Here is a 72089-nt window from a genome sequence, read left to right on the forward strand (position 1 = left end):
TTGTTATAGGTGCTGCTATTATCCCATAATTCTTAACAAACTTACAATAATACTTTGTCAACCCACGAAATCCTCTCAGATGCTTTATGGATGTGGGGATTTTCCATTCCTTAATGGCTTTAATTTTTCTAGGGTCTACCTTAACACCTTCATGAGATACAATATGACCCAAATATTCCACCTCTTGTACTCCAAACAAACATTTGGAGGTTTTTGCATATAATTGTTTCTCCTCCAATAGTTTGAGCACTCTATCAACCTATTGAACATGATCCTTCCAAGACTTGTTGTAGATTAGTATATCATCAAAAAATACTAACACAAATTTTCTAAGGGTTTGAAAATGGAATTCATCAAGCCTTGAAATGTAGAAGGTGCATTGGTAAGGCCAAAAGGCATGACCAAAAATTCATAATGACCCTAATGAGTTCTAAATGTTGTTTTCAGAATGTCTTCAGTCTTCATTCTGATTTGATGATATCCTGAATGAAGATCCAACTTGGTGAAGTAAATTTCTCTATGCAATTCATCCAATAATTCATCAATGACAGGAATGGGAAATTTATCTTTAATAGTGAGTTTGTTGAGCTCCCTATAATCAAGACATATGCACCATGATCCATCCTTCTTGTGTGCCAATACTATTACAGTAGAGAAAGAACTTTGACTAGGTTGAATTATACTAGCCTCTAGCATTTCTGCAACCATATGTTCAATTTCACTCTTTTGGGCATAGGGATATCTGTAAGGCTTGATGTTTGGAGGAACACTTCCTGGAATCAAATGAATAACATGATCATGATCACGAATAGGTGGGAGGCCTTTGGGAGTCTCAAATACTTTGGAATAATTGTCCAAGACTTTTTGGAGATCTGGAGAAACAAATGATTTCGACGTGGGAACTTCTAGTGAACATAATTGTGCAATTACGCCACATTGTTCTTTCTTTAGAAGCTTTGGCATGCTGTTAGATTTGATTGTCTTTTCTGGTTTCCCTGTGATACCCCTTAATTCAACTTCCTTTCCTTCTAAAAAAATTTTCAAGAAAAGTTCTTGAAAATTAAAAGTTATCGTACCCAAAGATTGTAGCCATTGGAATCCTAGTAAAACATCAGCACCACCCATTGGAATGGAAAGAATTGGATTATTCAACACATAATCTCCCATGGATAGCTTGATATTATGGCATTTTCTAGAGCAATTTATGGTTATTCCATTTGCAACCATCACTTGACACTCTGTTTTTGGATATAGGAAGAAACTCATTTCCTTCGTTATCTTACAATGAATAAAATTATGGGTACTGCATGAATCAATCAATACTATTACCTTTTTCTTCTTGATATGTCCTTCTATATTGATAGTTTTAGGAGTGGTTATTCCGGCCAATGCATTACAACATATGGTCAGATTCATTTCTTCTTTCTCTAGGCTTTATTCATGGTGTGTATCCTCTTATTTTGATGTTCCTTGTTCATTTTCTTCTTCCTCTTCACAATCTATGTAAATTAATTTATTCTCAGCACACTTATGACCTTTAGTGTATTTTCTATCACAGCCGTAACAAAGCCCTTTGCTCTTTTTTCTTCCAATTTTTGTGGTTCCAACCGTGTACGTCGTGGAAGGCTAGGGGTAATAACACTTCCATGTTTATAGTTGTGATTGGTAGGCTTCCTTGTTTCCATAATTTTGCTTTCAATTTTTCTTGCCAACCTGAATGCCTTCTCCAATGAATCAGGTTCCCAAAGGTGAACCTCATGTTGGATGTTATCCTTTAATGTCCCTATGAACACATCAATCCTATGCTCCTTTGGAATATATTTTACCCTTATATTCAATTTTTGGAAGTCTTCAATGTGCTCCACCATTGAACCTTTTTCTTTGAGATTTATCAATTGGCTAAAAAAGGTGTTGCTTTTTGTATCGTCATAATGTGCTATCATTTATTCCGTAAAAATTTCCCAAGTGACAATTTGTTTACGAGATAAAATCCATCGATACCATACAAACTGATTGGGTTCCAAATATAAAGTCGCAATGCGTACCTTTTGTGTGTTTTTCACATTATGGAGATCAAAATATTGCTCCATCTGTAGTATCCATGTTACGGGATCCTTTTCATCAAACTTCCTCATATCGATCTTTGGAATATGGTGGGTCTTCAATCCAACGTTGGAGTCTATGAAATCATGACTAACATTTCTTTTGTTCTCATCATGAGTTTTCTCTACTACCTTTTCGCCATTAGGAAGTATTTCTTGTAGCAACTTTGCCAAAACTCCTTTCAAACCTTCCATGTATTTATTCAAATCTTCAATGCTTACTTCTAAACCATCCATCTTAGCTTCCACACCATGCATCTTAGCTTCCATGCCATTCATTAAACCATCCATCTCAGCTTCCACACCTTTATTTAAACCATCCATCTTAGCTTCTGTTACTTTTTGTGAGAGTGAAATTTGTTGCACTTGGTCTCGTAATTTTGATATATCATGTTGCATTTCTTCCTCTTCTTCATAGGTCATGCTAGAGATTCCAGGTTGCTTACTAGGTGTTTCCATTTTATTTCTTTTTGGAATCAATTAATGATAATTATGCTTCACTATTTCCTTTGAATTCATTCAAACTAATTTTTCAAAAAAAACTTATGCAAAATTTTAAAAAGGCTACACACCTTTTTTGGCTTTGTAGGAGCTCGATATTGAATTTGTTTTATCTCTGTAATTTCAGATCTCCAAATTTTTAAATTTCATCCTATGGTATTCCTCTGAGTCCTTGTTCCAACCCCACAAGTCTGATCAAGATTGGATTCTCCAAGAAAGAGTTATTCCAAATCTCCCATGATGACCTGATTATAGAATAGTTCAGTAGATAGAACTTGTGAGAAGTTCTACATGTCACTGTTTCTACCTTTGGACCTAAACCCGATACAAAAAAAACTACATTCTGCCCTCTTTCTGTACCTTTTTACGAAATTTCAATCTGATTCTCAGATAGAAAGTTATGGCGATTTTCCCCAGGTCACCTGTTTGCGATATAATTCGGGAGCCTACAAAAACCCTCACTTCCTTGGATCATATCTCTAAAACTATAGCGAGACAAGATCTAAAATTTGTACCCAAGTTTCATCAAGATTTCAGCTCAAGTGGGTTTTAATTTTAGCTTTTAAAACATCATAGAATAAACGTTATAGCGAAAATTCCACGATGACCTATTTGAAGCAGCGAAACCCTAGAATCCAAAGCCTCTTCGAGGGGGAACCTCATTTACATTACAAAAATGAACAATTCTTGGATGATACAAATGACAAGACCTCCTTTCTGTATATAGGAGTCTAAGGGGTCACAATATATTCAAAGTCAACATAACAATAATAATGTAAGGGCACAACAAGAACAATAGTGGGCTTCTATGGGGCACAATAATAACAATATGGGGACAACATGGAAACAATAATAAAAATAAAGGGGCTACAATGACATTAATAATAAGGGAATACACCAGTATTATAGGGACCTAACTATGAGATCGATGGAGTGTTTGACCTGACAGTGCAAAGGTACCCTCGTAGGTGAGCTTTAAATGTCCTTGTAGTCCTCCACAAACATATCCCTCTGTTGTTGTTGTGTGGAGGAGTCCTGTTTGGGATTTGTTGCCACAATATTATTCTTTCCTTGAGGTTGAATCATAAGTAAAACAAATTTCCAGGTCTGTGAAATGATCTTACTGCATTGCTTTACAGAGACCAAAGAGATGGCGGTAGGCGGGGCTACCTCCGGTACCCTGTACAACTTATTGCAAAAAGTAATAATCATAGAGTGAGGTCTAGACTCATGTACACCATGTCGCTTCCACAAGTATGGTTGTCCTAATAATACATCACAAAATTCAAGAGGAGCAACATCACACAGTACCTCATTCATGAAGGGCTTCATGTTGTAGGGAAGGTAGCACTGATGGCTAACACAGAGATCTCGTCCTTGGTGAAACCACCTGATGGTGTAAGGTTGTGGATGTGTTGTAGTCAGTAGACCTAGCTGCTTCATGACCTCTGCTGAAATGAGGTTCTTTTGAATCCCGCTGTCGATAATGAATTGCAACGAAGAATCCTTCACCCACATCTGTGAGTGGAAGAGGCATTCCCCCTCCTCTCAATATTCAAGCTCATTCTTCTAGATCTTGGTGGTGGCCATGGTGGCATTGGGCTCTGTGCTAATGATATGCTTCCCTTTTTCATTCCCCTTGTCAGCTTCTGAATCAGAGTCAGAACATGCGTTTGACTTAGAAGCCTTTAGCTCATCCACCAATGACTGCTTATCCTGACACTCACTTGTGTTGTGAGTGGAGCTCTTATGGAAGTCACACCATTTTCCCTTGTCCTTCTTTGTCTTCAGGGTGCTTTTCTTTGCTTGTGGCTTCGGCTGGTTGTCCTGGTTCGCCCCTCCTTGGCTTTGTTCTTTTCTCTGTAGTTTTGGGGCGTCATTCCCCTGCTTCAAATTCGCAGATCCAAAGTCTCGCTTCTTCTATTTAAACTTATGTTTAATCTTGACAATGTATCGGTACGTTGTACTGAGCAAGGAGATGTCCAGGAACTCCATCTAGTCCTAGATGTATTTGTGTAGACAACCACGAGTACCAAATGTCACTCTGAATCCTTGATACCTAACTTTGGGCGAAGGGTATGAAAAACATCGGTAAACTCTGCACGTCTTGGTCCCTTCCCTGCCGCAGCGTGGTCCACTTTATATCTTTATCATCATAGCTCCTGATAAGGTAGTACTGCTCCTTGATGGTGTCTTGAAATGAATTCCAAGTGGGTGCAGCTAAAAATAGTGAGGGTGTAGTTGTGTCCTTCTTCTCACAGTAGGTTTCCCATCAATCCTTGACGTGGGTGGCAGATTTGAGAAGTGCAAAAGTAATATTTTCCCAGCTAGAAAAATCATGAACAAAAAAATATCCTTCTAGCAGATTTAACCATTTATCTACGACATCCACATCTATTTGACCTTCAAATATGGGGATGTCAAAGTTAACTTGTACCTTAAAGGGTGTGGCGCTTCCAGAGTAGCTACTAGAAGAAGATGTGTCGCCTTTGGGTAGCCGTTGAAGGATCTAGGCAAAGTTATCCATCATCACGTTTCTCTGTTGCTTGAGAGCTTCTTCGAGCAAGATTTTGAAGGGGTCTTCTGCCCCCTCTTCTTTCTTCTCTTCCACCATGGGTCGTTGTCGAGATTTGTGAGGATAGTCTTGCAAAGGTTCAACTAGTTCGAGCCCTAACTTCTTATATCCCGACCTTGTTGGGGACATGCAAAGAAAAACAGAGAAAGAGCAAACAGCTCTGATACCATTAATATGAAATTAAACATGAACACAACAAATCATAGATATAACCATAAATACAGAGATATAATAGAAATAACACTTCATTTCATTAATAACAAATATTAAAATATGCTAACAAACATAATGGATATAAACTAGCTTGGGCGATGGTAGCTTATCTCTGAGAAAAGATGTGGCAGATACATGCCTCTAAATTGTGTTACAATGAGGCTCTAAGGCATATTTATTATTGAGAAACGATGGAAAAACCTAAACATCCAAAAACCTAACCCTAGGAGATGAAGCACCAAAACTATGGGTCGCGTTTGGGTAAATTGGTACATCAACTTCCCGATGTCGTAACTTTGGCATACAATCTTTGTTTGACACGCACAATACCTCATTAGAAATATGTATTCGACTAAATATATATGACTCATGCTTTCCCCGGTTTTCCCAAAAAGCATCGTTTAGGGCCTGAAAACGGCTTCGAAAGTTCAAGACCCACAAAATTGCCAAAAATAATACATTGTGCTACAATTAAGGAAATTGAAAAACTGAAAGAGACAGTGGTGGGGTTCCAAGTGGGATAGGTGGGTGGTCATCAACATCCACTTGGATCAACTGTGACCAAAAAGTGCGTTGAGACGTAGGAATGTGTCTAGTGCATATTCTAATGATATATAGGAATATCCGATGCAAAAAGAGTGCACTAGGACTTCCTCTAGTGATGTGAAAATGTGCGACACATACAAGAGTGAAAATGGTTAGAAGCGACACTTGCGATAGTAAGAAAACATGAAAAATACACTTGCGAAAGCTAAAGAAATTGAAAGTGACACATACCAGAGTAATGATAACATGAAAATGACACTTGCTAAAGTGAAAGCAAGCAAAAACAACAGTCGTGAAAGTAAAAGAAACACTTGTGAAATCAAAGGTGCACAAAAGCCACAATTGAGGAAACTAACTGAAATAAAAGTACAATTGCAACCAAAGTGAAAGGGATACTATCAATGGAGAATGCACACTGACTATCGACATAGGTTGTGCAATTTACTATCATTATGAACTGCGCAATTACTGTCAATAGTGACTACACAAGCACTATATATGAACATTGTGCAAGCTCTATTCCTAGGGAGTGCTTAAACCTTACTCTCAAGGATTGTGCAATGCGTGTCTAAGCTTGCAAAAGAAAGGTGTAGTTGTGAATTCATCAAGGAATGAGCATGTTTGAGCAAGTGAATTTGAAACTTAAAATCTAAGAAGAAGACTTAATCACTTTGCAAAACATTAACCGGCCACGAAGTGATCATGGGACGACATATCACAAGATCCTTAGTAGGCTCCAAAATTCAAGTGTAGGAAAAAATTTGGAGGGTGTTTGTCACAGCGACAACATTTGGTGACACGTTGGTAGAACTCCAGCCTCTCTATTTATTTTTACCTTTAAGCACAAATTCTTAGTCTTTCAAGAAGTATTGATTCATTGTGTGGATTACCTTGGCTTCCCCATTTCACACAGTTATAGATATATTCTCTTATATTCCTTTCCTCGGTTAAACACACTCAGAAAACTTTTTGTGTCACAATTTTTTTGATCTAGGAGAAGGGTAATATGTAGTTGCGAGTTTAAGATGATCATATTTGTAGTTTTCATCTTCGGTGTTTTTCTGTTGCTAGCGAGCTTGTTTAGTACCCCGATATAGTCACTACAAGAACCCAAGCATTTCTTCACTACTAGCGAGCCTATTCAGTACCCTGGTGAAGTTGCTAGCTTCATATCTCTACACAAGAAGCTTTTCTCTTCTTTGACCCTTTATTTTTTATTATTTAAATGTTCTTATTCATTTATTATATTATCGAGGTGGAAGAGGGATATCGACTTATTGAGAGAAAAAGAGGTTGCTCCTTTAGAGACATTTATATATACATATGAAATTGATTTGCTCGCTATCGATTTTCCTCTTTCCCTTCTCTACTCAATTGGATTGGCAAGAAAAAACCATTCAATTTCCATCTCGAGTTAAGGAATGGAGATCCTAGAATAGATATGGGCATCATGGTTCCACTCAGAGCTTTCCTTTCGAATGGATCATATTTTCTATTCAGACATCATTGAATTAAAATATATGCAAACCCAAATAGAAAAGAGGGCGAGAGATAAGCCAAGCATTGTTTATTGTCATAATTTACTTTCAAAGCTTTGCTACATTGTCTTTTGAGCCAAAGGAGCATCTTTCATGTAGGGTCTTATTAAGAAAAACATGGAAGAAAAGACAAGACAAAACAAAGAAACAAAACCAAAGAAAAAAGGAAATGGAGAACTGAATTAAAAGAAATATGCGAGAAAAAAGTAAGAGAACAAAGGAAAGACTAAAGGATAACAAGTGAAGGATGAGTGCAAAAGGGAAACTATAATGCAACTATATTTACTCCTAACCTAACCATCTAGAAGGTCATGGCTAAGTGTACTGAAATTTCCAATGTAGCCACCGTAGTTGTTCCCGACTTGCAATCACAAAGATACGCACAATTAAAATTGATATAAAAAATGTGCAAAAGAAAAGATAAGAACTTGAATAGATTGCACAAAGGATTGAAGGTCTTGTCTATAGGCAGAAATATGTTTCATAACAATTGACTTTAACCAACCTGCAACCTTACCCTTTCGATTAGAAGAACAATAAAAAAAACCTCAAAAACGTCATGTGAATGTACATGCATATGTGTTGTCCTCCTTAGCAAACATCAAGAAAGCTTGAAGCTTATTATTAACATTAGGGTTTTCTAAGAAAGATGTTTCCAGCCAATGATGGATTCGAACATGAAATGCAAAATAATCCTTTTGAAAACCCAGAGAATCTCGGGAGAATGAATTTTCAATTAGCATATTTGAATCGTGGGGAGAATCTCATAAGGAAAAGATAACCTGATCTCGTTCAGAAGATTTGTCAAAATAGTGAAGACCTGACATAAAAATCAATAAAGACTGAAGTGCCTCAACTGTTTGACAAGTATCTTAATAGTGAAATGATAACTTATAAAGAATAATGGATTCAACTCAACCAATCGATGTATAGCAACTACCATCATATATACTAGTGGGAAAATGATTGTTGAAATTATAGATGTTAGATCTAGTTCTATTATCATATTGGTGGATTAACATACAAGATTCTTGATTCTTGATCAATTCCCTTTGTGTCCAATTCCATACTAAACCAATAATATGAAAGCTTATGGAATCAAAAGAAATTGTTGGTCTTGTAATTCTAGGAAACCAATTAAAACAACATGCTGACAAAAGGTTAGAAGGATATGTCAAATCAAATGTAGTATCCATATCAGCATGACAGTTTTGATCCGCTAAATGATTCAAGAAATGAATGCTACTCAGAAGGATTGATTGAGATGGAAATTTTTTTATCAGCTTCATGACATTCACAATAAATATTACGAGATGATTTTCCATAAAAGTATTTAACAGATATGAATTTCCTAGCCAATGATGATCTTTAAAATGATCAGCTTCATAGCTCTGAGCATCCATTAAATATATGCAGTCCAAACCCAAGTTAGATACAAGAGGTCTACATGAATATGAATTAACTAAAGCATAATCATTTATCTTATCAGAAACCAGATCTTGAAAGTTACAAAAACTATATCCAAAATACCAAAAATCTTTCGAGAAGGAGTTTGCATTCAATGAAACCATGCAAAGAAAAGAGTTTTGCGAGAAAATCCAGATTTGACCCTGTTCAGGGATTTTATCAGTATTGTGAGAACCTAACATAACCATAAAAAAAATTTGAATGCCTCAACTTCCTGACAAGTCCCGAAACTTTTAAGAATTGTAGAATTGCATTTTGAAAATTGGATCAGATCGTGCATGGTGTGTGGACAACTACTAGTAGTAATTTCAATAAGATCACTATTATCTAGATGGTAGCCATCTACATCACTAGTTTTATTAGACAAACTACTCAAGCCATAAGATCCCCTTGATTGTAAATCTAGATATGTGTAAATTGGAGAAATCTCACGAGCAACTCGATTTGAAGGGTTATCGTCATGCAAAATAGGAGATGGTAAGGAATGAAATGAATGCTTGATGAGTTCATCTATTTATTCTTCATCATGGGTAACCTTACTACCTTGTGTCAATTCAGAATTCTACAAATCAGATTTTAGATTCAAAGAGCATGGAATATTTTCATTACAAGCAACATGGCACAAGGAACAATGAGCTGAAGAAGAAGTTTCCATGAGAAAAAATTCTTTGACCAAATCATATTCTAGATCTAAATATTTTAAATCAAAATATACCTGAGAAACTGAAAGATCATTTGGTGCACTTTGGAATTCATCATATACATTAATGGAGTCATCATTATCAGAGTGATGGATGCCCGAAACTTTAGATTCATTTAGAAAATGGATCTCATTTGATTGACTATTGAGATTACTAGATTCAAAATTAGCCAAAGATGGAGGGACAACATCTTGACATATCAAGGGATTAGACTTCACCTTAGGCTTCATGAACCATTCCATTCTTTCCTCCATCATATTGATATCAAAGAAAGTGGATGGAAGGCCCTGAGGAGACAGATCAACGATTTGATTTATGGATTTCCCATCTTCAACATCATCTCCAAGAGGCACCCAAATTGGGACTGAGAAAGGAGAAGGACTAGGGAAAAATGTAAAAGTAGGTTCCTCCTCTAAAATTAGAGGTGTCTCATGGTTTACAAAGGTTAGGAGAGAAAAAACATCAGAGTCTTCAAATTCACAATGTTTCAAAGAAATTTGAACCAAGTGTTGAAACTTTCCTTTGAAGAAATGCCAATCCATATCTTCTTTAGTAAACTCATAACATAGGTGAAGGAATCTATTAGAAAAATCCTCAATTGACACATCAAGATTCATTATTAGTTGATTAATCCTTTTAAGGACATCTTGATAATCACATCTTTCAAAGGATTCATGAAACTCCTTAACAAGTTGTTTGAATGAATAAATGGAAATGGTTGGCAATGTATGACATCGTTGTTTGATATGACCTTCAAGGGTTAGGATGAAAAACCTACTCTAAACATATTTACAGTGAATTCCATTAGAGATATAAAAACAAATGAATCAAAAGAAGTGTTCAAGGACAGTTAGTTCACTCTCGCCATCAGAATTAAATTGAGACAAGTTGTTAATTATTCTTGCGAGGATTTTACGGTCTAATCTTTTAGAAAATCACCCCTGGATTATGATTTGGGATTGAACCATTCAAGATAAGAGATTAAAAATAGACTCAACGGGGTCAAATTCTCATTTGGCCCTCCTTCTAGCACTAGAATGTTGACGGTGTTGGATATCGCCAACATACAAGGGGTCTCCCCGATGTGAATTCCAAATTAGACCTCACACCATTTGGACTGGGAGGCCAATTTGGAGTATTGTCCCGACCCCCATAACTCAAGGTTTTCCTTAGCTAGAATGAATAACATATGAGAGTATGCACATAACCTTTGCAATCAACAAGTAAGTTCACATCGTGAAACATCAATTGCAATGTGTAAAGGGAGGCTTTCACGAGAGGGAAGTAAAGAGTGAGTCTCTAGAAGGAAGGTAATTGTACTATCCTAAGATAAGCACATAAAAACAAGGAAATATTCGTTAGTTATATAGCGAAATAGTTCACATAGACACAATGATCATTAAAGAAAATAAAACACACATTCAATAAGATAAGCACCAAATCCAATGAAGTAGTTAAATTTCTTTAGTATATATTAACATGACATATACCAAAAACATCCAAACAACAGTCTTAAAATATTCACGATATATGCATTAAAATGTGTTGTCTCATCGAAATTTTGATTACTATATGAAAGATCCAAGTACATAGTTACAATAATGAGACGCTAGCTCCAGTAGTGGAACATTAAGTCAGTTATTGCTTCTCCAAAGAATGATCTTCTCTCCTATGCCAAGCTAGAGAAGCCAAGGCTAGCTCTCGAAAGTCTATGACTCCAAAATCCCCTTGCTTAAGTTATGAGGTTTATTTTATAGAAAGAGGGATGACCTTTCATATCCCCTATGACTCTTGGAATCCTATATGACTTTTGAACTTCCATAAGACTCTTTGGTCCACAAGGTGACCTTTGATATTCCACATGTGACTCTTGGATTTCCACACATTTACATTTTTTCATTTTTCTTTTGATGATACACAATTAATTCCATATCATGTGGAAAGACACATTGACACTTATGACATTATGATGACACATGTACAAGCCATAACTTGACAATGATGACATGGAATTTTATGATGATGTAGCAATGTCAATTTTCTCTCCTTGTTGCCGTGTATTTCATTCTTGATAGTAGATTTGGTTTGTACTTCATCTTCACCATCCAAAGGGCCTTGCATCAATGTTGGAACCTTCTGATTCATTATGAAATGTCATTGTTCTGTCATGGTCCAAGATCTCTTAGTGTCTTCATGATAGTTCTTCTTTGTGCTTCTTCTTTGCAAGTATCTCTTTGTTTCTTCTCCTTGACTTCTTCCATGAGCATCACCTTTCCTTGTTGGGGAGGTACACCTACCAATGAATTTCACTCATGAAAAAGAAATATCAACCTGAAAAACATATATCCTACCCTTACTTTTCTCATGGAAGAAGTTGATTGTAATGGGCCTATTCAAGCTCTAAGAGGGAGAGGCTTGTTCAGGTTTACATAGCTGAGCTCAAAAATGGCTAAGGGAATGCACCATTGTCAACTAGAGTTGTGCCATGTGTTATAAGGAGGGGATCTTCAGGGTCCAACGCAATGGGCAAGTGCAAGAGACAGTGTGATGAGCTTATTGAATGAAACTGCACAGTGCGTAGAGTGAAGGGAGAGGAGATAGTGATAGCGTAATTGAGCTTCACAATGGCTATGGGGAGGTTTCACTGTGGACTAGAACTACGAACTACATAGTGTAGGAGAGATAGGACATTTTTTTGCGTAATAGAGAAGTTTAGTGGATAGGGGTTAATGGTTTGTTGACTGATACTATGCAATTTTCTTTGAAGGAAGGGAAGACATAGTGTACTACGCAGTTCTCTTCAACAGTGATCCAAGAGAGGTTGCAATATCCACTAGAATTGTGACATGCACTAGGGAAGTAAGTAGAATAAGCCATGGTGCAGTGACGGGTTTCAATCAGTAGAGAAGGCAAGGTTAGGAACTGTAACTGTGACATGCATAGTGCTTGAGGGGCACAATCCTATGCTAGTACAGTTGAAGGCTACAGTGAGCTAGAGGTGGACTTAATGTCCACTAGAAATATGCCATGCATAGAAGAGGCTCAATATATGAGGAGATTGTGTAGTTGGCTGAGACAAGAAGTAGAAAGTTAAGTCTCCTAGACAGAAAGGTGTTCACTATTGTGTGAAGGATGGAGAGCCTTTTCATTGCAAATTTTATTTTAAAAATTGATGATTTAGGTCCTTGTTGTCATCTAGAAGTCCTCCGGGAATTTTGCAAGGCAGAAGCGATCAAAGATTAGTGCGTGAGTCAATACAAGCAACAAGGGTTGGGTGACCATGCTTTGAAGGTTCTCAATGTGCAACCATAGGAGATGATCTTAAGAAAGACTCAATGCACAAGTCTGGGAGGAATATACTTTATCAATGAGGCTCATGAATAAGTTGTGATCATCACCTTGTAAGAGGGTTATGCCTTCATAACTTGCATAGGGAAGGAGGACCAAGAAGAGCTCTAGAATGGTTGTGTTGGATTGGTAGAGTAAGAGAGGGAAAAGAATTAGAATGAAACTCAAACATAGATCACACACATGAATGCCATAAATAAAAGCTAGGGGAATGTACAATAAGCACGATCAATAATCACACCTTGAAATGACAACAAAGTGACACTTATTTCTAAGTGCCACAATTGAAATGTAGCATTGCAACACTCAGAACACAAGTGTCGACTATGACCAGAAAGTGCACTAAGCTATAGGAATGTGTCTAACACATATTCTAATGACATATAGGACCATATGATGCAAAAGAGTGCACTATAAATTCCTCTAGTGATGTTCAAAGGTGCGACACATACTAGAGTGAAATTAGAAGTGACACTTGCGATATTAAGAAAATGTGAAAACGACAATTGCAAAAGCTATAGAAATTGAAAGAGACACATTCCAGAGTGATAGTAACATGAAAATGACACTTTTTAAAATGAAAGAAAGAAAAATAAATAGTCACGAACGTGAAAGCAACACTTGTGAAAGCAAAGGTGTTCAAAATCAATAGTTGAGGAAACTCACTGAAATAGAAATACAATTGAAACCAAAGTGAGAGAGAGATTGTCAATGAAGAGTAAGAACTAACTATCGAAATAGGTTGTACAATTTATTGTCCTTATGGACTGAACATTTACTATCTATAGTGACTACGCAAGCACTATAACTGAACATTGCAAAAGCTCTATTCCTAGAGACTACGAAAGCATTACTCTCAAGACTACGTGATACCTATCTAAGATTGCAAGAGAAAGGTTTGCTTGTGAATTCCTCAATGATTGAGCATATGTGAGTAAGTAACTCTAACACTTAAAATCCAAGAAGAAGACTTAAACATTTCACAAAACATTAACAGACCATGAAGTGACCATGGGACGACAGATCACAAGATCCTTAGTATGCTCCAAAATTCAAGTCTAGGCAAAATTTTGGAGGGTGTTTGTCGCAGTGACAACAAATGTAAAGTATTTCCAAATATATATTCTTGTAAATCACTCATTTTTTCCACCTTAACTATAACATCTGTTGATTTATTTCATATTTGATGTATGTATGCATTTAATAGTGTACAATCACTAAAAAAGAGGGTTCAGTTGGTTGTTAAAGTTGGAGTGGCGATATTTTCTCATTAATTTTAAACTACCCCTCCATTAGATGACATGTTCACCTCTGATGGCTTGATGCACCCATGCTAGTGTATCATTTATTTTTATTGGGTGTAGGTGCATGCAATGTTGTATGAATTTGAAGTATGCTTAGTATGAATTATCATTGGTTCATTTCATAGACGATGTATGTATATATTTAATAGTGTACAATCACTAAAAATGAAGGCTCCTTTGGTTGTTAAAGTGGGAGTGGTGATATTTTCTCATCAGGTTTAAAATCATTGTCCACTATATGACATGTTCACCTCTCATGGCTTGATGCACCCATGTGAGTGTCTCATTTATTTTGATTGGGTGTAGGCGCATTCAATTTTGTATGAATTTGAAGTATGCTTAGAATGAATTATCATTGATTTATTTTATATATGATGTATGCATGTATTTAATAGTGCACGTTCAATAAAAATGAGGGCTTGATTGGTTGTTAAAGTGGGAGTGGTGATAGTTTCTCATCAAATTTAAACTCCCCCTCCACTAGATGACATGTTCACCTCTCATGGCTTGATGCACCCATGTGAGTGTATCATTTATTGTGATTGGTCATAGGTGCATTCAATGGTGTATGAATTTGAAGTATTATTAGTATGAATTATCATTGATTTATTTCATATACGATGTATGTATGCATTTAATAGTGTATAATCACTAAAAATCAAGGCTCGATTGGTTGTTAAAGTGGGAGTGGTGATATTTTCTCAACAAGTTTAAACTCCCCATCCACTAGATAACAAGTTCACCTCTCATGGCTTAATGCACCCATGGAGTGTACCATTTATTGTGATTGGGGGTAGGTGCAAGTCCTTAGTGTTTGGAAAAAGAGATAACCCCCACTTATGGGTTCTTATATTAAGGGGTTTGAGTAGTTAAATGTTGTGAATTGGATTAGCTTCATTGAGTATATTCCCAATTTGGGGAGCTTCATGCATGTTGCATTGTGGTATGTGAAACATGTGTGAAAAAAATGTATAGTAAATAGATTATTTTGCTGAAAAAGGTTTTTATTAATGTCAAATGTTGTCCAAATGAAAGAGAAAGTTACATGGTCAAATATAATTTTTTGAGACCTTTACAATGATAGGTGGTACACCTTCTAACTCCTTGTGTTTGAGGAGAAATAAATTTTTGAATACATTAATATATATATATATATATATATGTATGTATGTATGTATGTATGTATGTATGTATGTATGTATGTATGTATGTATATACATACATACATACATACATACATACATACATACATACATACATATATATATATATATATATATATATATATATATATATATATATAGATATACATACATATATATATATATCTATATATATATCTATATATATATTACCCAATCATAATTCAAGTCTACCCTTCTAGAAGACAGATCGGCCCCCAACAAAAACACATCACTTAAACTCATATAAATATGGCACTCGTGTGGTTCATTTAAGGCAAGGAACTTGATGCTTGTGTGAGTAATAAGGTTTGAAATAGGCCACATAAGATATGAGTTGAGGAAGAAGAAGGTCGAGTTAAGGAGCAAAGAGTAGAATAACCAAGAGCTGACTAAGGAAGGATGCTAAACTAACAAGGTGTTGTGCTATACAACAATCCCCCATTTCAATTTTTAATTTTAGTCTTAGAAAGCTAATAAGAAATGGGTCCCCTTTAGAATATAAAAAAGAAATAAAACTTTTTAATAAAATAGATTTGCCATATTAATCATATAAAAGTTTCTTTATGAGTATTTAGGACTGCTCATCGCAAATCGCAATTCTTTAGAACCCGTGAACATCCATTTGGAAAAGTGCGATGCGATTAGAGTCATAACAAAACCCTCATCGCGATTTTTTTATCAAAGTAAGTCATTTATAAATACAACGTGATGTAACTATCGCGTCTCACACATCATGAATCCCAAGGAATGACTTATAGTGTTTCATTGAAACCTTGCGATGTGATAAGAATATCGCAATCGCATATCGTTGATTCATAGGGAAGCATCCAAAGCACTCCATTGAAAAATTGCGATGTGATATAAATATCGCATATCGCGCTCTCGATAAAAGAGAGTAATACATACTATGAATACATGTGGTATAGGGATAAAGAAATTATAAAGAAAAAACGTGATTTGCCAAGTTTGAAACCTGCCGTCTCCCCATGCTAGCTCAATGCTCATCGCAATCGCAACAATGCAAAGAAACATTTTTTAGCGTGGTACTGGTAACTCCCGATTTGCGATATGTGATGGTTCTATAAATATTAAAATAATACAATTGCCAATCGCAAATCACAAGAGTCATGACACCTGTTCTAAAAAGGACCGTTACGAAACCTATGATGCAACATGTATTACTTGAGCATTAAAGTTTCACATTATGAGATTATGGTAAAAGCATTAAGGGGAAGTTATGGTTAAGTCCTTTAAGGATTTCATCTGTGGTAGCTATGTACAATATAAGATCTTTTGCATCTAATGCACATAACTGCTTGTAGTTTGTAATTTGTGTATTATCTCCTCTCAAGTTTTTCACCTATTACACTCTTCTTTCTCATTTTGCAGTGTTGATCCAGAATCATACAGTTGGTCAAGATGTCTAAGAAATCTCGAAAGGCAAAGGCCCCCATTACAGTGGAAGAAGGACCAACAAAATTGGTGTTAATTGTAGATACTACCTATCAAGGCCTTGGTAAAATCTCGTGGGAAGGCATATATGCTTTACTTGAAGCAGAAAATCCAACGAAGGTAGAAGAAGAAGCAACAACTGATGGAACTGATCAAACAGAAAGCACGCTCAGTGATTTGGCTAGCTCCTTCCTCCATAGAATAGCAGCCTGAGCAAAAGTTTTACCATATAATGATCTAGTGAGATGGGTAATCGAAAGTATTAATATAATAGACAGAGCTTTCTTCACAGCCGATGGGAGGATGTTCGAGACATTCAAACCTGAAGATGTCAAGAGAATGTATCACTTGTCGGATCCCCAACAACACTACAACAAATCATTCCTGGAAGCTTTCGCTAAGGAGAATGACATAGAGTCAGACCCTATCAAACAGTGGAGGCATTTTCCAAACAAGCATAAACATGAATCCTCTGGTATGTACTCTGTGGACTCCTTAGCATCTCCATATTGTTATGCTGCTGCTATGGTATGTAGGCTCTTTGGAAGCCCTGATTCTGCTAGATTTTCTATAGAAATGGTTCCATTAATAGAAGCAGCAATCAACTCCTTTATTATGGATTGGGCAACCATTCTATCAGATAAAATGGCTAGTCAAATACTAGATTATAGAAGGAATAGATTTGTCACCACCAGAGTTGTGCCCCCATTCTATATGAGTGCTTACATAATGGACACAATATGTTTTAATTCCGACTTTCCCATCCTAGGCTGGAAATGGATTGTTCAGGATCCAACCCCCATTCATATTTATCATAAGTATTTATGGAAGTCTGGCTACAAGAATAATTTATATAGGATTTTCCATGGATTTATTTTACCTGTCCATCAAGCCATCTTTAATAAACCTGCTCCTCGGCTGTATGAGGAGGCTAGCATTGACTTAACTTCAATCAGCAGTTGGTTTGGGGAGGAGAATTTCACTTATATTAGGGTTTTTGGCAGTGTTATAGACCCTCATGTCCTTCCACTCTACATTCCTGATAAGCTATTAGCGAGGAAAATAGCTTACCAAATAGTGGAAAAAGGGATGTCTAGAAACCTTAAAGATTCTAAGAAACAAGTATGGCCTCCATTTCCCCTCCGCCATGGCACTTACACATTGCATTATTTTAAACATGTTGAGGAAGAAGCAGAGAAAACAAAGGATTTGGGTCTAGCGGTTATTCCTAAAAGACAATACGATCCAAACAAAGTCGCTTTCAATTTCACCAGTCAGGTGAAAGTTAGTAAATTTATACATGAGAAGGATGAATTTGATGACTTATTCGCTTCACTAGAGTTATTCTCACAAGTAAGTCATCTGGCAAGATTCAAATTGGGAGCCGAGAAGATGGAAAAATTCATGGAATACAAGACACAGAGGTTACTGACAGTACCTCTGGATTTATTAAATACTACCCCTATTGTTCAACAAGCAGAGCACAACAAGGAGCAGATTATTGAAGATATTTCTGAGGAAGGCGAAATAGGTGGAAAGACCAGTGAACCCCTTAGCACAGATGTTCATATTGACCCCATCTTAATAAAAGAATAGGAACAATTTGATCAGTAGATCAAAAGCCAGAGCGACCCCCAAAACATTACCACATCAGCATCGCCCGCGACACAACGGCCCACCATTCCTAATAGTGCAATTAAAGTAACACCCAGTAAAGTCATAGTTAAGAAAGAGATTGAAATAATCCCTGAAAACCCTTCAGGAGAAATTACATTGAATATTGAGGAAATACCACCCTTGGATGTATTTTATAGTCCAAAACAGAGGGTTGTAGTCAAAAGACAAAGGAAAAAGAGGAAAATAGACCAGACATCATCCACAGCTCTTCAATTTGAATTTATGAATGTTTTATGGAAGGATTCAGAGGTCAATCCTTCTAAGGATTTGACTAAGTTATCTCAATTTGCAGGGGCATACACAACTGCCACAATTGATAAGGCAACTGAGGTTAACCAATTGTTCAAGGAAAAGGATCAAAGGATTAATCAGCTTGAGGAACAGGCAGCAGTACAACAACAAAAAATTAATCAACTTGAGGAACAGTTGGTAGAAGAAAAACAAAAGAACGAGCAGCTTGAGGTACAATTAAACCTGGAGAAACAGAAGATCGACCAACATGCCATCCAAAAACAACAACAGTTGTCTCAAGAGCTCGAATAGCTTCAATTGACACATGTTGGGTCCCTATAATACTAGTGATTACGCCATTACTATTGTAGTTATACCCCTTATTTATATTGTTGTGCCCCTATTACCCCCATATTGTTATTTCTGTGCCCCATAGAATCCCTCTATTGTTATTTTTGTGGCTTTATATTATTATTGTTAGGTCGGCTAGATTATATTGTGACTCCTTAGACTCCTATATACAGAAAGGAGGTTTTGTCATTTGAATCATCCAAGAATTGTTCATTTATGTAATGTAAAGGAGGTTTCCCCCTCGAAGAGGCTGAATTCTAAGGTGTTGATCTATCTTTTCTATCTTCTCTTGAGCTGGTTTCATAACATTTGGTATCAGAGCTTTGGATTCTAGGGTTTCGCTGCTCCAAACAGGTCATCATGGCATTTTCGCTATAACTTTTTTTTTGTGACGTTTCAGAAGTTGCAAAAAATCCATTTGAGAAGAAATCGCGCTAAACCTTGGGTCTGAATTTCAGAGCTTTTCGCGTGATATTTGCGGAGATATGATCTGAGGAAGTTGGTCTTTTTGCAGACTCCTGAATTACATTCAAAACAGGTGACCTGGGGAAAATCGTCATAACTTTCTCTCTAGGAATCAGATTGAAATTTCGTAAGAAGGTACAGAAAGAGGATGGACTGTAGTTTCTTGTATATCTTTTTTAGAACCAACTATCAAAAATTGTACACGTGGAACTTCATACAACTTCGCTCTTCTGGAAAGGTCTATAATCAGGTCATCTTGGGAGATTGTGCATAACTCTTCCTTGGAGAATCCAATTTGGATCAGATTGGTGGCATTGGAAAGAGGACACAGAGAGCTACTACAGGTCACAAATTCAGAACTAGATGATTGGAAAGTACAGAGATACATCAGAGGCAATATTGAGCTACTACAAAGTGAAAAAAGATGTGCAGATGTTTTTAAATTTTTGCATAAGCTTGGTTTGAAAATTTATTTTGGAGGAATTCAAAGGGCATAGTAGAGCATTATTATTGGTAACTGATGCCCCGAGGAAAGAAAATGCAAACACCTAGTAAGGAACTTGAAAGCTCTAGCATGGCTCAAGAAGAAGAGGAAGAAATGCTACATGATATATCAAAATTACAAGAACAAGTGCAACAACTGTCACGCTCACAAAAGTTAAGATAAGCTAAGATAAATGGCGTGGAAGCTAAGATGAATGGCATGGAAGCTAAGATAGACAATTTGAAAATAGATTTGAACACAAATTTGAAGACATGCATGGCAGATTTGAAGACAGATTTGACAAATTTTCTACAAGAAATACTTACTAATGGTGAAAAGGTAGTAAAGGAAACTCATGATGAGAACAAAAGAAATGTTAATCATGATTCCATAGACGCTAATGTTGGATCGAAGAATCACCATATTCCAAAAATCGATATGAGGAAGTTTGATGGCAAGGATCCTGCCACATGGATATTACAGATGAAGCAATTCTTCGATCTCAATAATGTGCAAAACACACGAAAGGTACGTATGGAAACTGTATATTTGGAATCAAATCAGTTTGTATGGTATCAATGGTTTTGTTCTTGTAAACAATTTATAACTTGGGCAATTTTTACGGAAGAATTGATAGCACATTATGAGGATACAAAAAGCAACACTTTTTTTAGCCAACTGATAAGTCTCAAACAAAAGAGTTCAATAATGGAGCACATTGAGGAGTTCCAAAAATTGAACATAAGGGTAAAAGATATTCCAGAGGAGCATAGGATTGATGTGTTCATAGGGTCTTTAAAGGATAATATCCAACATGATGTTCGCCTTTGGGAACCTGATTCATTAGAGAAGGCATTCAGGTTAGCAAGAAAAATGGAAAGCAAAATTATGGCAACTAGGAAGCATACCACTCACAACTATAAAGACGGAAGTGTTGTTGCCCCTAGTCTTCCACAACCTACAAGGTTGACACCAAAACAATTGGAAGAAAAAAGAGCAAAAGGGCTTTGTTACAGTTGTGATAGAAAATACACAAAAGGTCATAAGTGTGCTGAGAAGAAATTATTCTACATAGATTGTGAAGAGGAAGAAGAAAAGGAGAAAGAAAGTTCAAAAGACGAGGATATACTCCAGGAACAAAGCCTAGATGAAGAACAAATAAATCCGACCATATCTTGTAATGCATTGGCTGGAATTACCACTCCTCAAACCATCAAGATAGAAGGACAAATCAAGAAGAAAAAGGTAATAGTGTTGATTGATTCAAGAAGCACCCACAATTGTATTCATTGTAGGGTAGCAAAAGAATTGAATGGCTTCCTATATCTAGCACCAGAGCGTCAAGTGATGATTGCAAATGGAGGAACAATAAATTGCTCTGGAAAGTGCCATAATATCAATCTATCCATGGGAGAATATGTATTGAATAGCCCAATGCTTTCCATTCCAAGGGGAGGTGCTGATGTTGTACTAGGAGTCCAATGGCTACAATCCTTGGGTACAATAGCTTTTAATTTTCAAGAACTTTTCATCAAATTTTCTACGGAAGGAAAGGAAGTTGAATTAAGGGGTATTACAGGGAAACCAGGAAAGATAATCAGCTCTAATGGCATGAATAAGCTTCTAAAAAAGGAGCAAAGAGGTGTAATTGCATAATTATGTTCGCTAGATGTTTCCACATTGGAATCATCTATTTCTCCATATCTCCAAAAAGTCCTGGACAATCATTCCAAGGTATTTGAGACTCCCAAAGGTCTCCCACCTATGCGTGATCATGATCATGCTATTCATCTGATTCCAGGAAGTGTTCCTCCAAACATTAGGCCGTACAAATATCCCTATGTCCAAAAAGTGAAATTGAACGTATGGTTGCAGAAATGCTAGAGGCTGGTATAATTCAACCGAGTCAAAGTTCTTTCTCAGCTCCAGTAGTATTGGTGCACAAGAAGGATGGATCATGGTGCATGTGTCTGGATTATAGGGAGCTCAACAAGCTCACTATTAAAGATAAGTTCCCCATTCCTGTCATTGATGAATTATTGGATGAATTGCATGGATCAATTTACTTCACCAAGTTGGATCTTCATTCGGGATATCATCAAATCAGAATGAAGATTGAAGACATTCCGAAAACGGCATTTAGAACTCATGAGGGTCATTATGAATTTTTGGTCATGCCTTTTGGCCTCACCAATGCACCTTCAACATTTCAAGGTTTGATGAATTCAATTTTCAAACCATTCCTTAGAAAATTTGTGTTAGTATTTTTTGATGATATACTAATCTACAACAAGTCTTGGAAGGATCATGTTGAACATGTTGACAGGGTGCTACAACTATTGGAGGAGAAACAATTATATGAAAAAAGATCCAAATGTTTATTTGGAGTCCAGGAGGTGGAATATTTTGGTCATATTGTATCTCATGAAGGAGTTAAGGTAGACCCTAGCAAAATTAAAGCCATTAAGGAATGGAAATCCCCACATCCATAAAGCATCTGCGAGGATTTCTTGGGTTGACAGGGTATTATCGCAAGTTTGTTAAGAATTATGGGAGAATAGCAGCACCTCTAACAACATTATTGAAGAAAGATTCATTTTCATGGAGTCCAGAAGCAACAAAGGCCTTTGAACATCTTAAAGAGGCAATGTGCCAAGCACCGGTCTTAGCTACACCGGACTTCACAAAAAGCTTTATTGTGGAATGTGATGCTTCAGGAAATGGAATTGGTGTTGTTATAATGCAAGATGAAAGACCCATTGCTTTTGAAATTCGTCCAATCAAGGGAAAGTTTTTAAGCAAAGCTATTTATGAGAAGGAAATGTTGGCAATACTCCATGCACTTAAGAAATGGCAACCCTACCTAATGGGAAGACACTTCAAGGTAAAAACGGATCATGATAGCCTTAAATACTTTTTAGAACAAAGATTATCCTCTGAAGAGCAACAAAAGTGGGTCACAAAGATGTTGGGTTATGACTTTGAAATCATCTACAAAAAAGGGAAGCAAAATGTGGTGGCAGATGCACTCTCAAGAAAGGATGAGGATGTGGAAGCATTGTTGTGTGCCATTTCTATTATCCAACCGGATTGGATAAACGAAGCAAGGGAAGAATGGAAGAATGGCGAAGAAGTGTGGGCACTTATTCGAAAGCTACAACAAGATTCCAGTACTTCTGATACATTTAGCTGGCAAAATGATTCATTATGGTACAAAGATCGCTTATACCTCTGTAAGAATTCCCAGCTAAAACAAAATATTGTTAATTTTTGGTATGTTCTATGCTATAGCAATTTATTTAAATTTTCACAGTTAGCAATCACATCAGCATTACGATAAACTGCAGATAGAACATAAATATAATATGCAGAAGACAAGCCAAGACAAGAGGACACAAGATATGGCGCAAGCCAGGGACAAACCCCACAATGTGTGGGGAAACCCTTTGATCAAATCTTCTTTTATCTTCAAAGTTCAGCAGAGAAAGAGAGAGAGAGAGAGAGAGAGTACAATTACAACAGAAATCAACACTTTGACTTGTCTAGATCTAAGCATAGATCATCTTCTATAACAATGAGATCAGTTGAAGACATTTTTCTTCAACTGATACCTATCATCGTGCTGCATCTGGTCCTCTAGTTGCACCACTGCATACTGCACCATGCTGCACTAAACATGATAATCATCATGCTGCCCATGTCCATGATCTTATCATGCTGCCCATACTACTATGCATCATCATCAAGTTGTTGTCCTTATAGATGTGTATCTAGAGAGTAGGCCGAGACAAGGAGTGTCCCTTCAAGACTCTTGTCTTCACAAGTATACCTGAGACAACGTATCTCCATGACTGTGCATAAGGTGTCTACGTGACAGTGTATAGATGTATCCATGACCTGCATATAAATGTTGCCATGGCCTGCAAATAAATGATTCCATGTCCTGTATATAATTTCCATGGCCTATATATAAATTCCATGGCTGCGTATATGTATCTCAATGCCCTGCGTATAAGTCTTCTCCTTTACAGTGTTAAGGGCATTACATGGTTGTAGTTTAGGGTTACATAATGATGTCATCTTCAAACTGTGATTGGCAGTTACAGGGCTCTCATGACTACGACTTCCTTCTATGACTACGTTGATATATCTCCCATGACAGCGTGAAGATACCACCATCTTCATTTGCCTGCAAATCTTTATGTCCTGCGAGGTATATCACCATGACTGCCCCGCATATCATGACTGTCCAACATTTCAATATATTGTAATGAGATCTGCGAGATATATCTCTGTGTGGACAACATATATATATTGCATATAGTTTCCAGATCTACACTGCCAGATCTTAGATCACACACGGCTTCATCGTTTCTGTCTTGCGTATATTTGCTACGTGAGGGTATCACTTAACTGTTTCCATACGTCATGAATATGACAGGCTATAGGACTGCGTTATATATCTGCGTTCCTTATATGTGACAGTCTAGCATGAAGCGGATATTTATATTGCGTTCACCATAATCTTGACTGCGTTGATGCACTGCGTACCATGCTACCAGATTCATTATAGACGGAGTCTGATATATTACAGGACGAGAGTGTCTCAACATGACTGCACCTAAACATGGTGCAGTCAATACCCTTTTATGACTGCGGCTAGGTTAGAACAACGTATTACAGCGTATGACATATATGCGTAAGGTCTCATCCATTAATTCCATAATGTCTCCCAACTATTCATACATTCATGACCTGTATATAAATGATTTCATGGATGCTTCCAAGACCTGCGTATAAGAGGTCATCATGAACAGCGTATGAACAACATATAGTAGTCTTTCATGAATTGCGTATGTATAAGTAGTATTTATGCCTTGCGTATTAGTTGAGGTAGGGCTCCTTCCATCTGCGGCTTCACCATGACCAGTGTAGATATGTCTTCATGACCAGCGTAGGGCATCATCTTGCAGCTGGGGCTCCTTTTAGGCCAGCGTATTCTTTTGGTTCTCTCCTTCTCCAAAAACCCAGACGTGGAGAGGAGATCACCTCAAGAATACCTGTCCAAAATGACTTCAAATCCTCACCAATTTATACTAAAATGTGGATAATGAATAGACACGTCGGTTGGGCTTCTAGAGCCTACATAAGTGCTGGTCGGCTTGATAATAATTACATAAACAAAATAAATTCATATCTCCATAAATACTTATCAGAATCGGATGATCTTTGGATCAATCCTACACCTCTCGACGAGAGGGATCCAATAAAAATATCAGCTGCTAGAAATAAGCTAATCCACATGGAGTTTGGCCCTAGTTTCCAATTTAACACTCCCTCTCAACTAGGGAGAACTCCATCCGCTGATCCATATGTATGACTGTACTATCTCTGCCATTATTGCCTTGCACTACTCTGCCTAGCTCTGCTGGCTCTACTCAGCTCTGTTGGCTTTGCTCTACTCCGATCAGCTCTGCTGGCTCGGCTCTACTCTGCTCAGCGCTGCTGGCTCTGCTAGCTCTGCTCTGCTCAGCGTTGTTGGCTCTGTTGGCTCTGCTCTGCGCAGCGCTGCTGGCTCTGCTCTGCTCAGCTCTACTGGCTCTGCTAGCTCTGCTCTGCTCATCTCTGCTGAACTATGAAGAAGAAGAATTGATCGAGAATGTCTCATACCATTCTCCACTGACCCGAAGTCAGTCTCAGATTGCGTACAACTAGTCCCAGACCGAAGTCAGCTTCATAGTAAGTACCACTCCTACCACTGGTCCCAGACCAGTATCGCAGCCTCAGAGAGTGTACCACTGGTCCCAGACCAGTCTCAACCGACCTGAAGTCAGCATCATAGTATGTACTACTCTCACTGGTCCCAGACCAGTACTGCACTGACACGAAGTCAGTCTCGGAGTATGTACCACTGGTCCCAGACCAGTCTCAGCCGACCTGAAGTCAGCGTCATAGCATGTACAACTCCTACCACTGGTCCCAGACTAGTATCATTGATCCCAGATCAATGGAGAACATCCTAGCGTAGGGAGTACGGTAGATACAACGATGCGTCCATCGGTACTACTATGGTCCCTAACTTCATTTCCCTACTCATTGATCAGATGAGAGGTACTTCCCATGAGTCCCAGACTGCATGGGTAGGATGCCTCGACAGGAGAACTTAATCAATCCTGTCCTCACAGGAGAACACATCAATCCTGCTACAATCACCATGGAGAACACATCAATCCAGGCCTCACAGGAGAACACATCAATCCTGCTACAATCGCCATGGAGAACACATCAATCCATGCCTAACAGGAGAACACATCAATCCTGCTACAATCGCCATGGAGAACACATCAATCTAGGCCTCACAGGAGAACACATCAATCCTGCTACACAAGAGAGCGAATCATCTTGTCCCACAAGAGAGCGAATCATCTTGTTTCAGTGCGCACCACCAGGGGAGGGTGAGTCACCCTGTGGTCGTATGTTGCTCCAATAGAACTGCAAGCCCCCCAAAGCTCCTAGAGCTCAATGTATGCAGCATGCAGGACCCTTTTACAAAGGTCTCTCGATGACTCCAAGTCGTTCGGGAAAATAAAAAATTTGATCTTTCCTCAGGGCTCTGTCCTGTACATCATCTTAGTGTGATGGAGCCTCCTTGATCATCGACTTACCATATCCCAGATAAGGCAGTAATTGATGTCTATCTGTTAGAGAAATTGTCAAATACGGGATTCTTCAATAATCAAACCCCATCTCTGGTTGTCATAGAGATTCATAGTGGTATTCATCATGTGTACAAACAGCTCACTGGAGAGCTTCAGCAACTAGACTGCCTCACAGAAGGCCATACTATCAGCAATGTATTCTGCCTTGGTGGTGCTCAGAGTCACCAAATTCTGCTTCCTGCTCATCCAGGATATCGAGGCAGATTCCAAAGAGAAACAACACTAGGAAGTGCTCTAGTGATCCTCCATACTGCCTGCCCACTCATCATTCGAACAGTGTATCTCAATCCATGAGAGATTGTGCCCTGAAGATATCTCAGAAGATTCTTGGCACCAATCCAGTGAGGCTCAAATATGAGCTCACCATGCTAACTGCATCCCATATGTCCAAACGGAGGTTCTCCAAGTACATAAATGTGAATGAGTTTATGAAACTCAAAGGCATTTCCCAAATCTGGTCCGACATCATTACCATATAACTTCTAAAAGTTAAGATCCTCGAGGCAGTCACAAGCTTGCAGCTTATCTTCTCACATTCAGAATCCAACTCCCTCTGTCTCCTATAAATGAGAGGGTCTGTACCTGTCAAACATAGGTGCCGGTACGAGAAGTTTATCATCCACAACCTTCGAGTAATGGTTTGGATCGGTTTCACTCCTAGTGAATCTCAGCTGCATTAGACATCTATCAATACTCTCATACTATGCCCAAGGTGTTTTTCTTCAAGCCATAGAGGGCTTTCTTCCATCAAACTCCTCGGGTTGTTCCAAACCTGTGAACCTGCTGCATGAGGGGAAAGGTCCCCTTATAATATTTTCCTTCGGTACATTTCAGACATGTACCTTCATGCTTCTTTTTGAATTCAGGCATCCTAGTCACCATCTCACTCACAAACCTCCAGTGCTGAGTTAATGGACATGGTCCCTAGTGAACTTCCTGCAACTCGATACAACCCTGAACTCAAAACATCTTTAAAAGATCTATTTTCAAACACATACCTTTCATCAATAAGTGCCACCCTGTAACCTTTGACTCCCATTTATGAGATGAACATCAGGTTCGATCAGGTACATAAAAGAGATTTTGGGGTTCCTTGCTTTCCTGGAAGAGTCAACCATTTCCTTGATGACCTGCATTACCAGTCATTTTTTTGATCATTGAAGATGTCCCAAGAATGATTGTTATCTTCATCAAGAGATGTGTCTCTGCCATTCGAACACTCCTTCGCATAACGACCGAACTTATTTCAACAAGGCATCCACCTTTCCTTCTACCCTTAGATCCGAACTTCCCAATGAAGTGATCTTAAGATGCACCATCATAATCTTCCGCTGCGCCATTCTGATAACATTCTCTGCTTTGACTTCAACCTAGGTGAATTATGAGGAACCCATTGATCCTTCAGTCTTGTCCCAACTGTCTTCGGTGATTGCTCTTTCACTCTTGCTTGGGCATTGTCTTCACCTCAGCTCTGATACCATGTTAATTTTTGGTTTGTTCTATGCTAGAGCAATTTATTTAAATTTTCACAGTTAGCAATCACATCAACATTACGATAAACTACATATAGAACATAAATATAATATGCAAAAGATAAGCCAAGACAAGAGGACACAAGATATGGTGCAAGCCAGGGACAAACCCCACAATGTGTGGGGAAACCCTTTGATCAAATCTTCTTTTATCTTCAAAGTTCAGCAGAGAAAGAGAGAGAGAGAGAGAGTACAATTACAACAGAAGTCAGCACTTTGACTTGTCTAGATCTAAGCATAGATCATCTTCTATAACAATGAGATCAGTTGAAGACATTCTGCTTCAACTGATACCTATCATCGTGCTGCATCTGGTCCTCTAGTTGCACCACTGTATACAGCACCATGTTGCACTAAACATGATAATCATCATGCTGCCCATGTCCATGATCTTATCATGCTGCCCATACTAATATGCATCATCATCAAGCTGTTGTCCTTATAGATGTGTATCTAGAGAGTAGGCCGAGACAAGGAGTGTCCCTTCAAGACTCTTGTCTTCACAAGTATACCTGAGACAACGTATCTCCATGACTGTGCATAAGGTGTCTACGTGACAGTGTATAGATGTATCCATGACCTGCATATAAATGTTGCCATGGCCTGCAAATAAATGATTCCATGTCCTGTATATAATTTCCATGGCCTATATATAAATTCCATGGCTGCGTATATGTATCTCAATGCCCTGCGTATAAGTCTTCTCCTTTACAGTGTTAAGGGCATCACATGGTTGTAGTTTAGGGTTACGTAATGATGTCATCTTCAAACTGTGATTGGCAGTTACAGGTCTCTCATGACTACGACTTCCTTCTATGACTACGTTGATATATCTCCCATGACAGCGTGAAGATACCACCATCTTCATTTGCCTGCAAATCTTTATGTCCTGCGAGGTATATCACCATGACTGCCCCGCATATCATGACTGTCCAACATTTCAATATATTGTAATGAGATCTGTGAGATATATCTCTGTGTGGACAACATATATATATTGCATATAGTTTCTAGATCTACACTGCCAGATCTTAGATCACACACGGCTTCATCGTTTCTGTCTTGCATATATTTGCTACGTGAGGGTATCACTTAATTGTTTCCATACCTCATGAATATGACAGGCTATAGGACTGCGTTACATATCTGCGTTCCTTATATGTGACAATCTAGCATGAAGCGGATATTTATATTGAGTTCACCATAATCTTGACTGCGTTGATGCACTGCGTACCATGCTACCAGATTCATTATAGACGGAGTCTGATATATTACAGGACGAGAGTGTCTCAACATGACTGCACCTAAACATGGTGCAGTCAATACCCTTTTATGACTGCGGCTAGGTTAGAACAACGTATTACAGCGTATGACATATATGCGTAAGGTCTCATCCATTAATTCCATAAGGTCTCCCAACTATTCATACATTCATGACCTGTATATAAATGATTTCATGGATGCTTCCAAGACCTGCGTATAAGAGGTCATCATGAACAGCGTATGAACAACATATAATAGTCTTTCATGAACTGCGTATGTGATAGCGTATAAGTAGTATTTATGCCTTGCGTATTAGTTGAGGTAGGGCTCCTTCCATCTGCGGCTTCACCATGACCAGCGTAGATATGTCTTCATGACCAGCGTAGGGCATCATCTTGCAGCTGGGGCTCCTTTTAGGCCAACGTATTCTTTTGGTTCTCTCCTTCTCCAAAAACCCAGACGTGGAGAGGAGATCACCTCAAGAATACCTGTCCAAAATGACTTCAAATCCTCACCAATTTATACTAAAATGTGGATAATGAATAGACACGTCGGTTGGGCTTCTAGAGCCTACATAAGTGCTGGTCGGCTTGATAATAATTACATAAACAAAATAAATTCATATCTCCATAAATACTTATCAGAATCGGATGATCTTTGGATCAATCCTACACCTCTCGACGAGAGGGATCCAATAAAAATATCAGCTGCCAGAAATAAGCTAACCCACATGGAGTTTGGCCCTAGTTGCCAATTTAACAAATATTCTTATGGAATTGCACACTTCTCCCTTAGGAGGGCACTCAGGATTTTTAAAAACTTACCACAGGGTTAAGAAGGAATTTTTTTGGGACGACCTTAAATTAGATATTCAAAATTTTGTGGCGGAATGTTTGGTTTGCCAACAAAATAAAGTTGAAACAATTAAGACACCAGGTCTATTACAACCTTTATCCATTCCAAGCCAACGTTGGGAGGAGGTTTCAATGGATTTTATCACATGTTTACCCAATTCTGAGGGAAAGAGTATCATCATGGTGGTAGTTGATAGACTTACCAAGTATGCACACTTTTGTGCATTATCACATCCATTTAAATCTAGTACAGTTTCTATTGCATTTATGGAAACAGTTCAAAAGCTACATGGAAACCCAAAGATTATTGTAAGTGACAGAGATCCCATTTTCACTGGAAATTTTTGGACAGAATTATTTTCTTGTCTTGGTACTCAGTTAGCTCATAGCTCATCTTATCATCCTCAATCTGATGGTCAAACTGAGATAGTAAACAAATTTTTGGAAGGATATCTTCGTTGCTTTGTATCTGATAAACAAACACAATGGTTCAAATGGTTGCCTCTGGCTGAATGGTGGTATAACACTTCCTTCCATACAGTAACAAAAATGACCCCATTTATGGCACTTTATGGGTATCAACCACCATCCATCACATCATATTTAAGAGAAAATTCTAAGGTTCAGGCAGTGGAACATCACATCGAACCTCAACAACAAGTCCTCCAACTCTTAAAGGATAACCTCGTGTTGGCACAAAATAGAATGAAAGAACAGGCAGATCAACATCACAGTGAAAGAAGTTTTGATGTAGGTGATTGGGTATTCCTACGGCTACAACCATATAAGCAAATGTCCCTAAAGCAAGCTAAGAAGGATAATAAATCATCACCAAAGTATTATGGTTCGTACAAGGTGTTCCAAAAGATTGGTACTATGGCATACAAATTGGAGCTTCCTGCAGCTTCTCGATTGCACCCAGTTTTCCATGTTTCATGTTTAAAGAAGGTTATAGGCGACAAGCTCCCAATTCAAACAATATTACCAGAACTTGACGAGGAAGGAAAAATTATATTGGAACCAGAAGCAGTCACAGAAAAAAGAACTTGACAGCTACGAAATTGATCAATTTCACAGTATCTTATCAAGTGGAAGAACTTATCTGCTGAAGATTCCACATGGGAGGATGAGAATTTTATGCAGAAGTATCCAGAACTACTCAAGCATTGAGGACAACACTTTTTTTAAGGAGAGGGGCATGTTGGGTCCCTATAATACTAGTGATTACCCCATTACTATTGTAGTTATGCCCCTTATTTATATTGTTGTGCCCCTATTACCCCCATATTATTATTTCTGTGCCCCATAGAATCCCTCTATTGTTATTTTTGTGGCTTTATATTATTATTGTTAGGTTGGCTGGATTATATTGTGACTCCTTAGACTCCTATATATAGAAAGGAGGTTTTGTCATTTGAATCATCCAAGAATTGTTCATTTATGTAATGTAAAGGAGGTTGCCGCCTCGAAGAGGCTGAATTCTAAGGCGTTGATATATCTTTTCTATCTTCTCTTGAGCTGGTTTCATAACAACACATCAACAAGAAATTAAGACTAAACAGGAGCAAATCACACAGCTACAACTCTCTATAGAATAGTTCAAAGATTATCCTAAGGTTGACGAATTTAAGAAGGAAGCCCTAGAAGCGAATAAAGTCTTATCTCAACAACTCAACCTACTTTGCCATAAAATATCTCTTATCGACCCATTATGAATCATTGTTGGGAATAATACTGAGGGGGGGGGGGGGGGGGTTTAATCAGTATTATCAAATCAATATAACTTTTTCATTTCCATATTAAGATTCATATATGCTACTTTAGTTAAGGCAAACTGCGTGTATACGCAACTATGTGTAGTGCAACAAGCGTATATCCAGTAAACTTATGATTCAGTTAGTTGATCCTTAATGAGTGCATCAGAACATTATTAGCCATATGAACAGTAAACAAGAGTAGTAAAATAGAACAGATCATCACACACAAGAAGCACACATGAACACCATGATATAAGGTGGAAACCCAATGTGGGTGAAAACCACCTGCTGCAAGTCGCCTCTATTTTCTTTTAATAAGAAACTTCTTTTTACAATATTTCTGTACTGGTACAGTCTTATACCAGTACACAGGCTTCTACCTGCAGAAGGATACAACCTTCTCTCATTCTCCAGCTTCTCCTGGAAGGGAGTTGCAACCCCCTTAGCTCTTGTACTAGCCGATCCTTTTACTAGTACGTAGGTGTCGGCCTACTGAATGCTCCAACCTTCACTTGTTTTCCAGCTGCTACTAGAAGGGAGCTACCACCCCCTTAGCTCTTGTACTAGCTAATGTAATAGTACGTAGGCGCTGACCTACAGAAGACTACAACCTTCTCTTTTTTCCTCCAGGTACCATGTTTCATAAATTTTCAGACTAGATACTCCTGAAGCACAACACCATAATCTGAAGGCCACATTTCATCCAATTTTCATACTGGACCCATCAATATCATTGAAGCACACAATCAATCAACACTAGCATCATCAATCTCTGAATCACCCAGTACTGAATCACTGAGACCCTGTCAACAATCTGCAGTCACCAGAACACAGAGCAAAACATAGAACTATGCAACAACATTCAGATCTAACTGTATCATAAAAAATCATGCATCAGAGTGCATACACTACTTGGAAGAGCCTAACCAACGTGTATAGCAACTTTGCCAAAGAGAACCATCGTATATGTCATTAATTACTTACTTATATCTTTGCTGCACTTCCTAACTTCAGACATAACCAGATCTTCACATATACAAGGATAATACGCCTGTTAGCAACCATATCTAGTCCATCAGATCACATAAAGATAATTCATTATCATCCTGATCCATTATAGATCTCATCCATCAATACTAAAGCTAAACATAATCAACCAATCTGAATATGCAGTATAATGACACCAGTAAATGGCTTTGCATCAACTACCAGAACCACTTATAACTTCAAATATGATAGTGTATATGGTATACGCTACTTAGATGTATATAACCTGCGTATGTACACACTTTTATCAAAGTCAACCAACGTATACATCTGTAAGTATTCATTCATGAGTTGCAGCTATTTCAAACTTAAGTTATACCCAGATCAGAACATTACACGCGTCAGTATACAGATCTAGAATAAGCATAACCAAATCATATAGAGATGATTCATTCCAAACCATTTGATCCTGATCTATCCTTAGTTCTTGTTCTTCATCAACCAGTGAGATTCATCCTTAGCAAGCATCATGAACCCATAACCTACATACTGGATCTCATACTTCATCAGATATTCAAGCCTTTCTCAGTACATTTGCCTAATGATCTTCTCCTCCTTTTATAGTCTTAGGCCTTACTCAATACAATGGTCCAAAACCATAAAGAATCAATACCTTGGACCAAATACTTGGGTTCAACACTTCAGACAAGATACTATGGTCCAAAACCATAGGTCCAAATACCAAGGACTAAATACCATGGACCAAAAATAAGTTTTCCCACATGTACGCACTTTTTCGTGCATGAAAGTGCGTGCATACGCATACGCAACTTTTGATAGGCAATCTCGCGTGTATACACGACTTCGTCAAAGGACACCTGCATATATCTCTTTTTCTTTATTCTGTGATCCTGAACTGTGATATATTATCTTAGTAAGTTGCCATCAAGGACAACACCTGTATCATAATGCCAACAATCTCCCCCTTTGGACTTGATGGCAAAGTTAACTTGCCATACTGAGAACTGTCATCTTAATGAGTTGTCATTGTACATTACATCTGAATTGCTTCCTTTGAGCTGTCATGTATTCTGTCACATCTGATCTCTCTTCTGTAGATTCATCTAGTTATATATAAGTGAGATGTTCTGCTACAAGTGGGTTGCCATCAAGTACAACACATGCATCATAATGCCAACAATCTCCCCCTTTGGACTTGATGGCAACAACACCAAATCACTCTCCCCCTTTGACATCAAGGGCAAAGGGCGGACCAAGATATTCTCTTTCCTTGATAAACATTTCGCTGTCCATACTCCCCCTGAGTACCTACTGAAATCTCTGAATGAACTCCCCCTTTGTATATGCCAAGGTGTACTAATATGTCCATGCTCCCTCTGAGTACTTGCTAAAATCTCTGCTCTGCTGAAGTGCGTTGTTCATGCTCCTCCTGACTGTAAGCAAGGTCTACAAAAAGATGTTCTACAAGAAGAACATGACTCTATACATCATAAATGACCTTCCTATCACCAAAGACTCATACATACATCCATCTCCAACCAAGTGGGGATATACCAATATTGACTCATCCACCCAACCAAGTGGGGATACACCAGATACCAATTGTTCATACATGACTGAAATATTACATCATCCTTCCCATGCATAGTGGGGGTAAAAATTACATCATATGACCAAAAGGGATTCATCAAATGACTACAATAGATAGAGACAAACTATTACATCATGAGTCTTGATATAACCTTTACATTGAATGATATAAATGACATTTATAACAGAGACAAAACATCTAAATAATACCATGATAGTCATTAGCAACTATCATACACAGTGTATGATCTGCTCCATAAGCATCTGTCAACAACATCTAGACCAACAATCTGTATATGTTCATTAGTGTAGATAGCATCAACCTGTGATGAGATATGTCTTTATTAATTCATCCTCTTGATCTTGAGCATTATAAAATCATTCACATTATATCATATGCAAAAGACACCATAGCCATCTCATCAATATCAAGATCTGCATGATCTTATATATCATCCATGTATCATCACTCAGGGACATCCCTCATCTGTATCAATCAACATATGTAAGTATCAACTTGTCATCATATGGGTAAGAACTCATCATCATCATGTCTCCAACAATGAAACTTTGAGTAATTATCCATGTATCTAGCATACTGTATATAGCACTATGTATCATTTGTCAAGACTTCTCGATATCATCAACATCAACAAACCTCATCCATGTGAATGCCAAGAACTATAGGAATCCTGCATCATAACTGTATTATATGTCGACAACAGCATATGAGTGACTCATCATCAAGTAATGAAATTGTGTATTCAAGCTTTGTACTTCTCCTTATCCTTATGAATATCACCATGTAGGCACCATATATGCATAATCAAAGAATCAACCACAAATCTGATCTGAACACCAACTATGTAACCCCAAGAATCATATGGCATTTTATCATGGAAAACTCATAACCATATCATAGCAAGATGTATCATTTAGCCATATAAGCATCATCACCAAGGACTACTAACCATAATTCCAACAATGCATTATTAAAAGTATATGCTCCCCTCTAAACCTGTGCCATCTTGTTTACTGTCAAATTTGATCATGCATATATTAGCAAGAAGTATTAAGGCATCATCATCAACAAGTTAGGATCAAAACACTTCTAAACATCTTACAAGTATTAAGACATTTCCACACATCATCAGCAGATTGTAACAGAGCAAATAATGGACTGAATCATATCAGACCCTCTTCCTGAGCCTGTCCTACTGCTTTTCTTAAATTGACATATACGCAACTGTGCACTGTATAACTCGCGTATATACGTGACTTCTCTTTATGAAACTTGCGTATGAGATTGAGAACACTAAAGTTTTACACTTTCAGCTTCCTCTGAGTCTGTTATGTCTGTACATTGTGCTGAGCCACATCTTTCTGACTGTACTTCCTTCTTCTTCCATATCTTCAAGTGTGATGATTTTTTCTCCTTTTGGTATGGTGCCCATACTTTGTTCCTGGATTCCTTTGCTGTATGTCCAAGCTTGTTACATGCATAACATCTTACATGTTTCATATTCCTTCTGTAGCAATCAACAACTTTGTGACCAAACATATTGCAAGAAAAACAATATCCCTTAAAGTACCTGGAATGTGATGATCTTTCTGTGTGATGGTCTTGAACCATTCTACTTCTGCATTTGGCTGCAACATGTCCAAGATTATGACATACATAACATTCAACATTATTCATCGGAGGAGTAAAATATTTTTTTTGAAGAATTTCTTTCCTTGGTTGTTAATGGGATTGACCTCTCATCTCCTTGTTGAGTATTTCTGATTGTGCATTATAGTTCCTTGTCTTATTTTGTGAACTAGATTCACCTTCAACAGATTCATGAAAACCAAGTCCAGTTTTGATAGTAGGAGACCTTTGACTACTAAGAATATCATCCAAGATCTTAGTACTATCTTGAAATTGTAAGAGCTTATCCTTTTCTTCTAAGTTATCTTTTAGAATATTTACCTCAACCTGAAGTTTCTCTTCCTTTTCACGATACTGCTTCTTCATGTTTTCTTCATGTTTTCTTCCTTCTTCCAACTGATGTCTTAACTCAAGAACTTCATTTTCTTGTTTTTCAAGAGCTTGGACTATTTCTTTATTCTGCTTATTTGATTCTTCAAGATCTTCTTTTAGTGAGAGGATCGTAGCTTCAAGACTTTCATAGTAACTGGATCTTTCTTTGATTGTTGTGCTCCTTTCATTTACTTCATTTCTTAATGATGTTACTTCATCCTGCATCTTTTGACATTTTTTCTTTAATAGATTCCTTACCTTGTTTCCTTCCTCTAGTTGAGATTTTAGTTTGGTAGCTTCTTCTTTGAAGGCACATTCCCTTTTGTTCAATAGATCTTGTTGATCTCTAATTTTGTCTGTAAGCCTTTTAAATTCTGCCTCTATTTGATATCTTTCTTGCTCACCCATAAGAGAAAATTCAGTTGTTTCGCTATCACTTTCATCATCTTCAAATGGATGGATAAATATATCACCAGAGGATAAAAAATTCATACCTGATAGTTCTTTTGTTTGTTCATCTTCATTCTGAAGTGATTCTGAATCTGAAGTGCTTCTTCCACATATTCCCCAATCGATTCTCCCACTGTCATAGCTCTTTTGAGATGTCTTCTTCTTCTTAGGTGCTTTCTTCTTAAGCTTCTTTCCCATTGTTCTACGGATCTCCTTCAAGCGATCAAGTTTCTACCAAAGGACCTGCTCTGATACCAATTGTTGGGAATAATACTGGGGGTGGGGGTGAATCAGTATTATCAAATCAATATAACTTTTTCATTTCCATATTAAGATTCATATATGCTACTTCAATTAAGGCAAACCACGTGTATACGCAACTGCGTGTAGTGCAACAAGCATATATCCAGTAAACTTATGATTCAGTTAGTTGATCCTTACTGAGTGCATCAGAACATTATTAGCCATATGAACAGTAAACAAGAGCAGTAAAATAGAACAGATCAACACACACAAGAAGCGCGCATGAACACCATGATATAAGGTGGAAACCCAATGTGGGTGAAAACCACCTGCTGCAAGTCATCTCTATCTTCTTTTAATAAGAAACTTCTTTTTACAATATTTCTGTATTGGTGCAGTCTTATACCAGTACACAGGCTTCTACCTGCAGAAGGCTACAACCTTCTCTCGTTCTCCAGCTTCTCCTGGAAGGGAGCTGCAACCCCTTTATCTCTTGTACTAGCCTATCCTTTTACTAGTACGTAGGTACCGACCTACTGAATGCTCCAACCTTCACTCGTTTTCCAGCTGCTAGTGGAAGGGAGCTACCAACCCCTTAGCTCTTGTACTAGCTGATGTACTAGTACGTAGGTGCCGGCCTACAGAAGGCTACAACCTTCTCTTTCTTCCTCCAGGTACCACGTTTCATAAATTTTCAGACTGGATACTCCTGAAGCATAACACCATAATCTGAAGGCCACGTTTCATCCAATTTTCGTACTAGACCCATCAATATCATTGAAGCACACAATCAATCAACACTAGCATCATCAATCTTTGAATCACCCAATACTGAATCACTGAAACCCTGTCAACAATCTGCAGTCACCAGAACACAGAGCAAAACATAGAACTCTGCAACAACATTCAGATCTAACTGTATCATCAAAAATCATGCATCAGAGTGCATACACTACTTGGAAGAGCCTAACCAGCGTGTATACGCAACTTCACCAAAGAGAACCAGCGTATATGTCATTAATTACTTACTTATATCTTCGCTGCACTTCCTGACTTCAGACATAACCAGATCTTCACATATACAAGGATAATACGCCTGTTAGCAACCAAATCTAGTCCATCAGATCACATAAAGATAAGTCATTATGATCCTGATCCATTATAGATCTCATCCATCAATACTAAAGCTAAACATAATCAACCAATCTGAATATGCAGTATACTGACACCAGTAAACAGTCACTAGAACTCAGACTTTGCATCAACTACCAGAACCACCTGTAACTTCAAATATGATAGTGTATATGGTATATGCTACTTAGATGTATATAACCTGCGTATGTACGTGCTTTTATCAAAGTCAACCAGCGTATACATCTGTAAGTATTCATTCATGAGTTGCAGCTATTTCAAACTTAAGTTATACCCAGATCAGAACATTACATGCGTCAGTATACAGATCTAGAATAAGCATAATCAAATCATATAGAGATGATTCATTCCAAACCATTTGATCCCGATCTATCCTTAGATCTTGTTCTCCATCAACCGGTGAGATTCATCCTTAGCAAGCATCATGAACCCATAACCTGCATACTGGATCTCATACTTCATCAGATATTCAAGCCTTTCTCAGTACATTTCCCTAATGATATTCTCCTCATTTTATAGTCTTAGGCCTTACTCAATACAATGGTCCAAAACCATAAAGAATCAATAATCTAGACCAAATAGCTGGGTTCAACACTTCAGACGAGATACTATGGTCCAAAACCATAGGTCCAAATACCAAGGACTAAATACCATGGACCAAAAATAAGTTTTCCCACAGGTACGTGCTTTTTCGTGCATGAAAGTGCGTGCATACACATACGCGACTTTTGATAGGCAATCCCACATGTATACGTGACTTCATCAAAGGACGCCTGCGTATATCTCTTTTTCTTTATTCTGTGATCCTGAACTGTGATCTGTTATCTTATTAAGTTGCCATCAAGGACAACACCTGTATCATAATGCCAACAATCTCCCCCTTTGGACTTGATGGCAAAGTTAACTTGCCATACTGAGAACTGTCATCTTAATGAGTTGTCATTGTACATTACATCTGAATTGCTTCCTTTGAGCTGCATGTATTCTGTCACATCTGGTCTATATTCCGTAGATTCATCTAGTTATATATAAGTGAGATGTTTTGCTACAAGTGGGTTGCCATCAAGTACAACACATGCATCATAATGCCAACAACTTTGCCATAAAATATCTCTTATCGACCCATTATGCATCATAACTACATCACTGATTGATCAAGCAGTTAATACCAGATTAGAATTTGAGGATGCAGATGATAAGGTCACAAATTACCTCTCCTGGAAAAGCACAGTAGAAGGAAGAGCTGCTAACCTACTGAAAATTCAAGAGTCACATAAAGAAATATTGTTTTTAGAGTGGGAAACACAGCTGATAAAGGCAAAAAGGGCTACCTCCAAGGCTAGGTCTATAATGAATAATGTGATTGAAATGATAAATGATGGTTTATATGGAGCCAATTTAATTTCTAATTGTTCCCCAAGTAATCTTCCAAAGGCAAAAGTGTTAGAAAATCAATGGAAGCAAGATTTGGCCACCAAAGATGAACAGCTCAATAGAATACAAAGCCTTAACTGGGATGCGTACTGGTCCTTTTTGGTCAAGCTGCACAGCCAACAGATGACCATCAAATGCCTTGCCGATGTTGTTGATCACATGATCCCCGAGCTTTCAGATGCCACTTACACGGGACAACTACACTCCAGGATGAGTCACCCTCCGGAAATTCAAAACATGCTTTCAATTTGTCAGTTGTGAATACAGGAGAAGAAATAGATACGATGAATCTTTTCAGATGCAATCGCATTACTATTTTTGCAATTCAAATCCCAAATTTTAATGTTGGCAGTTCCAACAACTCTCAACGATTTTTGTAGACAGTTTGTTTTAATTCTATTATATAAACCCTTTCATGTTATTGGAGAAAGGGTCCTCAATTTGTACAAAAACTAGACTTGAGAAGTTGCACTTCTGCACTTCTTAATTTATTTTTTATAAGCAGTGGATCAAGGTTTCAGATTTTTGTGAAAGAACTTTTTCAAGACCTGCATTTTTGTATCTCCTGGAAGTTTTTGGAATAAAAAGGTGGAATCAGAATGTTACTTACATATCAAGACTCAAATGCATGCGGTATTTCTATCACTATTCTTTTTGTCTTGTTCTTTATGTAATTAACATTTCATTTAATTTTCTATTGTTGACGTATTAACATGCTTCAAGCAATTCTATATCGAGTCACTTCTGAATGATTTAGAATTGTTATATTAGAGATATATGTCAGCAATAAATACCAGTATGTCATGCGATATGTTTTTATAATTACTTTGTTTAATTTCTTAAACAAAGTAATCATTATTTAAATGCATCTTTCTATGGATAAGTAAACCATCTATATGATTATTTGTTTGCTAGGAATTATCAAAAATCGCATTGTTATAAGATTATCTGGGTTATATAGATATGTGTGTATATTTTCATAGTTATAGATTAAATCACCTATCATCTTTGTTATACATTTAAAACACTCATTCATCAAACCATACATTATTGGGAAACTAGTCCCATAACATCCAGTCGGAGCCACCACTCCAAATGGAAAAGGAGTTGTACTAAGGTCTGGACTGGGTGGTTATCCCCAATGTTGGTGTTACGATTTTAGAGGCATCAACACAAGGAAGGATTGTTGAGATAAAATGTGTTGATATTTTTTATGGTGTTACTTTGTGACAGGCCTGATTATGTGTTACCCTTGTTGGAGGCCGATCCTTAGTCAGGTTTTGTGTATTGGCTCTAAAAGAGGTAATTCCCTAGTTAAGTTTTTTGTGCTAGTTTTGAATGAGGTTGATCCCTATACCATATGTCATGTTCTGTGTTTTAATCTAGCTATTTTTGGAGGAGTTTGATCCCTAATTCATGAAGGTTGTAGATATGTAAGATATCATAAACATATACAACATATTTTTGAAGGTTAATTCTAGATATTATTGGGTACAAGCTACCAACGTATGGGTTAAATCTAATAGGGAATTTTGGGTTGAACAATACCATGGTTCAACCATACTCATAGTTGAATGGATAGCCACTCATTTCTTCATAGAAATTGAGAACATGGTTTTTTTTAGTACAACCATTAGTCTTCCTATTCAAATTACATTCGTTTAGGACTTTGATATGGTTATGACTCATCATGTGTATCATTAAAAAAGGTTGTCATTGTCACCACATCTAAATACTCTTTAAATTAATTGCATGGAATTTTTTGTTGTGGGAAGACATGTTGCATAAAGAAGAAAATAAGTTCAACAGAGATGAACATTAGAAATATGACATCGTTGATGGTTGTGTCTTTTTGAGTTGAGAAGAGGTTGTTGGTTGCACACAAAAGACACCCCAAGGGAGGTGTAGAATTGAAGAAACAAGGACTATGTGTTGTATAGTTTTGAAGTAGAAAGAACTCACTGAGCACAACGCAAACTGCATGTCAAAAGATATTAGATCTCCAAGGAAACATGGGTTATGATGTGTCATGTGATGAAAACATAACTTGTAGAAGTGGCATGTTTTCTCATCACCTAAAGATAAGTAGTTGAAGAAGAACTTGGATAAAGGTTGAGTTAGGAGTGCAAGAGGATATAACAACAAGAGAAATGGAGATAAAAAGTGTAGTGGAGACAAATTGAAGTCTCCCATAGGTTGGTGCCTACAAACGTGTTGAGTTGGTGCTTAGCTAGGGGATTGAAATCTCTTTTAGGTTGGTGCCTACGAATTTGTTGAGTTAGTGCTCAACTAGGGGACTAAAATATCTAGTAGGTTGGTGCCTACAAAATTTGTAAGTCAGTGCTTACTTTGTACGAGGAAGTTTACAAAATATTTATAAAGAAAAAATATATGTGTTGCTTATATAAAAATCTTTGTTTCTTGATTTATGTACATCAAGTGTGTTAAAAAGTTAAAAATTGTTAATAGTAACGAAATACTAATTCACACCCCCGCCCCCCTTCATTATTTCCAACATGTTTGGTAAAATTGCATTTTTCTTATCTCTTTTACATTACTTCATCACATTTTATATTCTAGCGAATTTTGTTTGCAATTGATGATTTTTTTATATTGCCAAATATATAAATGTTTTGGTCAAACTTGGACAACATTCATTACACAACCTTGATAAATAAACTTTAGTTGCTCGATCGTAAGGGAGAGGATAGGTGTGGATTTGATCAATTATTGAATAAAGGGAGAGGAAATTTAGTCAACCACAAGGATTTTTAGACAATAGACCAAAGGGACTGGGAAAGGAGCAGAGTTGTTTGATTATTTAATAAAGGGAGAAGAAATTTAGTCAAACATAAGTTTCTTTAGAAACTCAAAGAAAGGGAGAGGAACTTTAGTTTCTTAACCATAAGGGAGAAGGAAAGGCGCATAGCCACTTAAATCTTTAATAAATGGAGGTGATATTTAGTCAGCCATAGGGTTTCTAAACACTTTACCAAAGGGAGAGGGAAATGATATTTAGTTGCTCAACCATAAGGGAAAGAGAGAGGGATAGGGAGATAAACTTTAGTTGCTTAACCAAAGGGAGAGGAACAATAGTTTCTTGATCATAGGGAGAGGGAGAAGAAATCTGGTTACCTAACTAAAAGGAGAAGAAGGGAAAATTTATTTACTTGACAAAAGGGAGAGAGAGGTAGGTTGCTACTAAATTCCTTAACTAAGGGAGATGAACTTAGTTGTTTGGTTCTTTATAAAACGAAAGGAACTTAGTTGCTTGATTATTTCGACTAAGGGATATTGAGGAAATTTAATTGCTAGCAAGAAACTTTAGTTACTTGACCAAAGGGCATTAGATAAATAGTCTCTAAATGTTTTTCTAGAAAATTATTTATATTTGTTTCTTAATATTTTATAAATAAAATAAAATAATAAATTAAATGTTTCTATAGCAACTATCTGTTATTATCTATTAGGAAATTTTCTTAGGTGCAAAACTACTCATTTGTTATCTAAGGTAAAGGAACATTAGTTGTTCAACCGTATGGAGAGGAAGAGGTGTAGAGCCACTGTTTAATAAAAGGATAGAAACTTTAGTTGTTCAACCATAAGTGAGAGACATGACACTTTCAAATCTTTATGTAGGTTCTTATATAACACCCCCAAATAAATAAGTATATATGGATTTGTAAGGCACTCTCATTAGATATGAATTCACTTGGTTGTAGGCTCGTAACATTTGTTTTAGTAACTAGAGACAAGAATATAAGTTAAACCCAAAAAAAAGTAAAAGTAACTCCATTAAAGGCCTAACTAATTTGGATAAAATAGACTTTGATTTTAAAATCTTTAAACACTCAACCATTATGAATGGAAGCATCTCTTTAAAGAATTTGGTTTTTATATTTTTGACAATTAGAAAGATAAAATATTTTTAATTTACAATGTCCTAAGGAATATATGAGGCTTTCAAGGCATTCTCTTCAATTAGATACACCTTCACTTGGCCATCACCTTGTATTTTTTATTTCAATAATTAGAGATAGCATAGTGTCCAAAAAGAACTCCATAATTTGGTTAAGGATGCTTAATAGACAATGCCAAGCTTTACTTGTATCAAATAGGTCCACTTTTATTAAACTTGGGGGGATTTTCTATGGTCGATGTAGTGAAGCATTGGCCTAATGATTTTATTTTCATTTAAGGGGATAAGAATAGTAGTGGGATAGAATATCATGTCATATTCTATACTTCTACATGTTACCTCTCTGAAACTCACTTTGTTCCTCAACTAACCTTGTCGTAGTTCATACCATAGAATGAATAATTAAGTGATTACATTCATTGATGTTCCTATGGCCAATTGAATAACTAAACTTTCCTCTCATTATTTATTGATGAATGGTTGAACACTTTCTTCTTCTCCCTAACATCCAATTTTATAAAGACCCTTAATCTCTTAAGGCACAATAAAACTAAAAGTTCCTCTCCATAAAGTCAATTACTTTGTTCTTCAATCTCCCTATGGTGGGTCAAGTAACTAAGTTCCCATCTCATTGGTCATATATAAAGGAATTCTTTATAGTTATTTCCTTGGATCTAATTACCAACATTAAATCATATGAGCTCATAAACAAGGAAGTTAGAATTAAAACCCATAAAAAAAATTGTATTGGAATTGGAGACAATTCAGATAATTCCTTTCTTATCTTTCTAGATACAACCATGATATGACTTCACAACCAAGAAAGTAAAAATAAAGTGTCTTAAAAGCCTTTATCCTTATTTCTTTGGAGGGTATTGTAAACAATGATGAAGTAGCTTTATTTCCCTCCTTAGGTATGAAGCAAGTAAAAAGTTCCTCCCTTTAATCTCTTACTTGAATTTAATAGCTAAGAAAATAATATTATGAAATAATTCATGTATTTGGGGTATCAAGGTATGATCCCTTGGTTGAGTCTCCAAAAACCTTTGTGTACTTTTCTCTCTCACTAGTTATTGAAATGAGAAAGACCGGTACATCATGGAAACACTTCATTGTCAAGTGATCTATGGAGTTATGTACTCATCTCCTAGGATTTAGGCACTTATCTCCCTTTCTAATTACAAAAATTATAGTAGTTATTTAAGATTACAGAAACAATCACTACCAAGTTACTTCTGTAATAGAAGAAGCAACACTTCATAAAGTATCCCATGGATTTGTGGTGTGCATATTTCTTTGGTTGGCTTTACACTATCCTTACAAAATTATACGAGCCGATATATTAATGGAAGAAGAAACACTTCACAAAGTATTCTATGGAGTTATGGCTTCTCCCTATGAAATTATATGAGTAACATAGTTACCAACTAGATAAGAACCCTCTAGATATCTTTTTTTTAATGTCACATTCAATCACTATTTTTACTCCCATTTTGAAAGGGAGTACTACCTATAGCACCCTTTCCTCTCATTCCCCATCCCCCATTTTTTTGGTGGGGGATGGGGTGGGAGGGGTGATCAAATTTAACACAATTTTCAACCCTGATCCATAAACTATTATGGATATTCCACTAGACAGTTCGTCACAACGGGTCTTATAAAGAAAACTTAGTGAACTCCAAAATATATATTGGGGTTATTTTTTCCAAAGATTTATAGAATTATTAAGTTTCTATTTACTGCATATGCATGTAAAATATAAATATGTGGAAAATAAAGAAAACATAGAAATCACTCACAAAACCACAATAACATGAGATATGACTTAGGAAAACCTTTCAAGAAAAAACCCAATTGTAAGGCGAGGTTGATTTTCTCTCTCTTTCTATGAATGGAAATGGATGCAAGGATAAAGGAGTAAGAAATGTAGCCCATGGAATGCTACAAAAAAAAAATCCTTTATGTTCTCTCTCTCTCTAGCCACTCTTAGCTACTCTACTCATCTATCAAACAAAATGCACTTGAATAGAATGGAAACCATTCTCCTCCTAGAAAATCAGTTATAACACAACCCAATAGCCAACTAGGGGTTAAATTTGACCCACTCAACCCTCAATATGTTCACCCTTCTAGAGTCTTCTTCATAGTAGCCATGTGCTTAGCCCCTTTTCCATGAGTAACGAGGGTTGATTTGGCATCCTCTTGAATTATGGTGGTCAATTTTGATAGGTCAACTTCTGGGAGGCTTAAATTTCTCATGCGAGCTACAATTGAGGCGATTATTGTGTCATTAGAAATCTCTCATTGTATACATATGGAATATAAGTCCATAGTAAGGTGAACACCACAAAAAGTGTTTATTTAAGGCCTTAAAATGTCTCTGGAAGTTTTTCACCTGAAATTTTCCAAACTAGGACCGTTCGGAAAAATAACCTTGCAAGTTGATTCCTTCAAATTTTTCACTCTAAAAGCATTGATATGGATGAGAAATAACATATTTATCCAATCCAAATCATACCTCCCCATATTGGTATGCGTGTTGGTCCCCAAAATATTTTAGTAAATGAGATGAGGAAATTTTTTCTCTACCTTCTACCTAAAGTACCATTTAGCCTTGACTAGAAGTTGTCCCTTCAACCTAATCTATCAAAGACCATACTTCCCATCCCTTGCAGTTTTTGACCTCTTCTACAAAAATATATTATTTAATTCTGCATAAACCTCTAGTGTTAAATCCTCTATAGAGGGTAGTACCCACTCCTCTTCTCTATCCAACATGGAAGGCTTGTATAGTTTCAGATTCTCTACATTCACTACTGAGTAAATGTGCATGTATGGGGGTAGAATAAATCTATATGAATTATCTCCCACATTTCATAGTATCTCAAAGGAACCATATCACAAATCCTTGATTTTCTTACTAGGACCTTGTAGCTTCTCCTTATTCAACTATAACCAACTTTGCCTCTCACTATGATTGACTCCTTGGTTCTATGTTGGTCATGTATGACCTTGTTATTTTCTTGTGACTTTTGTAGTGTCTCCTATACCTATAGATGGATCTTCTTAATCTTCTGAACAATTTTTGTTGCACTAAGGCATTCCCTGTAAGACCCTCCCTCACTCTTCCTTGTTGTCCATATGCAATATCCAAAGGTGAAGGTGGAAAATATCCAAATAAAGCTTCCAATGGGGTTTTACCAGCAGAAGTGTGGATTGGTCTATTATAAGAGTGTTGTATATGATGAGCCTTAGTATTGCAACAAGAGTGTTGCAACTCCCAAGGATACCAGCTTTAATTATCAACCTGGGGTTTGTACAAACTTAAGAGGTGGTAGTGCTATATGCACAATAGCCTAAGCTCTACTCGAGTCACTTTGAAGCAATGGACCAAACCAAGGTATACAGAGACTGCTCTATCAATTGAATATAGATTTGCAAGGAAATAAATTGCATGAAAGGAAAGTTCTAATCTACTTGCAGAAATGGAAATGTTACTCTATTTGCAAAAATTGAAATGTTGATTTTGCATAAATGTAAATTTTTGACCTACTTGCTCAAATGTAAATGATAACGTACTTGCATAAATGTAAAGGTTACACTACTTGCAGGAATGTAGATGTTACACACAAAATTGTCACCTTGACATTCTGCAATCTGTATGAGTCTATTACTGCTCATACTTTCCTCCTTTGCAAGTCTTAAGCCTCAGTTCCTCATATCAAGCCTTAAAAATAAGAGAAAGCCCTCAAAAGTCTCTAAAACTCCGGTTTCACACTTTCTCTTTGCATTACCTGTGGTCCCGCACCTAATGGTCATGTCTCCTGCGCACCTGACCACTCTGTCTCTGTGTTATGGGTGCGGACCCCTGTAAGAGTTAAAAAGGCGCAAGTATTCTTAAAAACTCACTTTGAGTCATTTCTAAAAGCTTTTGGAAGGAATATTGAAGTGGCAAGTTCGCTCTCTTAAGGTTCATGCATCCCATACCTTAAGGAGCTAACCCCTTGATGTGAGGAGCTTATCCCTTTGAAGGAGGACTCTATCCCTTCATAGGTGGACCTGTAACCTCCTTCCTTTGCACTATAAAATGAAGCATTGGTCTGGTTACTTGGGAGGTTGAAAGCTGAATATTTTTGAGGTGAAATGCTGCTGGAACTTAGTCTTCTTAGTTGAGATTTTATGAGGAGAGATTAAATACCTCTAAGATCTCATTTGGAAGAGTGAAAGGCTTGTCAAAGTAAAGGAAATTCCTGTTTCGAACCCCAGGAAGAGCTTGCTCAACATCAAGGTTGAAAAGGTTGCAAGGTTCTTCTACTTCAAAGTTAATACAAATAAGTTTGTTTTTCTCAATAAGCTGTTGTTTTATGGTTTATTTTATGGATTCCTTGATCACCATAATGGACATGATTTATGATATTAGCTATGCAGGTGCTATTTGATGTTTGCTTGTTTGTGATTGCAGGTTCTCAAAAGGAAACTCTTTCGGAATGTTGAAGGATGGTTGCTACAAGTTAGCGTTGGACTTGTTATCACTAAAAAATTTCAAAGAAAAAGGGTAAGGTAAGGAAGAATTGGTCTTGGTCATTTTCATGTTCCTTTCATGCATAAGAAGCACTTGGCAAGCTCAGGGTCAGCATACATCAGAGTTCTTTGAAGGCTCAAGCGAGGCAGTTCTCCATTTCAACTCAAGCAAGACAGTTAGCACTCAAGAAGAAGAATGTAGCTTTGAGGAAGTCAAAAAAAGAAATTGATGTCTGCCAATCTTGAGATTGCCCAACTCAAGGAAAGGGCAAGAAAACATGCAATTGAAAAGGAAAATTTCAAAAGAGTAAAAGCTAGTTGAGAAGATGGGAAAGTTCCAAGATATGAAGTAGTGAGTAGTCATGATCAATACTACACCTGGACAGTCCCTGCAATAAAAGAAGCAAGACACATCAGAAGGGTCAATGCAAAACTGAGAGCTAGAATCAGAAGTATGAAGAGACAAATCAAAGATCTGAAGATACAACTGAGCCAGCATGAAGGACATCTTTATCTAAGAAAAATCACATATAAAGTAAGGCTGAGCCCGAAATTTTGATAAATTACCTTTTGAAGTTTACCTTGAAGAATGTTGTCTATGTATCTAGTGTTGAACAGCTTCATGACAGATGGAAGAGCCATTTCAAGGAAAATAAAGCTCAAGAAAGCTAAATTTTGGCCTTAAACTGTGTTTTTGAAATTACACAGCAGTTTCGTAGCACACTATAAAACTGTTGTAGGTGATGCATAATGCTCAGCAGTTTCGTAGCGCGCTATGGAACTGCTGTAGTTGCATATTATGATTTGGTGGACCAATTTTGAGAGACAAAGGAAGAGGAATCTCTGAAAAGGATCATTTACAAAGTGTAAACATCCAGCAAGGGAAAAACAAGGAAAGGAGATACGAAGACAAGCATAAGAATGAAACTCTAAAAAGGAGGAACTCTGTCTCCTTATTTTTAGCAGTCAACTTCCAAGGATATTCCTGAACAACTGAGAACTCGTCTCTGAAAAGTGAAAGAGGTTTTTATTCCTAACATAATGAGCTACAAAAACCTCTTTCAGTTTCTTCAAATTCATTATGATCTGGGAGAAATGGATGACCAAACTTGCGCTACGAAACTGTTGTAGGTGCAGTGTTTCACAAACATATTTCTCCTCTTTTTACACCTGTTTTTAAAATACATATTTTGGGCTGTAGGAAAGGTATTTCAAAAAACAAAGAGATTTTTCTTTTCAGCATGGATTGGTTCACAAAATCCTCCTTCAGTTTTTCAAAATACATTTTTTATGAGAAGATACGAGCTTTGTCCCAACACCTATTTTTCAGCCAGAACAGAGCAAGGAACAGTCTCCTAGTTTCCAGGAACAGTAAAAGGATGAGGCATCAAGGGCCAACTGGAGGGTTATGAGCACCATCAAATTCGAATTCATGGAGTTATAGGTGTCAAAAGGAATGTTTAATTCCTAGATAAGGTTGTTTTAATCATAATGAGGAGTTACACTCCTAATTGTTTTAGGTCTCTAGAACTGCCAGTTAACAGTCAGTTACATTTAATAGTTAGTTTTAAGTATCAATAGGTGTCATAGTAGGAAGAATTCGAATTCCCCTCATGCTGGAGGAGGAATCTAAGTCATGTAATGAACTCTATATATTGGAGAAGATGTAATGCACCAAGGGTTGGAAATTTTTCAAAGAACACTCATACTGTGCTTTTGTAGAAGACTGTGTTTTAATGTAATACAGTGATTTGGCTTTGCTCCTCAGGATTCAGAAGGAGTTCAATGTTTAAATTGTCCTATGGTTGTCTTCATTTTATTTCTTGCAGTAGTATGAATGCATGATTACTTAGAACTCATTGGCTATGCTCTAACTTCCTTCATGTATTTGTAGACTGTGTCTTCCTACATATTTCTGATGTGTTACTGATATGTTGAACTCCAGATGCCCTGACTTCCATGCAAAGTTAATATTATTGTCATACTGAAGCATTTCTTGACTCCATAAGCCCAATGGATGTTTACTGATCATGTTCAACCATTCATATTTCTTCACTTGTTTCATAGAGTTAGCCATCTAATCTTTATCAAAATCTTTAACCTAGTGAGAGAGCCCTCTCAGGTTGAGGAGGCTAAGCCTCAGCCAAAAGTTGGTTTGAAACAGTTACTCAAGGTCTACCTAATCAACAGTCTATCAGGGTTAATTTTGTGATAACATTTTGGTGCGTCTGTCGAGAGCATGAAGTCTATTCATTCCCGAAATTAAGAAGCTGAACTTCTGAAGGTAGCAGGAGCTTAGACATCTTTTTGAGGCTGCAAACTACCTTGGCGACTCCACACATCGAATAAAAAATTGGAAGGTGACTCCACTGGGAGAAGATCAGTAGCTTGATGAAGTTTCAAGATGAGTTCCATTGCAAGAATGAATGCCAGGTATGCCCCTATGAATCGGTCTCATATCCCTGGTTTTCCAAATCCTATGCCAAAGGTTGATTGGTTAGATGATCTTCCAATATTCAAAGATGAAAAGAAGGACAATGCTGCTCTTCATTTGGTTAGGTTCCATATGCATGTACATAGTCTTAAGGTTCATTTCCCTGAAGATTGTCTCATGAAGATGTTTATGACCACTTTAGAAGGAAAAGCATGGTCTTGGTATAAAATTTTGGAAAATGGTTCAATATATTCGCTTGCTAATTTTCATGATGAATTCTATGAGATGTATAAAGAGTGTCATCCCTCCTTGTTGCTGGTCCAAGATTGTTGTAAACATTCTGCAAGTTTTATTCAATATTTGGAGGATTGTTATGATGATGATGAATTTATGGATGAAGAAATTTTAGAGGCTCTTCATAACAATACATTTCAACACCAAGAAGAAAGTATAACATCCCATGAAATGCAACATGAAAACCAACAGGGGTTTACTTATGAAAACCATGTTACATCCTCTAATATGAATGAGAAGATGCAACAAACTTGCCAGTCTTTTGATCATAAAGAGTATGAAATTGATTGCAAACACCAAGGAGAAGTACTGGAAGATTGTTGGGTCCCTATAATACTAGTGATTACCCCATTACTATTGTATTTATACCCCTTATTTATATTGTTGTGCCCCCATTGCCCCCATATTGTTATTAATGTGCCCATAGAATCCCTCTATTGTTATTTTTGTGGCTTTATATTATTATTGTTAGGTCGGCTGGATTATATTGTGACTCCTTAGACTCCTATATATAGAAAGGAGGTTTTTTCATTTGAATCATCAAAGAATTGTTCATTTATGTAATGTAAAGGAGGTTTCCCCCTCGAAGAAGCTAAATTCTAAGGCATTGATCTATCTTTTCTATCTTTTCTTGAGTTGGTTTCATAACATTTGATATCAGAGCTTTGGATTCTAGGGTTTCGCTGCTCCAAACAGGTCATCGTGGCATTTTCGCTATAACCTTTTTTCTGTGACGTTTCAGAAGTCGCAAAAAAAACCCATTTGAGAAGAAATCGCGCTAAACCTTGGGTACGAATTTCAAAGTTTTTCGCGCGATAGTTTCGGAGATATTATCTAAGGAAGTTGGACTTTTTGCAGACTCCTGAATTACATTCAAAACAGGTGACCTGGGGAAAATCATCATAACTTTCTCTCTGAGGATCGGATTGAAATTTCGTAAGAAGGTACAGAAAGAGGACGGACTTTAGTTTCTTGTATGCATTTTTCAGATCCATAGGTCAAAACAATGACTCATGGCACGTCGTACAAGTTTGCTCTACTGAACTAGTCTATAAGAAAGTCACTGTGGGAGATTTCGTATAACTCTTCCTTGGAGAAACCAATTTGGGTCAGACTTGTGGCATTGGAAAGAGGACTCAGAAGGCTACTACAGGTCAAAATTTCAGAACTAGATGATCCAAAATTACAGAGATACATCAGATTCAATATCAGGCTTCTACAAAGTGAAAAAAGGTGTGTAGTTTTTTTTTTATTTTTTCATAAGCTTGGTTTGAAGGAATTCAAAGGGCATAGTAAAGAATTATTATCGGTAACTGATGCCCCGAGGAAAGAAAATGCAAACACCTAGTAAGGAACCTGAAAGCTCTAGCATGACTCATGAAGAAGAGGAAGAAATGCTACATGATATATCAAAATTACAAGAACAAGTGCAACAAATGTCACTCTCACAAAAGCTAATAGAAGCTAAGATAAATGGCGTGGAATCTAAGATAAAGGGCATGGAAGCTAAGATGGATGATTTGAAGACAGATTTGAAGACAGATTTGACAAATTTTCTACAAGAAATACTTACTAATGGTGAAAAGGTTGTAAAGGAAACTCATGATGTGAACAAAAGAAATGTTAATCATGATTCCATAGACTCTAATGTTGGATCGAAGACCCACCATATTCCAAAAATCGATATGAGGAAGTTTGATGGCAAGGATCCCGCCACATGGATATTACAGATGGAGCAATTCTTCGATCTCAATAATGTGCAAAACACACAAAAGGTACGTATGGCAACTTTATATTTGGAACCAAATCAGTTTGTATGGTATCAATGGCTTTGCTCTCGTAAACAATTTATCACTTGGGCAATTTTTACGGAAGAATTGATAGCACATTATGAGGATACAAAAAGCAACACTTTTTTTAGCCAATTGATAAGTCTCAAACAAAAGGGTTCAATAATGGAGCACATTGAGGAGTTCCAAAAATTGAACATAAGGGTAAAAGATATTCCAGAGGAGCATAGGATTGATGTGTTCATAGGGTCTTTAAAGGATAATATCCAACATGATGTTCGCCTTTGGGAACCTGATTCATTAGAGAAGGCATTCAGGTTAGCAAGAAAAATGGAAAGCAAAATTATGGCAACCAGGAAGCATACCACTCACAACTATAAAGACGGAAGTGTTGTTGCCCCTAGTCTTCCACAACCTATAAGGTTGACACCACAACAATTGGAAGAAAAAAGAGCAAAAGGGCTTTGTTACAGTTGTGATAGCAAATACACTAAAGGTCATAAGTGTGCTGAGAAGAAATTATTCTACATAGATTGTGAAGAGGAAGAAGAAAAGGAGCAAGAAAGGTCAAAAGAAGAGGATATACTCCAGGAACAAAGCCTAGATGAAGAACAAATAAATCCGACCATATCTTGTAATGCATTGGCGGGAATTACCACTCCTCAAACCATCAAGATAGAAGGACAAATCAAGAAGAAAAAGGTAATAGTGTTGATTGATTCAGGAAGCACCCACAATTTTATTCATTGTAGGGTAGCAAAAGAATTGAATTGCTTCCTATATCCAGCACCAGAGTGTCAAGTGATGATTGCAAATGGAGGAACAATAAATTGCTCTGGAAAGTGCCATAATATCAAGCTATCCATGGGAGAATATGTATTGACTAGCCCAATGCTTTCCATTCCAATGGGAGGTGCTGATGTTGTACTAGGAGTCCAATGGCTACAATCCTTGGGTACAATAGCTTTTAATTTTCAAGAACTTTTCATCAAATTTTCTACGGAAGGAAAGGAAGTTGAATTAAGGGGTATTGCAGGGAAACCAGGAAAGATAATCAGCTCTAATGGTATGACAAAGCTTCTAAAAAAGGAGCAAAGAGGTGTAATTGCACAATTATGTTCGCTAGATGTTTCCACATTGGAATCATCTATTTCTCCAGATCTCCAAAAAGTCCTGGACAATCATTCCAAGGTATTTGAGACTCCCAAAGGTCTCCCACCTATGCGTGATCATGATCATGCTATTCATCTGATTCCAGGAAGTGTTCCTCCAAACATCAGGCCGTACAGATATCCCTATGTCCAAAAAAGTGAAATTGAACGTATGGTTGCAGAAATGCTAGAGGCTGGTATAATTCAACCGAGTCAAAGTTCTTTCTCTGCTCCAGTAGTATTGGTGCACAAGAAGGATGGATCATGGCGCATGTGTCCGGATTATAGGGAGCTCAACAAGCTCACTATTAAAGATAAGTTCCCCATTCCTGTCATTGATGAATTACTGGATGAATTGCATGGATCAATTTACTTCACCAAGTTGGATCTTCGTTCAGGATATCATCAAATCAGAATGAAGATTGAAGACATTCCAAAAACGGCATTTAGAACTCATGAGGGTCATTATGAATTTTTGGTCATGCCTTTTGGCCTTACCAATGCACCTTCAACATTTCAAGGTTTGATGAATTCAATTTTCAAACCATTCCTTAGAAAATTTGTGTTAGTATTTTTTGATGATATACTAATCTACAGCAAGTCTTGGAAGGATCATGTTGAACATGTTGACAGGGTGCTACAACTATTGGAGGAGAAACAATTATATGCAAAAAGATCCAAATGTTTCTTTGGAGTCCAGGAGGTGGAATATTTGGGTCATATTGTATCTCATGAAGGAGTTAAGGTAGACCCTAGCAAAATTAAAGCCATTAAGGAATGGAAAATCCCCACATCCATAAAGCATCTGCGAGGATTTCTTGGGTTGACAGGGTATTATCGCAAGTTTGTTAAGAATTATGGGAGAATAGCAGCACCTCTAACAACATTATTGAAGAAAGATGCATTTTCATGGACTCCGGAAGCAACAAAGGCCTTTGAACATCTTAAAGAGGCAATGTGCCAAGCACCGGTCTTAGCTACACCGGACTTCACAAAAACCTTTATTGTGGAATGTGATGCTTCAGGAAATGGAATTGGTGTTGTTCTAATGCAAGATGAAAGACCCATTGCTTTTGAAAGTCGTCCAATCAAGGGAAAGTTTTTAAGCAAAGCTATTTATGAGAAGGAAATGTTGGCAATACTCCATGCACTTAAGAAATGGCGACCCTACCTAATGGGAAGACACTTCAAGGTAAAAACGGATCATGATAGCCTTAAATACTTTTTAGAACAAAGATTATCCTCTGAAGAGCAACAAAAGTGGGTCACAAAGATGTTGGGTTATGACTTTGAAATCATCTACAAAAAAGGGAAGCAAAATGTGGTGGCAGATGCACTCTCAAGAAAGGATGAGGATGTGGAAGCATTGTTGTGCGCCATTTCTATTATCCAACCAGATTGGATAAACGAAGCAAGGGAGGAATGGAAGAATGACGAAGAAGTGTGGGCACTTATTCGAAAGCTACAACAAGATTCCAGTACGTCTGATACATTTAGCTGGCAAAATGATTCGTTATGGTACAAAGATCGCTTATACCTCTGTAAGAATTCCCAGCTAAAACAAAAGATTCTTATGGAATTGCACACTTCTCCCTTAGGAGGGCACTCAGGATTTTTAAAAACTTACCACAGGGTTAAGAAGGAATTTTTTTGGGATGGCCTTAAATCAGATATTCAAAAGTTTGTGGCGGAATGTTTGGTTTGCCAACAAAATAAAGTTGAAACAATTAAGACACCGGGTCTATTACAACCTTTATCCATTCCAAGCCAACGTTGGGAGGAGGTTTCAATGGATTTTATCACAGGTTTACCCAAGTCTGAGGGAAAGAGTGTCATCATGGTGGTAGTTGACAGACTTACCAAGTATGCACACTTTTGTGCATTATCACATCCATTTAAAGCCAGTACAGTTTCTACTGCATTTATGGAAACAATTCAAAAGCTACATGGAAACCCAAAGATTATTGTAAGTGACAGAGATCCCATTTTCACTGGAAATTTTTGGACAGAATTATTTTCTTGTCTTGGTACTCAGTTAGCTCATAGCTCATCTTATCATCCTCAATCTGATGGGCAAACTGAGATAGTAAACAAATGTTTGGAAGGATATCTTCGTTGCTTTGTATCTGATAAACAGACACAATGGGTCAAATGGTTGCCTCTGGCTGAATGGTGGTATAACACTTCCTTCCATACAGCAACAAAAATGACCCCATTTATGGCACTTTATGGGTATCAACCACCATCCATCACATCATATTTAAGAGAAAATTCTAAGGTTCAGGCAGTGGAACATCACATCGAACATCAACAACAAGTCCTCCAACTCTTAAAGGATAACCTCGTGTTGGCACAAAATAGAATGAAACAACAGGCAGATCAACATCGCAGTGAAAGAAGTTTTGATGTAGGTGATTGGGTATTCCTACGGCTACAACCATATAAGCAAATGTCCCTCAAGCAAGCTAAGAAGGATAATAAATTATCACCAAAGTATTATGGTCCGTACAAGGTGTTGCAAAAGATTGGTACTATGGCATACAAATTGGAGCTTCCTGCAGCTTCTCGATTGCACCCAGTTTTCCATGTTTCATGTTTAAAGAAGGTTATAGGCGACAAGCTCCCAGTTCAAACAATATTGCCAGAACTTGACGAGGAAGGAAAAATTATATTGGAACCGGAAGCAGTCACAGAAACAAGAACTCGACAGCTACGAAATCGATCAATTTCAGAGTATCTTATCAAGTGGAAGAACTTATCCGCTGAAGATTCCACATGGGAGGATGAGAATTTTATGCAGAAGTATCCAGAACTACTCAAGCGTTGAGGACAACACTTTTTTGAAGGAGAGGGGCATGTTGGGTCCCTATAATACTAGTGATTACCCCATTACTATTGTAGTTATACCCCTTATTTATATTGTTGTGCCCCCATTGCCCCCATATTGTTATTAATGTGCCCATAGAATCCCTCTATTGTTATTTTTGTGGCTTTATATTATTATTGTTAGGTCGGCTGGATTATATTGTGACTCCTTAGACTCCTATATATAGAAAGGAGGTTTTTTCATTTGAATCATCCAAGAATTGTTCATTTATGTAATGTAAAGGAGGTTGCCCCCTCGAAGAGGCTGAATTCTAAGGCGTTGATCTATCTTTTCTTGAGCTGGTTTCATAACAAAGATAGCTTTTATAAACCTCAGGCAAAGGAAAAGGTTGATTTTTATGAGAATCATTCAGAAAAGCAGTTGGATAACATATCAAAGGAATCTTGTGTGGTTGAAAATAAATTGTCTGAAGATATAGAATGTTATGATGATCATATTAATGAAGAAATAGATGAAAATTTTTCTTTGTCCTTATCTTCTTATCTAAAAACTTTTGAGTGCAAGATAGAAGATAAGATGAAATTTTTAGATGAAGTTGCTAAGAACATTGAGAAAGACATTGAAGGTTTAAAAGGTCAAATTCAATCATATAGTCTTCATGATCATGATCATTCTTTTCAAAAGCTTTCTATGGCAGAACACAAGGAGAGGGGGTTGCTTCCTTTCTCTTTCGTGATTGAGGAAGAATACATTGTTATTGAAGATCAGTTTGCACAACCAGAAAGTTATGAGAATCATCAAGCTGATCATGTATTCTGGGATCCTATAGCTAGATACATGGAAGAGTTTTACTCTCCAGTGTTTCAGTTTTTCTATGAAGATCAGAGGCAATTCCAGTGGCAGTGGTCATCACAATATCATAGTTGCTCTGAACTCCGATGTAGTAAAAAAACTCAAATATCAGATAAGACAAATAATTGGCTACATTGGAAATTTCACATTGATTGAGCTGAAAGAAATTTGAAATTGATAGAGTAGGTAGGTAGGAAAATGCAAATAAGCTCTAGGTTGACTAAGCATTTTTCAATAGATATAGATTTCTTTCTCCTACAGTGATCATCAAGCTTAGGCCTGAGATGAAGGCCCAAGAAGCTTAAAGGGGATGCTTTTCAAATAAATTTCTATTTATCATAAGAGGATAAAGCACTAGACCTGCGAGTTCTTAGTGTACCACAAGGGCACACTATCCCAAGTGGAGCCACTGTTATCACTAAAAAATTTCAAAGAAAAAGGGTAAGGTAAGGAAGAATTGGTCTTGGTCATTTTCGTGTTCCTTTCATGCATAAGAAGCACTTGGCAAGCTCAGGGTCAGCATACATTAGAGTTCTTTGAAGGCTCAAGCAAGGCAGTTCTCCATTTCAACTCAAGCAAGACAGTTAGCACTCAAGAAGAAGAATGTAGCTTTGAGGAAGTCAAAAAAAGAAATTAATGTCTACCAATCTTGAGATTTCCCAACTCAAGGAAAGGGCAAGAAAACATGCAATTGAAAAGGCAAATTTCAAAAGAGTAAAATCTAGTTGAGAAGATGGGAAAGTTCCAAGATATGAAGTAGTGAGTAGTCATGATCAATACTACACCTGGACAGTCCCTGCAATAAAAGAAGCAAGACACATCAGAAGGGTCAATGCAAAACTGAGAGCTGGAATCAGAAGTATGAAGAGGCAAATCGAAGATCTGAAGATACAACTGAGCCAGCATGAAGGACATCTTTAGCTAAGAAAAATCACATAGCAAGTAAGGTTGAGTCCGAAATTTTGATAGATTACCTTTTGAAGTTTACCTTGAAGAATGGTGTCTATGTATCCAGTGTTGAACAACTTCATGACAGATGGAAAAGCCATTTCAAGGAAAAGAAAGCTCAAGAAAGCTAAATTTTGGCCTTAAACTGTGTTTTTGAAATTACACAGCAGTTTCGTAGTGCACTACGAAACTGCTGTAGGTGATGCCTAATGCTCAGCAGTTTCGTAGCGCGCTACGAAACTGCTGTAGTTGCATATTATGATTTGGTGGACCAATTTTGAGAGACAAAGGGAAATATTTTTGAAGAGGAGTCTCTGAAAAGGATCATTTACAAAGTGTAAACATCCAGCAAGGGAAAAACAAGGAAGGAGATACGAAGACAAACATAAGAATGAAACTCTAAAAAGGAGGAACTTTGTCTCCTTGTTTTTAGCAATCAACTTCCAAGGGGATTCCTGAACAATTGAAAACTCGTCTCTGAAAAGTGAAAGATTTTTTTATTCCTAACATAATGAGCTACAAAAACCTCTTTCATTTTCTTCAAATTCATTATGATCTGGGAGAAATGGATGACCAAACTTGCGCTACGAAACTGTTGTAGGTGCAGTTTTTCACAAACATATTTCTCCTGTTTTACACCTATTTTTCAAAGACATATTCTGGGTAGTAGGAAAGGTATTTCAAAAAACCAAGAGAGGTTTTTGTTCAGAACGGATTGGTTCACAAAAGCCTCCTTCAGTTTTTCAAAATACATTTTTTATGAGAAGATACGAGCTCTGTCCCAACACCTATTTTTCAGCCAGAACAGAGCAAGGAACAGTCTCCTAGTTTCCAGGAACAGTAAAAGGATGAGGCATCAAGGGCCAGCTGGAGGGTTATGAGCACCATCAAATTTGAATTCATGGAGTTATAGGTGTCAAAAGGAATGTTTAATTCCTAGATAAGGTTGTTTTAATCATAATGAGGAGTTACGCTCCTAATTGTTTTAGGTCTCTAGAACTGCCAGTTAATAGTCAGTTACATTTAATAGTTAGTTTTAAGTATCAATAGGTGTCATAGTAGGAAGAATTCGAATTCCCCTCATGCTGGAGGAGGAATCTAAGTCATGTAATGAACTCTATATATTGGAGAAGATGTAATGCACCAGGGGTTGGAAATTTTTCAAAGAACACTAATACTGTACTTTTGTAGAAGACTGTGTTTTAATGTAATACAGTGATTTGGCTTTGCTCCTCAGGATTCAGAAGGAGTTCAATTTTTAAATTGTCCTATGGTTGTATTCATTTTATTTTTTGTAGTAGTATGAATGCATGATTACTTAGAACTCATTGGCTATGCTCTAACTTCCTTCATGTATTTGTAGACTGTGTCTTCCTACATATTTCTGATGTGTTACTGATATGTTGCACTCCAAATGCCCTGAATTCCATGCAAAGTTAATATTATTGTCATACTGAAGCATTTCTTGACTCCATAAGCCCAATGGATGTTTACTGATCATGTTCAACCATTCATATTTCTTCACTTGTTTCATAGAGTTAGCCATCTAATCTTTATCAAAATCTTTAACCTAGTGAGAGAGCTCTCTCAAGTTGAGGAGGCTAAGCCTCAGCCAAAAGTTGGTTTGAAACAGTTACTCAAGGTCTACCTAATCAGCAGTCTATCAAGGTTGATTTTGTGATAACAGGACTTAAGGTAGGGTCTTAACATCTCTATAGTTTTTATTTATGAATCGCATATGTTTAGAGAAAGATAGATTTGTTTGTCTACTTGTTGCTAGACTATCTTCTGATAATAGGGAGATCGACCTTGTCCGCAAGATCGATTTATCCGGCCAACAAATTGGCGACTCCGTTGGGGAGTTGAATTTAGTTTTTGGTTTTCATTTGTCTTTGACTTGAGGAACTTGTTCTCGTTTCTGGTTTTTGCTTGATGTGTGTTGGATTGGGTAGTTTTTAGAATCTGGATTATTATTTTTTTTCAAAGTTTTCAGGGGACCGCACTTTCTCTTTACAAACAGTGTAGGCATCTCCGCACTTTTCTTTTAGTACACAGAGTGGTACCGCATCTGGTTCTTATAGAAGCCTGCAGACCCTGTAATTTTTTTTGAAAAACCTAAAATGTTTTCTTCCAGTTAAGTTTAGGTTTCATTTACAACTTTTAGTGTCTACCCAGATCTGCATGTGTTCTGTCAAAAATCTCTTGTGAGTGAGTTCCAATGGTAATTTTGTTTTAGATGATTTTCTAGAAGTTTTGCATGCCTAGATTGTTTTTCACTTGGTCTCTGTAGTGACTCAAAGATCAGAAGCCTGAGAAACCTTAGATTACCCTGGTGTCTTTTCGTCTTCTTGATGAGTCTAACTTGGTTGTGAAATATGTCCTTTGTGAGAAATAGATTTAGTTTTCTCTTTGCAAATCTTTGAACGAACTTGGTTATAAGTTTTGAATTTCATTTTTATAAAAGAAAAGATATTTGGATTTTTTTGATTGATTTATTATTATGAACGAATGAATCCTTAATTTACTGAACAACTAAGTAAAACGTCCTCAAAAATAATTGAAGCTTTTATACAATTAGGTTTTAGAAGTTTTTAGATCTCAAGATTAGTTTTGTAGTTTTGAGTGTTTTCTAGAAATTGTAGTTCTCTTTTGAAGAAATCATTTTTTGTAGTTTCAAGTTTTGAAAAAGGAAAGGGATTTATTGTGAGCATAATTAGTAGTCTCGTTTTGAGTTCTTATTGAAAAAGACAAAAAGATTTTCCTTTCATTTACATGTTGAAAAAAAGAATTGTTTCTTAAAATATTTTCATTCTCGAACTCTTTCTTTTAGCTAGAAATTCATTAAAAGAAAAAATGAATTGTTTATCATTTTTAGGTGCATTTTTTAGTGTTTTTGGAGTCGAGTCTTCACACCATCAAAGTTTCATTTCCGTACCTATTGACTTAAAGAACAACCCATAAAAACAACACTTAATTAAAATTGATCTAGTAATATTTTTTTATTTCTAGGGCTCTTATCACCAATATAGCTTAGGCTAGTATCTTGGAGTAAGGAGTAATTAACTCTCCAAGATAGTTAAAACAAACAAGTAGCTATATCTTGTGGTAGGAAATAAATCCAATTGTAATTGATACACTCTGGGAAGCTTCTCTTAAAGGAGTCAATCACGAGATCATGTCCGAACCTTTGAGACAATCAAGTTTGTTTCATTGGGAAAGATAAAAGATTTGCACGTATTATAAACGGTAAACCTCGGATTAACCATTGTCGAGGAGCCTAGGGTCACTTGTTGGTAAACCTCGGATTGATCATGTCGAGGAGCCTTCTAGGGGATTGAGCTTCGTTACTCTGCCCTTGTGCGTAGATCGGATCGTAGACTGTTCCCCCAGTTGTATTTGTTTTTGTTGGTAACCTTAGTATCCATAAACTTAAGATTATTTCCTAAGGTGATGGTGAAGGACGGGTCTCACTGTACCTGGAGCAGACGTCGACTAGACTCACTTGGACTTTATAGGGGGTTCCCTTCACTCGAGATGGTTTTGTGAAGAAACTTGTGCCAGTCTGTTTCATTAAGCAGGTTGTCGAGGTAACTGTTCCAACCGCCATTTCTGTATTAAAATTATACGACGTTGGATTTCATCACCAACTAGTGTTTTTAGTACGGGAAGTTACTGTTTGTGTGTGGTTTGAACTCTTATATTTTTTAGGCGTGTGATTCAGTTGTTTGTTTCTTTAGAGACTTTAGGTGGTTTTATTGAAATTTTCTTTCTTTGCATGTGAGTAATTAAATATTTAATCATGGCTGAATTACCGAGACAATCTCGTAGACTTCGGGGGAAACCTCCTGAGTATACACCAAGCCAGCTTGAATGGCTGCAAGCTCTTGTATCACCTAGTGACAGTAGAGTTGGGTCACCAGAAGCCGGAGATTCATCTTTAATTGTTCATCATTATTATCAAGTTCAAACAACAGAGTATATTTCTGAGCCAATTTCATTTTCCAAAGTTACTGGTAGTATTTCTCCTGCCAGTGAATTAGCTGAAGAACCTGAAATTTCTGAGCCTGAAACTGAACCTATTGCTACTCCATCTTTAGGATTTGCTTCTCTAACTTCTAGTGGTCTTGGTTCACCCAGGGTAGGGAATATCATTACCCAAAATCTTCCTTCTAGCCTCATTTCTATTGAATAACTTGTTAGTCCAGACGAAGATATAATTCTTCCCGAAAATCAACCAACTTTAAATCTTAGGGAGAGTGAATCAATTTTCTACAGTCCTTTTAGGAGTGACGCTTGGTACGTATCATTGACAAAATTTTTAGAAAAATCGGGTCTTAGTTTTTCACCACCTCGAATTTCTTTTCATCTAACACTCAGAGGTTATTATCCTCCATTGAATATGTCGAGACAGTCATCTATGTTTTCCCAAACACCGGAAACATTTTTATATGGTAGTCCTTCTGTTCCTTCAGGGTACCAGTCATTCTATGGTACTTTTTCAGGATCATTTCCTCAACCAATCGAACATGAGTTATCAACTGGTAATAATGGAGCTCAAGCGTTGAGTGCAGAAGAAATCCTTATGATGTCTAGTAGTATTCCAAATCGACAACCTCAAGGTAGTCAGTTACCACCTGGGGGGCAACCCCAAGGTAGTCAATTACCGCCTGGAGGGCAACCTCAAGGTAGTCAGTTACCACCTCGGGGGCAACCTCAAGGTAGTCAATTACCGCCTGGGGGGCAAGATTAAGGTAGTTAGTTACTGCCTAGGGGGCAGCATACCTTCGGGACAGTACATACCTCAAGGTCAACCCCAGACTCAGTACATACCTCAAGGTCAACCCTAGTTTCAATACATACCTCAAGGTCAACCCCAGTTTTAGTACATGCCTCAAGATTATCAACCTCAAGGTTAGTACCCAACTCAAGGTTTCCAACTTCCTTCTGGTCAACCATTTGTACAAGGAGTTGGAAATGTACCACTTAATTATCATCCCTACGTTCAACTTGATTATGGTCCTCCATATGCACAACCTTTTATGGGTCCATACCCTAGAATGTATATGGTGTGGGATCCATCTCAAACTCAACAGACTATGCAACTTAATGTGCAGTTATCAAGTCAACTTGGACAACCTTTTTTTTTTGGTACAACCCAGCAACCTATCCAAACTATTGTTCAAACCTCTACACCTGGTTTAGTTCAGCAACCTGGGCCTAGTTCACCTCAAACTCCGCCTCAAACTGTTGTTGCAACTACTGCAGCTTCTGTTCAACCTACCACACCTATTTCTAGAGTATTGATAGCTCCGATTTCTACTGTTCCTGCATAAGTGCAAACTCCTCAAGCCTCTTTACCACAGTCAGGACCTACAGTTTAGACTTCGCTCCAGATGCCTGTAGGACAAGCTGGTTCGAGTACGGTTGTCATAAGTCAACCGCAATTCACTTATCAACCATACTAGTGACAGTATCAATTCGGTCCTACTGTACAAAACACAGTTTATCAGTATCAACCGTACCCTGGCTATACTTATCAAGAGCCTCAACAACCCCAGTTTGTTCTGGTTAGTCCTAGTTTTCCGGGAGGTTATAATATTCCTAATGCAAATCCAATTCTAGGTTATCTTGGATATCCTCCTCCTGGGGCTAGTCTTGTTACCCAAGGTTTTCACGACCCTAACTGTCAGTTACCATTTATTGCAACTTTGGATTTACCTGATTTGTCGTGCCTTATGAACAATCCGATTTACTATCTTCCGTATTGGCCGCCAATGCCTAATAAGCTGCCCAGTGATATCCTGAAGTTCGAGGGTAAGTCAAGAAAGGATCCATCAAATCATGTTATGACTTATCACCTCTAGTGTGCATCTAATTCCATCATTGATGATTCAATTCGCTTACGTCTTTTTCAAATAACTCTTATTGGTCTTGCTGCCAAATGGTACATTGAGTTACCAAGAGGCTCTTTTTATAATTTTAATCAGTAAGCCACTTCTTTCTTAACTCATTTTCAGTTTCCTGTCAAATACAAAAATGGCACGGAATTGTTAACTTCACTAAAACAATCCACGTCCACATATATTTTTGATCATATTCATGAATGGCGACTGGTGGGCTCCAGTATTGTAGCAATAATTCTACAACTCCTGGAACTCCCTTCTTTAATTTTATCAACCCGGTAGTTCGTAACAAACTTGGAAGCGACGGTGCTGTATGCACAAGTACTAGCTCTTGTCGTAGCTGTCACTTGGTCAGCTGGCACAAGTCCACTAGGAGCTTAAGCCAACTTCTATGAGCTCTTAGAAGAAGCTTTTTAATTGATGGATGAAAGCTAACTCGAAGGAAGCTAATCTAATTGCAAAAAGAAACTGAAAACCAAAAAGAAACACAAACCCTAGCAAACCCTAACTCTACCAGCTAGTCCTACTGACGCAAAGGAGAGAATGCAAACTACTGAAAGAGATGCCATTACTTCTATGAAGGTAAAATACATGTGTCTAAACTACCTCTATCTGAAGAAAACATCTTTTTGTATTTTTGATTAAGTTGTTGGAATTATCATGCATGTGCTTTTAACTATTTTTGACTGTGCAGAGGTGGATAAAGGAGGAGAAATGCTTGGAAGAGGTTGGGAAGGTTCAGAGAGGGTCTAAGGAGTCCCCAACACCCTTCCAGAGAGTTTCACAGAGTTTGGCTCTCAAGAAACCTCATTCGTGAGCTTCTACAGGAAGTCTGCAGGGGTTCTACAGGATGTTTAGGATTTCTACAGGATGTTCTGTAATTTTTCTACAGGATGTTCAGAAATGGGGTTTTGAAGCATGGATGGAGGAAAAAAGGTGGAGGAATGAGTATGGAGGTGAAATAGGGGTGTAGGGGAGTTCAAGACTTGGAGGATGGAGTTGAGGAGTGGCGTAGATGGTGAGATTTGTTCAAGGAGGGATGAAACGATGTTGCACAAGAATATGAGAATCATGGCAAAGTAAGCGAATGAGGCAAATGTAAGGTAAGGGTTCTAAGTGAAGGGTGAAGCAGGTAGGTTGGATGGAGTATGGGCAGGTAAGGAAGGATAACAGGTACTCTGCAAGTGGTTTTTCAAACTACACAAACAAACACTTATAAAACCTATGACCTAGTTACTTCACTCTAATCTGACCTAACAGCAAAAGGAAATGAACAGAAGTTTATTTGCAAGGAAACCATGTGAAACAACTATGCAACTAAGCAGTCATAAACCTAAACATGCATCCAAAACTGATATCAAGTTCTGCAAATGAGATTCGAACACTAATAATTGCATGGTGAAGCAAAGAATGTGTTTTTGTGGGCAGCAAGGTTACATTGGTCCCAGCTCATGATTCCACTGAAGGGGAGGTCAGATCCAAAGTACTTGGTAGCCTTTTTCTGAATATATTCCATGTGATTAACCTATCAAGTAATTATGAACATGAAGAACCTTTTTAATCATCGAAAGCAACCTAAATAACAACACAATATTTAAATCTAAATAGCAGATTTTATTCTAAGAATGCAGCAAAAACACATAAATATAAACATAGGAGGTATTGGGCACTTGAGATGGGCCCAACCCCAAGAGCTACAGCCTCCTAAGAGAGATTTAGAGCTGGTGCAAAGCTGGATTCATCTTTATTGAGCAAGAAGAGAAGAGTTACATCAAAACTGTCCATAAAGAGAACTTGAAAATGAGCTAAAAGCAAAGCTAATCTATTGCCTCAAAATCGAAATACAAACTAGCTAACTTCTGCCTACAAAATGACTAACCATTGGCTAACTACTAGCTAACCCCAAATGAGGCCCTGAGCCTTCTTATTTATACAAATTGAGGACCCCAACAGTCCTCCTAAACTTTAGGGACTCGGTTGCCCAAAACTTGTAGTTAACAGCAGTCCTACTTGACTTGCTTGGCTGCCCTTGTGCTAATTGATTTGGTGGCCCTTGAACTCCGAGCTGATGGTGGAGAATTCAAGGTAAGGGCCAATAAATGAAGGGAACACCTTCCTAAAAATACTCTCCACGAATTTGGCTGCCAAGTGCTCATTTCAACCATTGACTTTGTCTCCAAATTGACCAAAAAGGCTACACAGAGCGCACATTAGACTTGTTGACATAATGACTAACCCAATTCACTCTATTAGCATAAATATAATAAAAAACATGCAATAAACTAATGAGAATGGTGGATTAAGTCGAATTAGGAGGTTGAATGAGCCCAAATAATTATCCATTTTTGGGGCTCATCATCACCCCCCTACTGAAAGTGTTGCTCATCCTCTAAGCAACCAATCTATCTCCTCATCTTTGATGGCCCTGGTGGCCTCCTTTTCATGCCAAGATTCTGAAGTGATGTCCTATTCTCTGTCATGAAACCATGTTTTTCTCTTTGCTTCTTCCCACTGCCTGTGCTTCTTTTCCTAGAGAATTCTCAACTTTGGTATGATTGTGCAAGTATATTCAATATGATGGTGGCAATGGTGGTGAAAGGAGATGAAACCAATGGAGGATGGAAGAAAAAAGTGGTTGCATGCCTCCTCAATAGACTTCAAGCTTCAAATCCCTCTCCATAATTGATTCTGGCCTGCCCAAAGGCTTCTACAGGATGTTTCTGGTAAAAATACAGAACTTCCTGTAGAAAGTCCTGTAGCCTCCTGTAGAAGGTTGAACCATGACTAAATTGTGCTCAAAGCCTGAAAAAAATGAGTGTTCATGGAGGGGATGGATGTGAGGATGCCTGGGAACTTGGTAGGGACCCTTTTTCTTGTGCTGGGAGGCCGTTTTCTGGCTTCCTGTAGAAACAGTTTTCCTTGATTTGGCTTGCTTAGCTGGGGGTGCCTTCTCTTTGACTTGTGTTTTGGTTGCCTTGGGTGTGCCCTTATTTGTTTGGACATTCTCAGTCCTCTCTGCCCGTGTTTGCAATCATTTCTCCCTTGGTGTTTGTGCCTTCATTCCACCCACAGTTTTGGCCTCAACAACTTGGCATTTCAATCATTCTTCTTGTTCCTTCTGTGGTGGTCTGTCTTGTGTTTCTTTTCCATGTCCTTCCACTGCTCCTCCTATTCTGCTTGTTTGAATCCTTGTTCTTTTCTTGGCCTTAATGCAGCAAGCACAGCTGCTACTTCCCTTGCCAACATTTCAGGGGATTTCTCTTTTTGTTGTTCTTTCCCTTCACTTCCTGTAGAAATCTCTATGCCTTCGTGTTGCTCTAACTGCTTTTTCAGCAGTGCATTTTCCTCCTGTAGCTAGGATTTTTGTAATGCTTTCAATGTGTCTCACCATGGCCAATTGTTCTCTTAATTCCTTTAGCTTTTCCTCCATGTGGTGTTGAGTGTTTTTTTTCTAAAAAAAATACTCAGGTGAGAAAGTAGGTAGAACTGAAAATAGAGGGATAGCTGAATTTTCACCTTTTTCTGAAACCAAACAAGGAATTTCCCCATGTGCTTCTCCTTACAACATCAAATTGCAATATTTCCCTTTTTTTAAACTGTTTTTATCTTGAATTTGACTCTCTGCTTTTGAAAAGAAGAATTTTGTTTTTACAGACAGAGTACAGAGATCAAGTTTTCTTCTCAGCACACATACAGATATGCAAATTTAAAATTTTTCATACACAGGCTGGCCTCCACAGCTGCATATATCTTCCCTATAGGAGAATTTTTTTAAAAATAGGAAACGTGGAGGAGAATCTTGATGCAGAAAAAACTGGGAAACCCAGTGCAATACACAGGCAAACGTTTTTCTTCCAATTCACAGGCAGATTTTTTCTCTGATTCTGTTAACGGGAAAAGTGTCTATTCAGAATGACCCTATCCCACTAAGGTGTGACAGTGACCTTAGAAACAAACAGAGAAAACTACTTTTGTATTCTTCTTTATGAACTATAAACAAAGAGAAATAGGATGAACCAACTTGTGTCTTGCGCTAGTCCTTTGATCCAATCTCTCTCCTCTTTGACAGCTTCCAGCTACCTGCTCCCTTACTTGCCCAACTTCACCAAGTACCTGCAAGATCACAGAAGAAGGAAACTATACAAAGACATGGGTTCATGCTCATAAAAAGCTTAGGATCATATTTAAGCTAAACATACAAATGTAACAAACATCAATGATACACAAGCATGTAGGAGAAACTCAAATAGTTTTATTGATATAACAAGAAGGTCCAGGAGGAGTTACAACCGATGATTCCTGATCCAGCATCAACCTCCCAGCAGAGAAGCCCCTCTTCACCTCCCACAAAGCATAAATCACCCAATACTCCAATATCTATCTCAAAACCAACATAAATTCTCTGCAATGTACAATATTCCAGCCTCTGGCTCTCTTGGATGAGGGATCCATATATAGATGTATGCAAAGAGGATGAGTCAGCTCATGAATTGATTAGTGGCTTCTCTCTGTCAGTTCTTGCTTCCACTTGGAGACTGAGAGCCTCTTACTCATCCCTGGTCGAATTCAGTGAGGCAAGTGTCATTGGAGAAGATTCTGGAAGCTTCCATTGTCTCTCCACCTCGTGGAATGACTCTGCCACTTGTCATTTCCCGCTCAACGCACCCTGGTAGTGCATTTAGGTGCGTTGCAATGCACCTAGCTAGTGTATTTGGGTGCTTTGCAACGCAGCTAGCTAGTGGAGCAGCTGAAATGATCCTGATTTGACTACTTCTGAGCAGTTTCTGGTGGAGAACTTCTAGGAGAAGCTGTAATTTGTTGACCTTGTTCCTTTAGGAGTTATAACAACACTTTTAAGGACTTAGGAGCCCTTGGTTTATGGACATTTCATGCTTGGAGCTGTAAGTGATCCGGATTTAAACAGGAACGCAACAAATTACAGAGATAACCATATACACAAAGATGCAGCGGAAATAATACTTCATTTCATTAATGGAAAATACTGAAATATGCTTACAAACAGAAATGGCAATAAACTAGCTAGGGCGATGGTAGCTTATCTCTGAGAAGAGATGTGATGGCTACATGCCTCTGAACTGTGTTACAATGAGGCTCGAAGGCCTATTTATTGTTGAGAAACAATGGAAAAACCCTTAACATTCCAAAACCTAACCCTAGGAGATGAAACGCCAAACTGTGGGCCCCGTTTGGGGGTAAGTTGGTACATCAACTTCCCGGGGTCGTAACTTTGGCATATGATCTCCGTTTGACGCGTACAATAGCTCATTAGAAAGATCTATCCGAGCACTATCATTGTTGGAACAGGCAACACGAGTCCATTCCATGGACTCGTGTTGCCCCCAGATTCCCCAAAAAACGTCGTTTAGGGCCTCAAAACGGCTCCGGAAGTTCAGGACCCGAAAAACTGCTAAAAATAGTAAGTTGTGCTACAATTAAGGAAACTGAAAATGCTGAGAAAGACAATGGTGGGGGTCCAGGTGGACTTGGCAGGTGGCCACCAATATCCACCTGGATCATTCCTCCCCCCTTAGGAAGCAATGGTCCCCATTGCGTTGAGCTCCTCCATGAGATGAGGAAACTTCTGCTGAACTTGTTCCCTGGTGAGCCACTTGCCCTGCTGAAGGAGTTGGCCCGCTTTGACAACTCGATACAGTTGGATATTCTGTTGGCGAGTGTTCTTGATCTGTGTGTCCATGATCCGATCAGTTGCAGCTTGTTCCATGCAATCTGGATTTAATTCTGTGGGTTTGAGCTGTTCTGCAATGTCGGATGTGTCTAGCAATGGTGGAAAGTATGGCCGAAGGCGGTCCACATTAAATACTGGGTGCAGGCCAAGGAATGGGGGAATGCTGAGCTCAAATGCATTGTCTCCCATAGCCTTAGTAATGGTGTAAGGACCATATCGGAGTGGTCTCAATTTCCGATAGGCTCCAGTAAGGCGTTCCTTTTGCAAATGCAACCAGACTTTGTCGCCCACCTGAAACTTGTGTGGCACCCGATGTTGATCATGTCGCTGCTTGTACTTGGCATTTGATTTCTCAAGAATGTCATGGACCTGCTGGCGAATATGTTGGATGCGCTCAATGAAGCTGGTGGCCTTATCTGTTTCGGACTGGACATGAGCTGAATTCATGTGAGTAGCTGCAAGTGGCATGGCCACATCAATGGGGCATAGTGGCTGGAATCCCAAACCCACCTGAAAAGGGCTATGGCCAGTGGAGCTGTGAAGAGCTCGGTTGTAGCTGTGCTGAACGTAGGGGAGGCTCTCGTCCCATGTGCGTGGATGCTTTGAGTTATACATGCGCAGAATGTGCACAATCATCCTATTGACAACCTCTGTCTGGCCATCAGTTTGAGGATGGAAGGCTGTGGACTTCGTGAGTTTGGTGTCCAGCATTGACCAGAGACTGGACCAAAAGGTGCTGAGAAACCGACTGTCCCGATCTGAGATGATAGACTGTGGGATCCCAAAGTGCACCCACACTCGTTCAAAGAAGAGTTTAGCAGTGGCTTCTGCTGTGATATTCTTCTTGCAGGCCATCATAATGGCCATCTTTGAGAACCTGTCGACGACCACAAAAACACAGTCATTTCCATGCTTAGTGGAAGGAAGGCCTGACATGTAATCCATGGAGATGGATTCCCAAGGTCGACTAGGGGTAGGCAACGGGGTATAGAGGCCTTGCTTCTTAATGGTCGGTTTGGCAATGGCACAGGCAGTACATGATCGGATGTACTTCCCAACATCCTGTCGAAGATTCGGCCAATAGAAATAGTTTTGCAGTACTGCCACTGTTTTCTCGACCCCGAAATGCCCAGCAGCCCGACTGTAGTGTGCTTCCCAAATCATCTTGGCACGCTCGCTTGAAGGAACACAAAGGTGACCGAGGTGGCATAATAGGGCATCCTGGAGGTGAAAATCTGCAACCTGCCGACCCTCCAAGAGTGTCTGGTATGTGTGGCCGAATTCTGGGTCGCTTTTGTAGAGAAGTGGCCAATCAGAAGTCTCGTGCCCGCAAGAGTTGAGCACGGTGGTTAGCGCCATGATCGGTGGTCGACTGAGGCAATCTGCAACATTATTGGTGCTGCCCTTTTTATACTTGATATTCAAGTGAAACTGTTGCAGGTATGTAGACCACTTCTGATGGCGATCATTCTGCAATTTCCCTTGGGTCTGTATGAACTGCAGAGGTCGGTGGTCTGTGTGGATGACCGTTTCCTTCCCCAAAATGTAATGCTTCCATTGTCGGCAGGCCTGTACAATG

This window comes from Pinus tabuliformis, chromosome 2_2, assembly GCF_031772625.1.
Source record: "Pinus tabuliformis cultivar Carrire ecotype Pingquan chromosome 2_2, CPIR1, whole genome shotgun sequence".
Taxonomy (NCBI): Eukaryota; Viridiplantae; Streptophyta; class Pinopsida; order Pinales; family Pinaceae; genus Pinus; species Pinus tabuliformis.